This window comes from Coccinella septempunctata, chromosome 1 (assembly GCF_907165205.1).
Source record: "Coccinella septempunctata chromosome 1, icCocSept1.1, whole genome shotgun sequence".
Lineage (NCBI taxonomy): Eukaryota > Metazoa > Arthropoda > Insecta > Coleoptera > Coccinellidae > Coccinella > Coccinella septempunctata.
Genome location: NC_058189.1, coordinates 35,101,881 through 35,173,969, shown reverse-complemented (window position 1 = coordinate 35,173,969; position 72,089 = coordinate 35,101,881). Strand labels below are relative to the sequence as shown.

Sequence of the window (72,089 nt, the reverse complement as noted above, 5' to 3'; positions counted from 1 at the left end):
AATCTACCGAGGACACTATAGCACATTTGACAGCCATACTTAGTAAAAAAATCGACGAAAAAAGCCCCACTTTGTGCATATTTGTGGATTTAATAAAGGCGTTCGACACAGTCAGCCATGAGTTGTTGCTTTTGGTCTTGGAAAGTGTAGGGTTTAGAGGAACTTCGGGTGAACTGCTACATAGTTATTTGGAAAAGAGGAGTCAACAAGTACAGATTGGAAATAAAAAAAGCGATAGTGCGTTTATTGAGTGTGGTATTCCACAGGGAACTGTGTTAGGTCCCCTTTTGTTCGATCTCTACATCAATGAGGTCTTTAAAATCGAAATTGATGGAGACATATTGGGGTTTGCAGACGATATTACCCTGATTTACAGTGCCAAGGATTGGAAAACTCTGAAACATAAAGCAGAGATTGATTTTCTGAGGGTGATTGAATGGTTTGATAGCCGTCTGTTGGCTATAAATTATGAAAAGACATACTTCATGCCGTTTACATCATATGCGCCATATTTACCACAGTTCCAGGCTATGAAAATAATTTGTAATGGATCCCCAATAGAGATCACAATGAAGTCTAAAATCAGGTACCTTGGGGTGTACCTTGACAGTCACCTCAGATGGAGTGAGCAAATAAATTATGTAACTAAAAAGCTACGAAGTATTATGTATAAGATCAAATATTTGACTCAGGTACTTACCTTGGAACAGCTGAAAATATTATACTGCGCTTTGGTGGAAAGCCATCTGAGATATGGAATTATAGCGTGGGGTTCCGCATTGAAAGTGTATGTGAGTAAATTGGAGAGGACTCAGAAATGTATCCTTAAAATCATCTACAAAAAACCCCGTAGATATCCCAGCAACCAACTTTACTCAGAAGCGGAGATACTTGACATCAGACAGTTATTCTTCCTCGTGACAACTTGTAGACAACATAAATACAGATCCGAGCTAGTCTATATGGAGCACAGATATGACACTAGACATAAAAGTAACACTGCGATTACTCCCCGACCAGAAAAATCTATTATACAGCGGTGTCATACATACCTAGCGCCAAGGTTCTATTCGCAGATTCCCCAGGAATTTAGGAGATACAACTCGGTTACACTGTTCAGGACAAGGATGAGGAGATGGTTGACTGGAAAACCTAGACTTTGGGTGCACCAATGTGTTGATGTCAACAATTCTTACTACTATTGATGAGGTATTTCTCCGTTGCTCTCATTGCTGTTAAAATTTTATTGTGTTTTATATATATTTATACTATATTGTATTTTTTCACACCCTGAGTTGCATTGTGTTTCGATTGAGTTGCATTTTTTGTTGTGATATTTTGTACTTTCCATTAGTCCCATTTGTGCATTAAGGTTTTTGTCATTTGTGGTGTGATCCCGCTTTCAAGGTTCGCCTTTAGCGGAATTTCAGTTTATTTGCTACCAATAATGTTTATACGATGTTTGCACACCTTATGGAGGTGAAAAATGTACTTATTTCCTCAAATAAACTCATTATTATTATTATTATTATTTGATGTCAAAGTATATATTCTTATATACTCGAAATTGCAAATAATCGAATATCACTTCACTTTGGAGTGAAAAGGAAACAAAAATCTATGCAAATTGTGGTTATTATACTCGAATTTTTATTGAATAAATGAGTGATGGTGATTCATCCTCTTCCAATTTTTTGATCATCTTGTCAACTAAATGATATGTCCGTGATGAAATTCCTCTCCTCAATATTGTTCTTGTATCGAGCAAAATGGCTCAGAGAGCAGAACTTCGAGATCTTGAGGAGTAATTCTTGGTTCATAAATATTTCTACCTAACTCAACTCTTCTTCTACCAGCGTTTTCAACTCCTGATATCATAATGCATCGATCCGAACGCCTACTAGATGAAATGAGATGGAAAGTCTTCTCGGTTATAATATTTCCATCTTCGAACATTTCGTACGAGTAGTTTTCAGATTTCGACGCCATATTGAAAACGAAGCGTTTTGATTGAGTCGCTAGAAATATCCAATGTACACGAGGAGAGAGCACACAAACTGGACGATCGGCCAACTCAATTGTTCTAGAATAGCATCAAAGTGGTCAATAGTAGAGCGTTTGCGCTGCTGCAATCCCAAGCACTGAGCAACACTTAAGCTGCGATGGTTTATATACCGAATCGCTGTCGGGAGCTTGTCGTAGTTATCCCCACTACTCGAACAACTTTTGGTCTTGTCTAAGAGTCCACCGCAGTTCATAATTAGTCGGTGCAGTCTAAGATAGAATTTTTATTCTATTATTATCGCCACTTGAGAAGATGAAAACAATGATACTAGTATTCTTTATTTTTCTCCATTATGTAGTTCCTCATCAAAAAGTTATTTTCATTTTTTCTATGCTGTTTTCATTATTCCGAAATCAAAATTGGGCCTAGGATGAATAGGATGATTCCAAAATTTCGGCATATTTTGAATAAAAAGGACTATATATCGTTCATTTGATAAGATTCAGTGAAATTACATGCAAGTGTCTCATTGTAAAAAAGCGACAGCTCTGTTTCATAGGAAGGGACTGATTTCATGTTGAAAATCTTACCATACTTTCGGACTATCAAGCAGCGATATGCTAAGGGTGGAATCAGAACTGAATATAATGAAACAATTCCTCTGCAATGAGTTATGTGTAATTAATTCATCGATTTCACTCTTATACCATATGCAATTCATAGAAAAGAGACACTCTGATCTTGATTCCTGAAAAGTCAAAACAACTATGTTTTGAAGAGAGGACAAACCTGGAGAATAGCAGTGGTCTCGAAAATTCGAATATTTCTGACATTTGATGTCAAAGTATATATTCTTATATACTCGAAATTGCAAATAATCGAATATCACTTCACTTTGGAGTGAAAAGGAAACAAAAATCTATGCAAATTGTGGTTATTATACTCGAATTTTTATTGAATGAATGAGTGATGCTGATTCATTCTCGTCCTATTTTTTGATCATCTAGTCAACTAAATGATATGTCCGTGATGAAATTCCCCTCCTCAATATTGTTCTTGTATCGAGCAAAATGGCTCAGAGAGCAGAACTTCGAGATCTTGAGGAGTAATTCTTGGTTCATAAATATTTCTACCTAACTCAACTCTTCTTCTACCAGCGTTTTCAACTCCTGATATCATAATGCATCGATCCGAACGCCTACTAGATGAAATGAGATGGAAAGTCTTCTCGGTTATAATATTTCCATCTTCGAACATTTCGTACGAGTAGTTTTCAGATTTCGACGCCATATTGAAAACGAAGCGTTTTGATTGAGTCGCTAGAAATATCCAATGTACACGAGGAGAGAGCACACAAACTGGACGATCGACCAACTCAATTGTTCTAGAATAGCATCAAAGTGGTCAATAGTAGAGCGTTTGCGCTGCTGCAATCCCAAGCACTGAGCAACACTTAAGCTGCGATGGTTTATATACCGAATCGCTGTCGGGAGCTTGTCGTAGTTATCCCCACTACTCGAAAAACTTTTGGTCTTATCTAAGAGTCCACCGCAGTTCATAATTAGTCGGTGCAGTCTGAGATAGAATTTTTATTCTATTATTATCGCCACTTGAGAAGATGAAAACAATGATACTAGTATTCTTTATTTTTCTCCATTATGTAGTTCCTCATCAACGAGTTATTTTCATTTTTTCTATGCTGTTTTTATTATTCCAAAATCAAAATTGGGCCTAGGATGAATAGGATGATTCCAAAATTTCGGCATATATTGAATAAGAAGGACTATATATCGTTCATTTGATAAGATTCAGTGAAATAACATGCAAGTGTCTCATTGTAAAAAAGCGACAGCTCAGTTTCATAGGAAGGGACTGATTTCATGTTGAAAATCTTACCATACTTTCAGACTATCAAGCAGCGATATGCTAAGGGTGGAATCAGAACTGAATCTAATGAAACAATTCCTCTGCAATGAGTTATGTGTAATTAATTTATCGATTTCACTCTTATACCATATGCAATTCATAGAAAAGAGACACTGTGATCTTGATTCCTGAAAAGTCAAAACAACAATGTTTTGAAGAGAGGACAAACCTGGAGAATAGCAGTGGTCTCGAAAATTCGAATAATTCTGACATTTGATATCAAAGTATATATTCTTATATACTCGAAATTGCAAATAATCGAATATCACTTCACTTTGGAGTGAAAAGGAAACAAAAATCTATGCAAATTGTGGTTATTATACTTGAATTTTTATTGAATAAATGAGTGATGGTGATTCATCCTCGTCATATTTTTTGATCATCTAGTCAACTAAATGATATGTCCGTGATGAAATTCCCCTCCTCAATATTGTTCTTGTATCGAGCAAAATGGCTCAGAGAGCAGAACTTCGAGATCTTGAGGAGTAATTCTTGGTTTATAAATATTTCTACCTAACTCAACTCTTCTTCTACCAGCGTTTTCAACTCCTGATATCATAATGCATCGATCCGAACGCCTACTAGATGAAATGAGATGGAAAGTCTTCTCGGTTATAATATTTCCATCTTCGAACATTTCGTACGAGTATTTTTCAGATTTCGACACCATATTGAAAACGAAGCGTTTTGATTGAGTCGCTAGAAATATCCAATGTACACGAGGAGAGAGCACACAAACTGGACGATCGACCAACTCAATTGTTCTAGAATAGCATCAAAGTGGTCAATAGTAGAGCGTTTGCGCTGCTGCAATCCCAAGCACTGAGCAACACTTAAGCTGCGATGGTTTATATACCGAATCGCTGTCGGGAGCTTGTCGTAGTTATCCCCACTACTCGAACAACTTTTGGCCTTGTCTAAGAGTCCCCCGCAGTTCATAATTAGTCGGTGCAGTGTGAGATAGAATTTTTATTCTATTATTATCGCCACTTGAGAAGATGAAAACAATGATACTAGTATTCTTTATTTTTCTCCATTATGTATTTCCTCATCAACGAGTTATTTTCATTTTTTCTATGCTGTTTTCATTATTCCAAAATCAAAATTGGGCCTAGGATGAATAGGATGATTCCAAAATTTCGGCATATTTTGAATAAAAAGGACTATATATCGTTCATTTGATAAGATTCAGTGAAATTACATGCGAGTGTCTCATTGTAAAAAAGCGACAGCTCAGTTTCATAGGAAGGGACTGATTTCATGTTGAAAATCTTACCATACTTTCAGACTATCAAGCAGCGATATGCTAAGGGTGGAATCAGAACTGAATCTAATGAAACAATTCCTCTGCAATGAGTTATGTGTAATTAATTCATCGATTTCACTCTTATACCATATGCAATTCATAGAAAAGAGACACTCTGATCTCGATACCTGAAAAGTCAAAACTACTATGTTTTGAAGAGAGGACAAACCTGGAGAATAGCAGTGGTCTCGAAAATTCGAATATTTCTGACATTTGATGTCAAAGTATATATTCTTATATACTCGAAATTACAAATAATCGAATATCACTTCACTTTGGAGTGAAAAGGAAACAAAAATCTATGCAAATTGTGGTTATTATACATGAATTTTTATTGAATAAATGAGTGATGGTGATTCATCCTCGTCCAATTTTTTGATCATCTAGTCAACTAAATGATATGTCCGTGATGAAATTCCCCTTCTCAATATTGTTCTTGTATCGAGCAAAATGGCTCAGAGAGCAGAACTTCGAGATCTTGAGGAGTAATTCTTGGTTCATAAATATTTCTACCTAACTCAACTCTTCTTCCTCCAGCGTTTTCAACTCCTGATATCATAATGCATCGATCCGAACGCCTACTAGATGAAATGAGATGGAAAGTCTTCTCGGTTATAATATTTCCATCTTCGAACATTACGTACGAGTAGTTTTCAGATTTCGACGCCATATTGAAAACGAAGCGTTTTGATTGAGTCGCTAGAAATATCCAATGTACACGAGGAGAGAGCACACAAACTGGACGATCGACCAACTCAATTGTTCTAGAATAGCATCAAAGTGGTCAATAGTAGAGCGTTTGCGCTGCTGCAATCCCAAGCACTGAGCAACACTTAAGCTGCGATGGTTTATATACCGAATCGCTGTCGGGAGCTTGTCGTAGTTATCCCCACTACTCGAACATCTTTTGGCCTTGTCTAAGAGTCCACCGCAGTTCATAATTAGTCGGTGCAGTCTGAGATAGAATTTTTATTCTATTATTATCGCCACTTGAGAAGATGAAAACAATGATACTAGTATTCTTTATTTTTCTCCATTATGTATTTCCTCATCAACGAGTTATTTTCATTTTTTCTATGCTGTTTTCATTATTCCAAAATCAAAATTGGGCCTAGGATGAATAGGATGATTCCAAAATTTCGGCATATTTTGAATAAAAAGGACTATATATCGTTCATTTGATAAGATTCAGTGAAATTACATGCAAGTGTCTCATTGTTAAAAAGCGACAGCTCAGTTTCATAGGAAGGGACTGATTTCATGTTGAAAATCTTACCATACTTTCAGACTATCAAGCAGCGATATGCTAAGGGTGGAATCAGAACTGAATCTAATGAAACAATTCCTCTGCAATGAGTTATGTGTAATTAATTCATCGATTTCACTCTTATACCATATGCAATTCATAGAAAAGAGACACTCTGATCTCGATTCCTGAAAAGTCAAAACTACTATGTTTTGAAGAGAGGACAAACCTGGAGAATAGCAGTGGTCTCGAAAATTCGAATATTTCTGACATTTGATGTCAAAGTATATATTCTTATATACTCGAAATTGCAAATAATCGAATATCACTTCACTTTGGAGTGAAAAGGAAACAAGAATCTATGCAAATTGTGGTTATTATACTCGAATTTTTATTGAATGAATGAGTGATGCTGATTCATCCTCGTCCTATTTTTTGATCATCTAGTCAACTAAATGATATGTCCGTGATGAAATTCCCCTCCTCAATATTGTTCTTGTATCGGGCAAAATGGCTCAGAGAGCAGAACTTCGAGATCTTGAGGAGTAATTCTTGGTTCATAAATATTTCTACCTAACTCAACTCTTCTTCTACCAGCGTTTTCAACTCCTGATATCAAAATGCATCGATCCGAACGCCTACTAGATGAAATGAGATGGAAAGTCTTCTCGGTTATAATATTTCCATCTTCGAACATTACGTACGAGTAGTTTTCAGATTTCGACGCCATATTGAAAACGAAGCGTTTTGATTGAGTCGCTAGAAATATCCAATGTACACGAGGAGAGAGCACAAAAACTGGACGATCGACCAACTCAATTGTTCTAGAATAGCATCAAAGTGGTCAATAGTAGAGCGTTTGCGCTGCTAAGCAAGCGATATGCTAAGGGTGGAATCAGAACTGAATCTAATGAAACAATTCCTCTGCAATGAGTTATGTGTAATTAATTTATCGATTTCACTCTTATACCATATGCAATTCATAGAAAAGAGACACTGTGATCTTGATTCCTGAAAAGTCAAAACAACAATGTTTTGAAGAGAGGACAAACCTGGAGAATAGCAGTGGTCTCGAAAATTCGAATAATTCTGACATTTGATGTCAAAGTATATATTCTTATATACTCGAAATTGCAAATAATCGAATATCACTTCACTTTGGAGTGAAAAGGAAACAAAAATCTATGCAAATTGTGGTTATTATACTTGAATTTTTATTGAATAAATGAGTGATGGTGATTCATCCTCGTCATATTTTTTGATCATCTAGTCAACTAAATGATATGTCCGTGATGAAATTCCCCTCCTCAATATTGTTCTTGTATCGAGCAAAATGGCTCAGAGAGCAGAACTTCGAGATCTTGAGGAGTAATTCTTGGTTCATAAATATTTCTACCTAACTCAACTCTTCTTCTACCAGCGTTTTCAACTCCTGATATCATAATGCATCGATCCGAACGCCTACTAGATGAAATGAGATGGAAAGTCTTCTCGGTTATAATATTTCCATCTTCGAACATTTCGTACGAGTATTTTTCAGATTTCGACACCATATTGAAAACGAAGCGTTTTGATTGAGTCGCTAGAAATATCCAATGTACACAAGGAGAGAGCACACAAACTGGACGATCGACCAACTCAATTGTTCTAGAATAGCATCAAAGTGGTCAATAGTAGAGCGTTTGCGCTGCTGCAATCCCAAGCACTGAGCAACACTTAAGCTGCGATGGTTTATATACCGAATCGCTGTCGGGAGCTTGTCGTAGTTATCCCCACTACTCGAACAACTTTTGGCCTTGTCTAAGAGTCCCCCGCAGTTCATAATTAGTCGGTGCAGTGTGAGATAGAATTTTTATTCTATTATTATCGCCACTTGAGAAGATGAAAACAATGATACTAGTATTCTTCATTTTTCTCCATTATGTATTTCCTCATCAACGAGTTATTTCCATTTTTTCTATGCTGTTTTCATTATTCCAAAATCAAAATTGGGCCTAGGATGAATAGGATGATTCCAAAATTTCGGCATATTTTGAATAAAAAGGACTATATATCGTTCATTTGATAAGATTCAGTGAAATTACATGCAAGTGTCTCATTGTTAAAAAGCGACAGCTCAGTTTCATAGGAAGGGACTGATTTCATGTTGAAAATCTTACCATACTTTCAGACTATCAAGCAGCGATATGCTAAGGGTGGAATCAGAACTGAATCTAATGAAACAATTCCTCTGCAATGAGTTATGTGTAATTAATTCATCGATTTCACTCTTATACCATATGCAATTCATAGAAAAGAGACACTCTGATCTCGATTCCTGAAAAGTCAAAACTACTATGTTTTGAAGAGAGGACAAACCTGGAGAATAGCAGTGGTCTCGAAAATTCGAATATTTCTGACATTTGATGTCAAAGTATATATTCTTATATACTCGAAATTGCAAATAATCGAATATCACTTCACTTTGGAGTGAAAAGGAAACAAGAATCTATGCAAATTGTGGTTATTATACTCGAATTTTTATTGAATGAATGAGTGATGCTGATTCATCCTCGTCCTATTTTTTGATCATCTAGTCAACTAAATGATATGTCCGTGATGAAATTCCCCTCCTCAATATTGTTCTTGTATCGGGCAAAATGGCTCAGAGAGCAGAACTTCGAGATCTTGAGGAGTAATTCTTGGTTCATAAATATTTCTACCTAACTCAACTCTTCTTCTACCAGCGTTTTCAACTCCTGATATCAAAATGCATCGATCCGAACGCCTACTAGATGAAATGAGATGGAAAGTCTTCTCGGTTATAATATTTCCATCTTCGAACATTACGTACGAGTAGTTTTCAGATTTCGACGCCATATTGAAAACGAAGCGTTTTGATTGAGTCGCTAGAAATATCCAATGTACACGAGGAGAGAGCACACAAACTGGACGATCGACCAACTCAATTGTTCTAGAATAGCATCAAAGTGGTCAATAGTAGAGCGTTTGCGCTGCTGCAATCCCAAGCACTGAGCAACACTTAAGCTGCGATGGTTTATATACCGAATCGCTGTCGGGAGCTTGTCGTAGTTATCCCCACTACTCGAACATCTTTTGGCCTTGTCTAAGAGTCCACCGCAGTTCATAATTAGTCGGTGCACTCTGAGATAGAATTTTTATTCTATTATTATCGCCACTTGAGAAGATGAAAACAATGATACTAGTATTCTTTATTTTTCTTCATTATGTAGTTCCTCATCAGCGAGTTATTTTCATTTTTTCTATGCTGTTTTTATTATTCCAAAATAAAATTGGGCCTAGGATGAATAGGATGATTCCAAAATTTCGGCATATATTGAATAAGAAGGACTATATATCGTTCATTTGATAAGATTCAGTGAAATAACATCCAAGTGTCTCATTGTGAAAAAGCGACAGCTCAGTTTCATAGGAAGGGACTGATTTCATGTTGAAAATCTTACCATACTTTCAGACCATCAAGCAGCGATATGCTAAGGGTGGAATCAGAACTGAATCTAATGAAACAATTCCTCTGCAATGAGTTATGTGTAATTAATTTATCGATTTCACTCTTATACCATATGCAATTCATAGAAAAGAGACACTGTGATCTTGATTCCTGAAAAGTCAAAACAACAACGTTTTGAAGAGAGGACAAACCTGGAGAATAGCAGTGGTCTCGAAAATTCGAATATTTCTGACATTTGATGTCAAAGTATATATTCTTATATACTCGAAATTGCAAATAATCGAATATCACTTCACTTTGGAGTGAAAAGGAAACAAAAATCTATGCAAATTGTGGTTATTATACTTGAATTTTTATTGAATAAATGAGTGATGGTGATTCATCCTCGTCCAATTTTTTGATCATCTAGTCAACTAAATGATATGTCCGTGATGAAATTCCCCTCCTCAATATTGTTCTTGTATCGAGCAAAATGGCTCAGAGAGCAGAACTTCGAGATCTTGAGGAGTAATTCTTGGTTCATAAATATTTCTACCTAACTCAACTCTTCTTCTACCAGCGTTTTCAACTCCTGATATCATAATGCATCGATCCGAACGCCTACTAGATGAAATGAGATGGAAAGTCTTCTCGGTTATAATATTTCCATCTTCGAACATTACGTACGAGTAGTTTTCAGATTTCGACGCCATATTGAAAACGAAGCGTTTTGATTGAGTCGCTAGAAATATCCAATGTACACGAGGAGAGAGCACACAAACTGGACGATCGACCAACTCAATTGTTCTAGAATAGCATCAAAGTGGTCAATAGTAGAGCGTTTGCGCTGCTGCAATCCCAAGCACTGAGCAACACTTAAGCTGCGATGGTTTATATACCGAATCGCTGTCGGGGGCTTGTCGTAGTTATCCCCACTACTCGAACAACTTTTGGCCTTGTCTAAGAGTCCACCGCAGTTCATAATTAGTCGGTGCACTCTGAGATAGAATTTTTATTCTATTATTATCGCCACTTGAGAAGATGAAAACAATGATACTAGTATTCTTTATTTTTCTTCATTATGTAGTTCCTCATCAGCGAGTTATTTTCATTTTTTCTATGCTGTTTTCATTATTCCAAAATCAAAATTGGGCCTAGGATGAATAGGATGATTCCAAAATTTCGGCATATATTGAATAAGGACTATATATCGTTCATTTGATAAGATTCAGTGAAATTACATGCAAGTGTCTCATTGTAAAAAAGCGACAGCTCAGTTTCATAGGAAGGGACTGATTTCATGTTGAAAATCTTACCATACTTTCAGACTATCAAGCAGCGATATGCTAAGGGTGGAATCAGAACTGAATCTAATGAAACAATTCCTCTGCAATGAGTTATGTGTAATTAATTCATCGATTTCACTCTTATACCATATGCAATTCATAGAAAAGAGACACTCTGATCTCGATTCCTGAAAAGTCAAAACTACTATGTTTTGAAGAGAGGACAAACCTGGAGAATAGCAGTGGTCTCGAAAATTCGAATATTTCTGACATTTGATGTCAAAGTATATATTCTTATATACTCGAAATTGCAAATAATCGAATATCACTTCACTTTGGAGTGAAAAGGAAACAAGAATCTATGCAAATTGTGGTTATTATACTCGAATTTTTATTGAATGAATGAGTGATGCTGATTCATCCTCGTCCTATTTTTTGATCATCTAGTCAACTAAATGATATGTCCGTGATGAAATTCCCCTCCTCAATATTGTTCTTGTATCGAGCAAAATGGCTCAGAGAGCAGAACTTCGAGATCTTGAGGAGTAATTCTTGGTTCATAAATATTTCTACCTAACTCAACTCTTCTTCTACCAGCGTTTTCAACTCCTGATATCATAATGCATCGATCCGAACGCCTACTAGATGAAATGAGATGGAAAGTCTTCTCGGTTATAATATTTCCATCTTCGAACATTACGTACGAGTAGTTTTCAGATTTCGACGCCATATTGAAAACGAAGCGTTTTGATTGAGTCGCTAGAAATATCCAATGTACACGAGGAGAGAGCACACAAACTGGACGATCGACCAACTCAATTGTTCTAGAATAGCATCAAAGTGGTCAATAGTAGAGCGTTTGCGCTGCTGCAATCCCAAGCACTGAGCAACACTTAAGCTGCGATGGTTTATATACCGAATCGCTGTCGGGAGCTTGTCGTAGTTATCCCCACTACTCGAACAACTTTTGGCCTTGTCTAAGAGTCCCCCGCAGTTCATAATTAGTCGGTGCAGTGTGAGATAGAATTTTTATTCTATTATTATCGCCACTTGAGAAGATGAAAACAATGATACTAGTATTCTTTATTTTTCTCCATTATGTATTTCCTCATCAACGAGTTATTTTCATTTTTTCTATGCTGTTTTCATTATTCCAAAATCAAAATTGGGCCTAGGATGAATAGGATGATTCCAAAATTTCGGCATATTTTGAATAAAAAGGACTATATATCGTTCATTTGATAAGATTCAGTGAAATTACATGCAAGTGTCTCATTGTTAAAAAGCGACAGCTCAGTTTCATAGGAAGGGACTGATTTCATGTTGAAAATCTTACCATACTTTCAGACTATCAAGCAGCGATATGCTAAGGGTGGAATCAGAACTGAATCTAATGAAACAATTCCTCTGCAATGAGTTATGTGTAATTAATTCATCGATTTCACTCTTATACCATATGCAATTCATAGAAAAGAGACACTCTGATCTCGATTCCTGAAAAGTCAAAACTACTATGTTTTGAAGAGAGGACAAACCTGGAGAATAGCAGTGGTCTCGAAAATTCGAATATTTCTGACATTTGATGTCAAAGTATATATTCTTATATACTCGAAATTGCAAATAATCGAATATCACTTCACTTTGGAGTGAAAAGGAAACAAGAATCTATGCAAATTGTGGTTATTATACTCGAATTTTTATTGAATGAATGAGTGATGCTGATTCATCCTCGTCCTATTTTTTGATCATCTAGTCAACTAAATGATATGTCCGTGATGAAATTCCCCTCCTCAATATTGTTCTTGTATCGGGCAAAATGGCTCAGAGAACAGAACTTCGAGATCTTGAGGAGTAATTCTTGGTTCATAAATATTTCTACCTAACTCAACTCTTCTTCTACCAGCGTTTTCAACTCCTGATATCATAATGCATCGATCCGAACGCCTACTAGATGAAATGAGATGGAAAGTCTTCTCGGTTATAATATTTCCATCTTCGAACATTACGTACGAGTAGTTTTCAGATTTCGACGCCATATTGAAAACGAAGCGTTTTGATTGAGTCGCTAGAAATATCCAATGTACACGAGGAGAGAGCACACAAACTGGACGATCGACCAACTCAATTGTTCTAGAATAGCATCAAAGTGGTCAATAGTAGAGCGTTTGCGCTGCTGCAATCCCAAGCACTGAGCAACACTTAAGCTGCGATGGTTTATATACCGAATCGCTGTCGGGAGCTTGTCGTAGTTATCCCCACTACTCGAACATCTTTTGGCCTTGTCTAAGAGTCCACCGCAGTTCATAATTAGTCGGTGCAGTCTGAGATAGAATTTTTATTCTATTATTATCGCCACTTGAGAAGATGAAAACAATGATACTAGTATTCTTTATTTTTCTCCATTATGTAGTTCCTCATCAACGAGTTATTTTCATTTTTTCTATGCTGTTTTTATTATTCCAAAATCAAAATTGGGCCTAGGATGAATAGGATGATTCCAAAATTTCGGCATATATTGAATAAGAAGGACTATATATCGTTCATTTGATAAGATTCAGTGAAATAACATGCAAGTGTCTCATTGTAAAAAAGCGACAGCTCAGTTTCATAGGAAGGGACTGATTTCATGTTGAAAATCTTACCATACTTTCAGACCATCAAGCAGCGATATGCTAAGGGTGGAATCAGAACTGAATATAATGAAACAATTCCTCTGCAATGAGTTATGTGTAATTAATTTATCGATTTCACTCTTATACCATATGCAATTCATAGAAAAGAGACACTCTGATCTTGATTCCTGAAAAGTCAAAACAACTATGTTTTGAAGAGAGGACAAACCTGGAGAATAGCAGTGGTCTCGAAAATTCGAATATTTCTGACATTTGATGTCAAAGTATATATTCTTATATACTCGAAATTGCAAATAATCGAATATCACTTCACTTTGGAGTGAAAAGGAAACAAGAATCTATGCAAATTGTGGTTATTATACTCGAATTTTTATTGAATGAATGAGTGATGCTGATTCATCCTCGTCCTATTTTTTGATCATCTAGTCAACTAAATGATATGTCCGTGATGAAATTCCCCTCCTCAATATTGTTCTTGTATCGGGCAAAATGGCTCAGCGAGCAGAACTTCGAGATCTTGAGGAGTAATTCTTGGTTCATAAATATTTCTACCTAACTCAACTCTTCTTCTACCAGCGTTTTCAACTCCTGATATCATAATGCATCGATCCGAACGCCTACTAGATGAAATGAGATGGAAAGTCTTCTCGGTTATAATATTTCCATCTTCGAACATTACGTACGAGTAGTTTTCAGATTTCGACGCCATATTGAAAACGAAGCGTTTTGATTGAGTCGCTAGAAATATCCAATGTACACGAGGAGAGAGCACACAAACTGGACGATCGACCAACTCAATTGTTCTAGAATAGCATCAAAGTGGTCAATAGTAGAGCGTTTGCGCTGCTGCAATCCCAAGCACTGAGCAACACTTAAGCTGCGATGGTTTATATACCGAATCGCTGTCGGGAGCTTGTCGTAGTTATCCCCACTACTCGAACATCTTTTGGCCTTGTCTAAGAGTCCACCGCAGTTCATAATTAGTCGGTGCAGTCTGAGATAGAATTTTTATTCTATTATTATCGCCACTTGAGAAGATGAAAACAATGATACTAGTATCCTTTATTTTTCTCCATTATGTAGTTCCTCATCAACGAGTTATTTTCATTTTTTCTATGCTGTTTTTATTATTCCAAAATCAAAATTGGGCCTAGGATGAATAGGATGATTCCAAAATTTCGGCATATATTGAATAAGAAGGACTATATATCGTTCATTTGATAAGATTCAGTGAAATAACATGCAAGTGTCTCATTGTAAAAAAGCGACAGCTCAGTTTCATAGGAAGGGACTGATTTCATGTTGAAAATCTTACCATACTTTCAGACCATCAAGCAGCGATATGCTAAGGGTGGAATCAGAACTGAATCTAATGAAACAATTCCTCTGCAATGAGTTATGTGTAATTAATTTATCGATTTCACTCTTATACCATATGCAATTCATAGAAAAGAGACACTGTGATCTTGATTCCTGAAAAGTCAAAACAACAATGTTTTGAAGAGAGGACAAACCTGGAGAATAGCAGTGGTCTCGAAAATTCGAATATTTCTGACATTTGATGTCAAAGTTTATATTCTTATATACTCGAAATTGCAAATAATCGAATATCACTTCACTTTGGAGTGAAAAGGAAACAAAAATCTATGCAAATTGTGGTTATTATACTTGAATTTTTATTGAATAAATGAGTGATGGTGATTCATCCTCGTCCAATTTTTTGATCATCTAGTCAACTAAATGATATGTCCGTGATGAAATTCCCCTCCTCAATATTGTTCTTGTATCGAGCAAAATGGCTCAGAGAGCAGAACTTCGAGATCTTGAGGAGTAATTCTTGGTTCATAAATATTTCTACCTAACTCAACTCTTCTTCTACCAGCGTTTTCAACTCCTGATATCATAATGCATCGATCCGAACGCCTACTAGATGAAACGAGATGGAAAGTCTTCTCGGTTATAATATTTCCATCTTCGAACATTTCGTACGAGTAGTTTTCAGATTTCGACGCCATATTGAAAACGAAGCGTTCTGATTGAGTCTCTAGAAATATCCAATGTACACGAGGAGAGAGCACACAAACTGGAAGATCGACCAACTCAATTGTTCTAGAATAGCATCAAAGTGGTCAAAAGTAGAGCGTTTGCGCTGCTGCAATCCCAAGCACTGAGTAACACTTAAGCTGCGATGGTTTATATACCGAATCGCTGTCGGGAGCTTGTCGTAGTTATCCCCACTACTCGAACAACTTTTGGCCTTGTCTAAGAGTCCACCGCAGTTCATAATTAGTCGGTGCAGTCTGAGATAGAATTTTTATTCTATTATTATCGCCACTTGAGAAGATGAAAACAATGATACTAGTATTCTTTATTTTTCTCCATTATGTATTCCCTCATCAACGAGTTATTTTCATTTTTTCTATGCTGTTTTCATTATTCCAAAATCAAAATTGGGCCTAGGATGAATAGGATGATTCCAAAATTTCGGCATATATTGAATAAGAAGGACTATATATCGTTCATTTGATAAGATTCAGTGAAATTACATGCAAGTGTCTCATTGTAAAAAAGCGACAGCTCAGTTTCATAGGAAGGAACTGATTTCATGTTGAAAATCTTACCATACTTTCAGACTATCAAGCAGCGATATGCTAAGGGTGGAATCAGAACTGAATCTAATGAAACAATTCCTCTGCAATGAGTTATGTGTAATGAATTCATCGATTTCACTCTTATACCATATGCAATTCATAGAAAAGAGACACTCTGATCTCAATTCCTGAAAAGTCAAAACAACTATGTTTTGAAGAGAGGACAAACATGGAGAATAGCAGTGGTCTCGAAAATTCGAATATTTCTGAGATTTGATGTCAAAGTATATATTCTTATATACTCGAAATTGCAAATAATCGAACATCACTTCACTTTGGAGTGAAAAGGAAACAAAAATCTATGCAAATTGTGGTTATTATACTCGAATTTTTATTGAATAAATGAGTGATGCTGCTTCATCCTCGTCCAATTTTTTGATCATCTAGTCAACTAAATGATATGTCCGTGATGAAATTTCCCTCCTCAATATTGTTCTTGTATCGAGCAAAATGGCTCAGAGAGCAGAACTTCGAGATCTTGAGGAGTAATTCTTGGTTCATAAATATTTCTACCTAACTCAACTCTTCTTCTACCAGCGTTTTCAACTCCTGATATCATAATGCATCGATCCGAACGCCTACTAGATGAAATGAGATGGAAAGTCTTCTCGGTTATAATATTTCCATCTTCGAACATTTCGTACGAGTAGTTTTCAGATTTCGACGCCATATTGAAAACGAAGCGTTTTGATTGAGTCGCTAGAAATATCCAATGTACACGAGGAGAGAGCACACAAACTGGACGATCGACCAACTCAATTGTTCTAGAATAGCATCAAAGTGGTCAATAGTAGAGCGTTTGCGCTGCTACAATCCCAAGCACTGATTAACACTTAAGCTGCGATGGTTTATATACCGAATCGCTGTCGGGAGCTTGTCGTAGTTATCCCCACTACTCGAACAACTTTTGGCCTTGTCTAAGAGTCCACCGCAGTTCATAATTAGTCGGTGCAGTCTGAGATAGAATTTTTATTCTATTATTATCGCCACTTGAGAAGATGAAAACAATGATACTAGTATTCTTTATTTTTCTCCATTATGTAGTCCCTCATCAACGAGTTATTTTCATTTTTTTATGCTGTTTTCATTATTCCAAAATCAAAATTGGGCCTAGGATGAATAGGATGATTCCAAAATTTCGGCATATTTTGAATAAAAAGGACTATATATCGTTCATTTGATAAGATTCAGTGAAATTACATGCAAGTGTCTCATTGTAAAAAAGCGACAGCTCAGTTTCATAGGAAGGGACTGATTTCATGTTGAAAATCTTACCATACTTTCAGACTATCAAGCAGCGATATGCTAAGGGTGGAATCAGAACTGAATCTAATGAAACAATTCCTCTGCAATGAGTTATGTGTAATTAATTTATCGATTTCACTCTTATACCATATGCAATTCATAGAAAAGAGACACTCTGATCTCGATTCCTGAAAAGTCAAAACTACTATGTTTTGAAGAGAGGACAAACCTGGAGAATAGCAGTGGTCTCGAAAATTCGAATAATTCTGACATTTGATGTCAAAGTATATATTCTTATATACTCGAAATTGCAAATAATCGAATATCACTTCACTTTGGAGTGAAAAGGAAACAAAAATCTATGCAAATTGTGGTTATTATACTTGAATTTTTATTGAATAAATGAGTGATGGTGATTCATCCTCGTCATATTTTTTGATCATCTAGTCAACTAAATGATATGTCCGTGATGAAATTCCCCTCCTCAATATTGTTCTTGTATCGAGCAAAATGGCTCAGAGAGCAGAACTTCGAGATCTTGAGGAGTAATTCTTGGTTCATAAATATTTCTACCTAACTCAACTCTTCTTCTACCAGCGTTTTCAACTCCTGATATCATAATGCATCGATCCGAACGCCTACTAGATGAAATGAGATGGAAAGTCTTCTCGGTTATAATATTTCCATCTTCGAACATTTCGTACGAGTATTTTTCAGATTTCGACACCATATTGAAAACGAAGCGTTTTGATTGAGTCGCTAGAAATATCCAATGTACACGAGGAGAGAGCACACAAACTGGACGATCGACCAACTCAATTGTTCTAGAATAGCATCAAAGTGGTCAATAGTAGAGCGTTTGCGCTGCTGCAATCCCAAGCACTGAGCAACACTTAAGCTGCGATGGTTTATATACCGAATCGCTGTCGGGGGCTTGTCGTAGTTATCCCCACTACTCGAACAACTTTTGGCCTTGTCTAAGAGTCCACCGCAGTTCATAATTAGTCGGTGCACTCTGAGATAGAATTTTTATTCTATTATTATCGCCACTTGAGAAGATGAAAACAATGATACTAGTATTCTTTATTTTTCTTCATTATGTAGTTCCTCATCAGCGAGTTATTTTCATTTTTTCTATGCTGTTTTCATTATTCCAAAATCAAAATTGGGCCTAGGATGAATAGGATGATTCCAAAATTTCGGCATATATTGAATAAGGACTATATATCGTTCATTTGATAAGATTCAGTGAAATTACATGCAAGTGTCTCATTGTAAAAAAGCGACAGCTCAGTTTCATAGGAAGGGACTGATTTCATGTTGAAAATCTTACCATACTTTCAGACTATCAAGCAGCGATATGCTAAGGGTGGAATCAGAACTGAATATAATGAAACAATTCCTCTGCAATGAGTTATGTGTAATTAATTCATCGATTTCACTCTTATTCCATATGCAATTCATAGAAAAGAGACACTCTGATCTTGATTCCTGAAAAGTCAAAACAACTATGTTTTGAAGAGAGGACAAACCTGGAGAATAGCAGTGGTCTCGAAAATTCGAATATTTCTGACATTTGATGTCAAAGTATATATTCTTATATACTCGAAATTGCAAATAATCGAATATCACTTCACTTTGGAGTGAAAAGGAAACAAAAATCTATGCAAATTGTGGTTATTATACTTGAATTTTTATTGAATAAATGAGTGATGGTGATTCATCCTCGTCATATTTTTTGATCATCTAGTCAACTAAATGATATGTCCGTGATGAAATTCCCCTCCTCAATATTGTTCTTGTATCGAGCAAAATGGCTCAGAGAGCAGAACTTCGAGATCTTGAGGAGTAATTCTTGGTTCATAAATATTTCTACCTAACTCAACGCTTCTTCTACCAGCGTTTTCAACTCCTGATATCATAATGCATCGATCCGAACGCCTACTAGATGAAATGAGATGGAAAGTCTTCTCGGTTATAATATTTCCATCTTCGAACATTTCGTACGAGTATTTTTCAGATTTCGACACCATATTGAAAACGAAGCGTTTTGATTGAGTCGCTAGAAATATCCAATGAACACGAGGAGAGAGCACACAAACTGGACGATCGACCAACTCAATTGTTCTAGAATAGCATCAAAGTGGTCAATAGTAGAGCGTTTGCGCTGCTGCAATCCCAAGCACTGAGCAACACTTAAGCTGCGATGGTTTATATACCGAATCGCTGTCGGGAGCTTGTCGTAGTTATCCCCACTACTCGAACAACTTTTGGCCTTGTCTAAGAGTCCCCCGCAGTTCATAATTAGTCGGTGCAGTCTGAGATAGAATTTTTATTCTATTATTATCGCCACTTGAGAAGATGAAAACAATGATACTAGTATTCTTTATTTTTCTCCATTATGTATTTCCTCATCAACGAGTTATTTTCATTTTTTCTATGCTGTTTTTATTATTCCAAAATCAAAATTGGGCCTAGGATGAATAGGATGATTCCAAAATTTCGGCATATTTTGAATAAAAAGGACTATATATCGTTCATTTGATAAGATTCAGTGAAATTACATGCAAGTGTCTCATTGTATAAAAGCGACAGCTCAGTTTCATAGGAAGGGACTGATTTCATGTTGAAAATCTTACCATACTTTCAGACTATCAAGCAGCGATATGCTAAGGGTGGAATCAGAACTGAATCTAATGAAACAATTCCTCTGCAATGAGTTATGTGTAATTAATTCATCGATTTCACTCTTATACCATATGCAATTCATAGAAAAGAGACACTCTGATCTCGATTCCTGAAAAGTCAAAACTACTATGTTTTGAAGAGAGGACAAACCTGGAGAATAGCAGTGGTCTCGAAAATTCGAATATTTCTGACATTTGATGTCAAAGTATATATTCTTATATACTCGAAATTGCAAATAATCGAATATCACTTCACTTTGGAGTGAAAAGGAAACAAGAATCTATGCAAATTGTGGTTATTATACTCGAATTTTTATTGAATGAATGAGTGATGGTGATTCATCCTCGTCCAATTTTTTGATCATCTAGTCAACTAAATGATATGTCCGTGATGAAATTCCCCTTCTCAATATTGTTCTTGTATCGAGCAAAATGGCTCAGAGAGCAGAACTTCGAGATCTTGAGGAGTAATTCTTGGTTCATAAATATTTCTACCTAACTCAACTCTTCTTCTACCAGCGTTTTCAACTCCTGATATCATAATGCATCGATCCGAACGCCTACTAGATGAAATGAGATGGAAAGTCTTCTCGGTTATAATATTTCCATCTTCGAACATTACGTACGAGTAGTTTTCAGATTTCGACGCCATATTGAAAACGAAGCGTTTTGATTGAGTCGCTAGAAATATCCAATGTACACGAGGAGAGAGCACACAAACTGGACGATCGACCAACTCAATTGTTCTAGAATAGCATCAAAGTGGTCAATAGTAGAGCGTTTGCGCTGCTGCAATCCCAAGCACTGAGCAACACTTAAGCTGCGATGGTTTATATACCGAATCGCTGTCGGGAGCTTGTCGTAGTTATCCCCACTACTCGAACATCTTTTGGCCTTGTCTAAGAGTCCACCGCAGTTCATAATTAGTCGGTGCAGTCTGAGATAGAATTTTTATTCTATTATTATCGCCACTTGAGAAGATGAAAACAATGATACTAGTATTCTTTATTTTTCTCCATTATGTAGTTCCTCATCAGCGAGTTATTTTCATTTTTTCTATGCTGTTTTCATTATTCCAAAATCAAAATTGGGCCTAGGATGAATAGGATGATTCCAAAATTTCGGCATATATTGAATAAGGACTATATATCGTTCATTTGATAAGATTCAGTGAAATTACATGCAAGTGTCTCATTGTAAAAAAGCGACAGCTCAGTTTCATAGGAAGGGACTGATTTCATGTTGAAAATCTTACCATACTTTCAGACTATCAAGCAGCGATATGCTAAGGGTGGAATCAGAACTGAATATAATGAAACAATTCCTCTGCAATGAGTTATGTGTAATTAATTCATCGATTTCACTCTTATACCATAAGCAATTCATAGAAAAGAGACACTCTGATCTTGATTCCTGAAAAGTCAAAACAACTATGTTTTGAAGAGAGGACAAACCTGGAGAATAGCAGTGGTCTCGAAAATTCGAATATTTCTGACATTTGATGTCAAAGTATATATTCTTATATACTCGAAATTGCAAATAATCGAATATCACTTCACTTTGGAGTGAAAAGGAAACAAAAATCTATGCAAATTGTGGTTATTATACTCGAATTTTTATTGAATGAATGAGTGATGCTGATTCATCCTCGTCCTATTTTTTGATCATCTAGTCAACTAAATGATATGTCCGTGATGAAATTCCCCTCCTCAATATTGTTCTTGTATCGAGCAAAATGGCTCAGAGAGCAGAACTTCGAGATCTTGAGGAGTAATTCTTGGTTCATAAATATTTCTACCTAACTCAACTCTTCTTCTACCAGCGTTTTCAACTCCTGATATCATAATGCATCGATCCGAACGCCTACTAGATGAAATGAGATGGAAAGTCTTCTCGGTTATAATATTTCCATCTTCGAACATTTCGTACGAGTATTTTTCAGATTTCGACACCATATTGAAAACGAAGCGTTTTGATTGAGTCGCTAGAAATATCCAATGTACACGAGGAGAGAGCACACAAACTGGACGATCGACCAACTCAATTGTTCTAGAATAGCATCAAAGTGGTCAATAGAAGAGCGTTTGCGCTGCTGCAATCCCAAGCACTGAGCAACACTTGAGCTGCGATGGTTTATATACCGAATCGCTGTCGGGAGCTTGTCGTAGTTATCCCCACTACTCGAACAACTTTTGGCCTTGTCTAAGAGTCCCCCGCAGTTCATAATTAGTCGGTGCAGTCTGAGATAGAATTTTTATTCTATTATTATCGCCACTTGAGAAGATGAAAACAATGATACTAGTATTCTTTATTTTTCTCCATTATGTATTTCCTCATCAACGAGTTATTTTCATTTTTTCTATGCTGTTTTCATTATTCCAAAATCAAAATTGGGCCTAGGATGAATAGGATGATTCCAAAATTTCGGCATATTTTGAATAAAAAGGACTATATATCGTTCATTTGATAAGATTCAGTGAAATTACATGCAAGTGTCTCATTGTAAAAAAGCGACAGCTCAGTTTCATAGGAAGGGACTGATTTCATGTTGAAAATCTTACCATACTTTCAGACTATCAAGCAGCGATATGCTAAGGGTGGAATCAGAACTGAATATAATGAAACAATTCCTCTGCAATGAGTTATGTGTAATTAATTCATCGATTTCACTCTTATACCATATGCAATTCATAGAAAAGAGACACTCTGATCTTGATTCCTGAAAAGTCAAAACAACTATGTTTTGAAGAGAGGACAAACCTGGAGAATAGCAGTGGTCTCGAAAATTCGAATATTTCTGACATTTGATGTCAAAGTATATATTCTTATATACTCGAAATTGCAAATATTCGAATATCACTTCACTTTGGAGTGAAAAGGAAACAAGAATCTATGCAAATTGTGGTTATTATACTCGAATTTTTATTGAATGAATGAGTGATGCTGATTCATCCTCGTCCTATTTTTTGATCATCTAGTCAACTAAATGATTTGTCCGTGATGAAATTCCCCTCCTCAATATTGTTCTTGTATCGAGCAAAATGGCTCAGAGAGCAGAACTTCGAGATCTTGAGGAGTAAATCTTGGTTCATAAATATTTCTACCTAACTCAACTCTTCTTCTACCAGCGTTTTCAACTCCTGATATCATAATGCATCGATCCGAACGCCTACTAGATGAAATGAGATGGAAAGTCTTCTCGGTTATAATATTTCCATCTTCGAACATTACGTACGAGTAGTTTTCAGATTTCGACGCCATATTGAAAACGAAGCGTTTTGATTGAGTCGCTAGAAATATCCAATGTACACGAGGAGAGAGCACACAAACTGGACGATCGACCAACTCAATTGTTCTAGAATAGCATCAAAGTGGTCAATAGTAGAGCGTTTGCGCTGCTGCAATCCCAAGCACTGAGCAACACTTAAGCTGCTTTGGTTTATATACCGAATCGCTGTCGGGGGCTTGTCGTAGTTATCCCCACTACTCGAACAACTTTTGGCCTTGTCTAAGAGTCCACCGCAGTTCATAATTAGTCGGTGCACTCTGAGATAGAATTTTTAGTCTATTATTATCGCCACTTGAGAAGATGAAAACAATGATACTAGTATTCTTTATTTTTCTTCATTATGTAGTTCCTCATCAGCGAGTTATTTTCATTTTTTCTATGCTGTTTTCATTATTCCAAAATCAAAATTGGGCCTAGGATGAATAGGATGATTCCAAAATTTCGGCATATATTGAATAAGGACTATATATCGTTCATTTGATAAGATTCAGTGAAATTACATGCAAGTGTCTCATTGTAAAAAAGCGACAGCTCAGTTTCATAGGAAGGGACTGATTTCATGTTGAAAATCTTACCATACTTTCATACTATCAAGCAGCGATATGCGAAGGGTGGAATCAGAACTGAATATAATGAAACAATTCCTCTGCAATGAGTTATGTGTAATTAATTCATCGATTTCACTCTTATACCATATGCAATTCATAGAAAAGAGACACTCTGATCTTGATTCCTGAAAAGTCAAAACAACTATGTTTTGAAGAGAGGACAAACCTGGAGAATAGCAGTGGTCTCGAAAATTCGAATATTTCTGACATTTGATGTCAAAGTATATATTCTTATATACTCGAAATTGCAAATAATCGAATTTCACTTCACTTTGGAGTGAAAAGGAAACAAGAATCTATGCAAATTGTGGTTATTATACTCGAATTTTTATTGAATGAATGAGTGATGCTGATTCATCCTCGTCCTATTTTTTGATCATCTAGTCAACTAAATGATATGTCCGTGATGAAATTCCCCTCCTCAATATTGTTCTTGTATCGAGCAAAATGGCTCAGAGAGCAGAACTTCGAGATCTTGAGGAGTAATTCTTGGTTCATTAATATTTCTAACTAACTCAACTCTTCTTCTACCAGCGTTTTCAACTCCTGATATCATAATGCATCGATCCGAACGCCTACTAGATGAAATGAGATGGAAAGTCTTCTCGGTTATAATATTTCCATCTTCGAACATTTCGTACGAGTAGTTTTCAGATTTCGACGCCATATTGAAAACGAAGCGTTTTGATTGAGTCGCTAGAAATATCCAATGTACACGAGGAGAGAGCACACAAACTGGACGATCGACCAACTCAATTGTTCTAGAATAGCATCAAAGTGGTCAATAGTAGAGCGTTTGCGCTGCTGCAATCCCAAGCACTGAGCAACACTTAAGCTGCTATGGTTTATATACCGAATCGCTGTCGGGGGCTTGTCGTAGTTATCCCCACTACTCGAACAACTTTTGGCCTTGTCTAAGAGTCCACCGCAGTTCATAATTAGTCGGTGCACTCTGAGATAGAATTTTTAGTCTATTATTATCGCCACTTGAGAAGATGAAAACAATGATACTAGTATTCTTTATTTTTCTCCATTATGTATTCCCTCATCAACGAGTTATTTTCATTTTTTCTATGCTGTTTTCATTATTCCAAAATCAAAATTGGGCCTAGGATGAATAGGATGATTCCAAAATTTCGGCATATATTGAATAAGAAGGACTATATATCGTTCATTTGATAAGATTCAGTGAAATTACATGCCAGTGTCTCATTGTAAAAAAGCGACAGCTCAGTTTCATAGGAAGGGACTGATTTCATGTTGAAAATCTTACCATACTTTCAGACTATCAAGCAGCGATATGCTAAGGGTGGAATCAGAACTGAATATAATGAAACAATTCCTCTGCAATGAGTTATGTGTAATTAATTCATCGATTTCACTCTTATACCATATGCAATTCATAGAAAAGAGACACTCTGATCTTGATTCCTGAAAAGTCAAAACAACTATGTTTTGAAGAGAGGACAAACCTGGAGAAAAGCAGTGGTCTCGAAAATTCGAATATTTCTGACATTTGATGTCAAAGTATATATTCTTATATACTCGAAATTGCAAATAATCGAATATCACTTCACTTTGGAGTGAAAAGGAAACAAAAATCTATGCAAATTGTGGTTATTATACTTGAATTTTTATTGAATAAATGAGTGATGCTGATTCATCCTCGTCCTATTTTTTGATCATCTATTCAACTAAATGATATGTCCGTGATGAAATTTCCCCCCTCAATATTGTTCTTGTATCGAGCAAAATGGCTCAGAGAGCAGAACTTCGAGATCTTGAGGAGTAATTCTTGGTTCATAAATATTTCTACCTAACTCAACTCTTCTTCTACCAGCGTTTTCAACTCCTGATATCATAATGCATCGATCCGAACGCCTACTAGATGAAATGAGATGGAAAGTCTTCTCGGTTATAATATTTCCATCTTCGAACATTACGTACGAGTAGTTTTCAGATTTCGACGCCATATTGAAAACGAAGCGTTTTGATTGAGTCGCTAGAAATATCCAATGTACACAAACTGGACGATCGACCAACTCAATTGTTCAAGAATAGCATCAAAGTGGTCAATAGTAGAGCGTTTGCGCTGCTGCAATCCCAAGCACTGAGCAACACTTAAGCTGCGATGGTTTATATACCGAATCGCTGTCGGGAGCTTGTCGTAGTTATCCCCACTACTCGAACAACTTTTGGTCTTGTCTAAGAGTCCACCGCAGTTCATAATTAGTCGGTGCAGTCTGAGATAGAATTTTTATTCTATTATTATCGCCACTTGAGAAGATGAAAACAATGATACTAGTATTCTTTATTTTTCTACATTATGTAGTTCCTCATCAAAGAGATATTTTCATTTTTTCTATGCTGTTTTCATTATTCCAAAATCAAAATTGGGCCTAGGATGAATAGGATGATTCCAAAATTTCGGCATATATTGAATAAGAAGGACTATATATCGTTCATTTGATAAGATTCAGTGAAATTACATGCAAGTGTCTCATTGTAAAAAAGCGACAGCTCAGTTTCATAGGAAGGGACTGATTTCATGTTGAAAATCTTACCATACTTTCAGACTATCAAGCAGCCGAAGCAGCGATATGCTAAGGGTGGAATCAGAACTGAATCTAATGAAACAATTCCTTTGCAATGAGTTATGTGTAATTAATTCATCGATTTCACTCTTATACCATATGCAATTCATAGAAAAGAGACACTCTGATCTTGATTCCTGAAAAGTCAAAACAACTATGTTTTGAAGAGAAGACAAACCTGGAGAATAGCAGTCGTCTCGAAAATTCGAATATTTCTGACATTTGATGTCAAAGTATATATTCTTATATACTCGAAATTGCAAATAATCGAATATCACTTCACTTTGGAGTGAAAAGGAAACAAAAATCTATGCAAATTGTGGTTATTATACTTGAATTTTTATTGAATAAATGAGTGATGGTTATTCATCCTCGTCCAATTTTTTGATCATCTAGTCAACTAAATGATATGTCCGTGATGAAATTCCCCTCCTCAATATTGTTCTTGTATCGAGCAAAATGGCTCAGAGAGCAGAACTTCGAGATCTTGAGGAGTAATTCTTGGTTCATAAATATTTCTACCTAACTCAACTCTTCTTCTACCAGCGTTTTCAACTCCTGATATCATAATGCATCGATCCGAACGCCTACTAGATGAAATGAGATGGAAAGTCTTCTCGGTTATCTTCGAACATTTCGTACGAGTAGTTTTCAGATTTCGACGCCATATTGAAAACGAAGCGTTTTGATTGAGTCGCTAGAAATATCCAATGTACACGAGGAGAGAGCACACAAACTGGACGATCGACAAACTCAATTGTTCTAGAATAGCATCAAAGTGGTCAATAGTAGAGCGTTTGCGCTGCTGCAATCCCAAGCACTGAGCAACACTTAAGCTGCGATGGTTTATATACCGAATCGCTGTCGGGAGCTTGTCGTAGTTATCCCCACTACTCGAACAACTTTTGGCCTTGTCTAAGAGTCCACCGCAGTTCATAATTAGTCGGTGCAGTCTGAGATAGAATTTTTATTCTATTATTATCGCCACTTGAGAAGATGAAAACAATGATACTAGTATTCTTTATTTTTCTCCATTATGTAGTTCCTCATCAACGAGTTATTTTCATTTTTTCTATGCTGTTTTTATTATTCCAAAATCAAAATTGGGCCTAAGATGAATAGGATGATTCCAAAATTTCGGCATATATTGAATAAGGACTATATATCGTTCATTTGATAAGATTCAGTGAAATTACATGCAAGTGTCTCATTGTAAAAAAGCGACAGCTCAGTTTCATAGGAAGGGACTGATTTCATGTTGAAAATCTTACCATACTTTCAGACTATCAAGCAGCGATATGCTAAGGGTGGAATCAGAACTGAATATAATGAAACAATTCCTCTGCAATGGGTTATGTGTAATGAGGGCTACCGCGTGTGAATTCGCCGCTAGATGTGCTAGTGTAGCGTGAGGTCCAAATCATAGACTCAACTATATGATTAATATTAAGTTTGTGGTCTTCATATATCTATAATACTTTTATTGATATTACGTGTTTAATGCTATAAAAGAAGTGAAGTCAAATCATTGTCAGGAAGGGACTTACACACATGACGAACAAGATATTGATTAGTAACCAAATATTTATATTTTCAATTTCTCCAATATTATGATCTGTGAAATGACAAGTCCCCGTCATAGTAGATAAACAAATCTTGCATTAGTTTGTCTATGTTCAGGACCTCACTCTACAAAGGCGCCAACTGGTAAGCAAAAAAACGGTAGCCCCCATTAATTCATCGATTTCACTCTTATACCATATGCAATTCATAGAAAAGAGACACTCTGATCTCGATTCCTGAAAAGTCAAAACAACTATGTTTTGAAGAGAGGACAAACCTGGAGAATAGCAGTGGTCTCGAAAATTCGAATAATTCTGACATTTGATGTCAAAGTATATATTCTTATATACTCGAAATTGCAAATAATCGAATATCACTTCACTTTGGAGTGAAAAGGAAACAAAAATCTATGTAAATTGTGGTTATTATACTTGAATTTTTATTGAATAAATGAGTGATGCTGATTCATCCTCGTCCAATTTTTTGATCATCTAGTCAACTAAATGATATGTCCGTGATGAAATTCCCCTCCTCAATATTGTACCTGTATCGAGCAAAATGGCTCAGAGAGCAGAACTTCGAGATCTTGAGGATTAATTCTTGGTTCATAAATATTTCTACCTAACTCAACTCTTCTTCTACCAGCGTTTTCAACTCGTGATATCATAATGCATCGATCCGAACGCTTACTAGATGAAATGAGATGGAAAGTCCTCTCGGTTATAATATTTCCATCTTCGAACATTTCGTACGAGTAGTTTTCAGATTTCGACGCCATATTGAAAACGAAGCGTTTTGATTGAGTCGCTAGAAATATCCAATGTACACGAGGAGAGAGCACACAAACTAGACGATCGACCAACTCAATTGTTCTAGAATAGCATCAAAGTGGTCAATAGTAGAGCGTTTGCGCTGCTGCAATCCCAAGCACTGAGCAACACTTAAGCTGCGATGGTTTATATACCGAATCGCTGTCGGGAGCTTGTCGTAGTTATCCCCACTACTCGAACAACTTTTGGCCTTGTCCTTAGACAAAAGAAAGAGGAGACGCAGCATGTCATTCATAAATTCAAGTATAGTTGAAGCCAACATGTAGAACTATTTCCCATGAGTGGAACAAGGACAGCTAAACCACTTGATATCGCCCTGGCAACAATGCAGAGACTTCCACCGCGTAAATCAAACGGGCACCAGTGGCGTCGTGCTTCTGTTGTTGAAGGATTTGAAATCAATATTTTATACCGATATCACACGCTGTTCTATATGGATTAATTGAATCATATGAGAAATCGTGGGTATACAGAAATATAATCTATAAAAGTATACCTATTATAGGTTCAAAATTTGGAGCTTGTAAATAAATTTGATTTCCACATACATTCACAATGATATGAAATCTGATACATTTTCTTTGTTATTATGCAATAAATTCGTATGCCAACAGGGCAGTATGTTTTTTCATTGGAAAAGTTACGTACTTCATGCACCATATAGAGAGAAAGTTTCAAACAGGGGAATACAAATTCAATAGATATTTTCTTTACTATTGATTAGTAAATTACATATTATCCTGAACCAAAGTTATTCTGATGAATAGAAGATTCTTGTATATCACATTTTTCTCAGCACTGTCTGAAGAATTTTTGCAGAAAAGTTATGTCCCCATGAATATGTATCCACATGGAACTAGAATAAGAATATCTTATTCATACAATTCTCCCATTCAAAACTTATATTCTTGTTGCTGGAATTTGTGTGGTATACTTATACTTTTGATGGAATTCCGGAATTCGCGATCAGTGGGGGTAAAAAAATATTACCGCAATCTTGTGCTTTATAATTTTATTTACATATGATCATAACACAATTAACAAAACAGATTATTATGGAAACTTAATTTTTTATACAAAATTTATATCTTAAACAAAAATAATAGTGACATGGTTCACTATCAGAATGCATTCACAAACATAAATCAGTAATATAATATTTTTGAATTTTTCTTGGAAGACATCATAAATCGATTTGAATATTTTTCATTTAACAGAACTGACACAAGCTTAGAAAGAAGGAGGGAAAAAAAAGCAGTAGGTAAGGTTTGAACAGTTGAACATGATGCAGTATCATATCTTAAAATGTATTTAAAAGAACTCAAAAAATAATGGTGACATGGTTCCACTTTCAGAAAGTATTCACAATCGTACATAAGTAATATTGCTATTGAATTGTTTCTAAAAAAAATCCTAGCATCAATATAAATACTGTTGATCACAAAATACTGACTCAAGCTTAGAAAAGAGGAAAAAAGCAGTCTGTAAGGCTAGAAGGTCCACACCTATCATAAAGCACTATAAAAAAATGAATAACTGATAAATAAACAATTACGTATAGATAAATACTAAAATCTGATGCGACACAGACTATCGACATCAAATAAAATTTTCAAGTTTTCACAAAACAAGTCCAGACCTATATCCCACAACATCTTGTGCTCAACTATTCATTTCTAAACAATATAATTTTGGTGTTTAAAGATCTTGATCTATTTTTTCTTGAAACATCCAAAAGTTTAGTTGTTTCGTGATGGATTCTTATTCTAAAATAATTTTTCAAAATCATTTTGATCAACTGATCTGCGTGTCCATCAATAAAATTTCCATCGTAAAGATGATTTTCGAAATGATCTAAAATGGATGAACTAATATTATGCATCGTTTGACTGATCAGCACTTGTAATAAATGCTCTACTTTTTTGTTCAAAATGTTTGTGGTTTTATGGAAAAAACTGAAGAATTTTTCACCCTCTTTACAAACATCAATAATAAATTGGCTGGCCCTAATCAATTTTCCATAAGTTTTTCTCTTCTGTAGAAGCGAGACATCTACATCGTTTCTCAAAAGATCAAGGCATTTTCGGCATGAAATAAATTTCTCAAGTATCCGGACAACATACCCAGAAATATATCCCACAATATCTTCTGCATAGGGAGTGAGATTCCATGCTGTTGAGGTAGCAAATTCAAATTTCTCCATATCCATAAACACACTTTTCATTACTGAATCATACTGATCATCATTTTCAATATTGTTTGCATGTTCAGATGATAGAATGCTAACTGCAGATCCACATGTCAAGATACTGATGGATTCCAGATTGATTGCATTTCCTGTGTCAGTAGCAGATATTTGAGAGTGGACAATCAACCTCTTGTAAGCTGCCTCAAACTGCCTTGCAGTGGGGTTATTATTATATCCACCTTTACTTCTAATGCATCCAAAAAACAGCTCTAAATGGTCTTGCGAAAGTTTGTATGTGAGAAGATATTTGAGCATTTTCTCTTCAATAATGTATTTCTTGTACATTTGCTCTAAACTTTCGATACAAATCAAGAAACCTAAAAATCCAGTTTTTCTTCCACTTCTTGTGATAGGAACCCCATTCAATGTCAAACCAAGAATATATCTTTTCATCATGCTCATATAATCTGAGAAGGCTTCAGCTGTACTTAACATGAATGGCTTTTTAAAGAAATATTTTGCACAAGTATTTCTTGAGTTAAAAATGTCAAATAAGTTATTGAATTTCAAAATAAAGTCAGAAGTGGCTTCCGACCCCTGAAATTCAGGACACTTAAGATCATCTCTCAAGAAATCTATAGCATCACTTACACTTTTGCTAAGTGTCTGAGTTGCTAATCGTACCTTCATTTTTTCTCTCATCCATTGTAAATGCCTATGTCTTAATTTCGTAGCAGCATGCAGGCCTTCAATATCTTGCTTATCTACTAAATTGGAAACATAACTCCATTTCACCTCCAGATTTTCAGTATTTCGTAAGCCACTTTTAGACGCGAAACAATTCCTCACCAGCTTAATCATGTGGCAGGCATCAGGATTAATGAATATTTCATGCTGACTAAAAGGGCACTCAAATTTGGTTCGCAAATTTGATGGATCACTGAAATCTGCTCCCAATATTTCAGCCATTGAAAAGTTTGAAGGAGCACCATCAAAAGTTAACGAAATTACTTTAATTCCACTTTCATGTAGAAAACCCAGACATTTTTTCACCAACTCAGCTTTTTCTGTTGCCACCAACCCATTTACCAAGAAATATCCCACAGGAACTTTCCACGAACCATTCAAACACACTAGCATAAAGACTAATGCTTCTCGAGCTTCAGGTAGAATGTCAGAATCTAAGTTGGTACCAACATCCACATATCCCGTGAATTTAGAACCTGTCCATTCAACTTGACGTCTGATAGACATTTCATCCATAACAAGATTGCATAATAACGGATAGGAAACTTCTTTTTGTCTTAGAGACAAGGCAGTTAATGCTTCATTTGTGAATCCTGGACTGCCATCCACAGATCTGTACCACTTTGAGATAGTTTCTAAATGAGGTAGGCTGTTGGTGAAGGTTTTTCTAACAAAATTGTACCCTTTTGGTGAATAGAAGGCCAAAGTTAATGCAAAGGCTCTCAATGTTGGATTATATTTTTGGCTACGCTTTCCTTTCAACATTCTTTGGAATAAATCACTTGCAGCTCCAGGATTGACAGATGCCTGAAAAAGTAAGATTCTTCAATCTGGGTGCTTCATAATATTTATGCACTTGTAACAATGAACTAAAAGGAAACATACAGATATAGTTACTTCGGCAGATTCTGATATAAGCGATTTTTCTCTCAAATAGTCTAGCAATGTTTTCATGGAGGTTATTTTATGCTTCATCCTTCGAACAGACTGCTGTAATATGCGAATCTTTTTATTTTGGCTCTGTACTCTCTTCCTTATAATATTCATATTCCTTTTCCTTTTCTCAGGTGTAGAAAAATCACTGGTATGTATTTCTCCCACATAAGCCCTCTTTCTTAAATGAAACAGTATAATTAGTCATGAACTTATAGGAACAGTTAATAAAATATATTGTTGGGCAGAGCGTTTGAATAAAATATTTACCTTCCCCTTCTAATTTTAGATGAAGTTGGTTTCTCGGTAGAGCTGGAAGGCATTAAATCGAACTTTTCAACTGGTTGTTCCAGTTTTACAACAGGAGATTCAATATTTTCAACACTGAAAACAAAAATTACACAAAATATGGTTAGTCTGCAATGTAACAATAAATACAAGTTTTACCTTCTCTTCGGAGAACAAGCAATAGCATCTATATTCTGATGAATTTCTTCATCAAGGGATGGAAGTTGATCTCTGTAAACATAATTTTTTCAATATTCATTCTCATACAGTAAATTATAACTGCATAAATACCTTTTAGCACTTGGGGGAGTTTCATTCACAGTGGAACTGGAGCTGCAAAAGTTTCAATTCAATGAAATTATACTAAATAATTTCTATATTTACCAATGATTACTGATACCTTATATAAAAGGAAGACTTTTGTCTAAGACTGATACGTATTTCTCAATTTAATTCAGTTATACAACTCTGATCATTCGTAACATTAGGCATTATTATAGCTGTTATCCGTAAATGATTTTCAGAGATTTTCCTCACGAATATCCCAATTTAACTGGTTGAATTAAAATAAAAACCTAGGAAGTTCATAGAAACTTACCTTGAAGACGTAAGTCCAAAGAATTGTTTCATTAGAATAGGATTGGCATCATTTTTAAGATATTTGGTACCATTCACCCGAAAACCAAAATCTTTGGGTTCAAAATGTTCTGAACATAAGAACATATTCTGTGGCAAGTTTCTTGTATCATCTAAGCCCAAAATTGAAAGCCATATATTCTTTCTCTCAATATCAGAAGGAAATCTGAAAGAAAATTATAAGGAGATTGTTCAATCTACGCCAATGATATGCAAAATAAAACTAACCTGTGAAAACTCAAATTGGGGTTGTATGAGTCCAATTTACCACATGCATGACACTTACGAACCATTTTATAAATGTTTTTTTATCAAAATATTCAGAAAAAACTAGGAAAAACACTTTTTCGACACTAAACTCACGTAGACATCGGACGATATCGCGTTGGCAACGATGTATCAACTATCAAATGTCAAATCGGGGCAAATCACTTTGATTGGTCCAGCGATCTCTAGATCGGCCGCGAAACAATTAATGAATGAAACTAGGAAAACCAATGTTGTCACGTGGAGCAGAGATGAATGTTAAACAACCGTTGAATTTGGAAGTAACTGGGAATTCTGTTGTTTCAGCCGTGAAAGTAAGAACGGAAAGACTGGGAATAGGTTAAGTACTTGCTTTTATATGATTTTACCCAAGTTTTCTGTGGATATAGATTTTAAGAGGGGATGAATTCTAACGAAAGAAGCAATGTTGTGGACACAGTTTTGGTTGAATAGGTTTGTTCGTAGAGTAGTTTGCAACGGTTGTGAACTGTACAGAGCAAGCGCAATTCCATTTTAGGGTAGCGAAAATCCATTTGCGCTTGCTCTGTATAGTTCACAACCGTTGTGAACCACTCTACGAACAAACCTAATAATATACAGTTTTTTGTTAAATTTAAAATTCGTAGCATTTCATTGCATGAATACTCAATTCGTATGTTTACAAAATCAATAGTAGGAGAAAAATAGTACTCTTAACTGCTACTTTAGAAATATTCGATACTAATAAATCTGAAATCTCCGGAAACGTGACAACGTCGTACAGATTTTGGCGTAATTCCCAATCCGTAGTAATACAATCGCCCAGTTCAGTTCTGCACATTTGAATGTTGGCTTCAGTATTTGTCATTGCATGCTGCGTCTCCTCTTTCTTTTGTCTAAGGCCTTGTCTAAGAGTCCCCCGCAGTTCATAATTAGTCGGTGCAGTCTGAGATAGAATTTTTATTCTATTATTATCGCCACTTGAGAAGATGAAAACAATGATACTAGTATTAATAAAATTCACAGGGAATTGGACAATAGTTTATTCTCAAAGTACTTATAACATCGCCGACGTTTCGTTATAAGTACTTTGAGAATAAACTATTGTCCAATTCCCTGTGAATTTTATTAATATTAAATCAGCATGGACATGAACTATGAAGAATGATACTAGTATTCTTTATTTTTCTCCATTATGTAGTCCCTCATCAACGAGTTATTTTCATTTTTTCTATGCTGTTTTCATTATTCCAAAATCAAAATTGGGCCTAAGATGAATAGGATGATTCCAAAATTTCGGCATATATTGAATAAAAAGGACTATATATCGTTCATTTGATAAGATTCAGTGAAATTACATGCAAGTGTCTCATTGTGAAAAAGCGACAGCTCAGTTTCTTAGGAAGGGACTGATTTCATGTTGAAAATCTTACCATACTTTCAGACTATCAAGCAGCGATATGCTAAGGGTGGAATCAGAACTGAATCTAATGAAACAATTCCTCTGCAATGAGTTATGTGTAATTAATTCATCGATTTCACTCTTATACCATATGCAATTCATAGAAAAGAGACACTCTGATCTTGATTCCTGAAAAGTCAAAACAACTATGTTTTGAAGAGAGGACAAACCTGGAGAATAGCAGTCGTCTAGAAAATTCGAATATTTCTGACATTTGATGTCAAAGTATATATTCTTATATACTCGAAATTGCAAATATCACTTCACTTTGGAGTGAAAAGGAAACAAAAATCTATGCAAATTGTGGTTATTATACTTGAATTTTTATTGAATAAATGAGTGATGGTGATTCATCCTCGTCCAATTTTTTGATCATCTAGTCAACTAAATGATATGTCCGTGATGAAATTCCCCTCCTCAATATTGTTCTTGTATCGAGCAAAATGGCTCAGAGAGCAGAACTTCGAGATCTTGAGGAGTAATTCTTGGTTCATAAATATTTCTACCTAACTCAACTCTTCTTCTACCAGCGTTTTCAACTCCTGATATCATAATGCATCGATCCGAACGCCTACTAGATGAAATGAGATGGAAAGTCTTCTCGGTTATAATATTTCCATCTTCGAACATTTCGTACGAGTAGTTTTCAGATTTCGACGCCATATTGAAAACGAAGCGTTTTGATTGAGTCGCTAGAAATATCCAATGTACACGAGGAGAGAGCACACAAACTGGACGATCGACCAACTCAATTGTTCTAGAATAGCATCAAAGTGGTCAATAGTAGAGCGTTTGCGCTGCTGCAATCCCAAGCACTGAGCAACACTTAAGCTGCGATGGTTCATATACCGAATCGCTGTCGGGGGCTTGTCGTAGTTATCCCCACTACTCGAACAACTTTTGGCCTTGTCTAAGAGTCCACCGCAGTTCATAATTAGTCGGTGCACTCTGAGATAGAATTTTTATTCTATTATTATCGCCACTTGAGAAGATGAAAACAATGATACTAGTATTCTTTATTTTTCTCCATTATGTAGTTCCTCATCAACGAGTTATTTTCATTTTTTCTATGCTGTTTTCATTATTCCAAAATCAAAATTGGGCCTAAGATGAATAGGATGATTCCAAAATTTCGGCATATATTGAATAAGGACTATATATCGTTCATTTGATAAGATTCAATGAAATTACATGCAAGTGTCTCATTGTAAAAAAGCGACAGCTCAGTTTCATAGGAAGGGACTGATTTCATGTTGAAAATCTTACCATACTTTCAGACTATGAAGCAGCGATATGCTAAGGGTGGAATCAGAACTGAATCTAATGAAACAATTCCTCTGCAATGAGTTATGTGTAATTAATTTATCGATTTCACTCTTATACCATATGCAATTCATAGAAAAGAGACACTGTGAACTTGATTCCTGAAAAGTCAAAACAACAATGTTTTGAAGAGAGGACAAACCTGGAGAATAGCAGTGGTCTCGAAAATTCGAATAATTCTGACATTTGATGTCAAAGTATATATTCTTATATACTCGAAATTGCAAATAATCGAATATCACTTCACTTTGGAGTGAAAAGGAAACGAAAATCTATGCAAATTGTGGTTATTATACTTGAATTTTTATTGAATAAATGAGTGATGGTGATCCTCGTCCAATTTTTTGATCATCTAGTCAACTAAATGATATGTCCGTGATGAAATTCCCCTTCTCAATATTGTTCTTGTATCGAGCAAAATGGCTCAGAGAGCAGAACTTCGAGATCTTGAGGAGTAATTCTTGGTTCATATATATTTCTACCTAACTCAACTCTTCTTCTACCAGCGTTTTCAACTCCTGATATCATAATGCATCGATCCGAACGCCTACTAGATGAAATGAGATGGAAAGTCTTCTCGGTTATAATATTTCCATCTTCGAACATTTCGTACGAGTATTTTTCAGATTTCGACACCATATTGAAAACGAAGCGTTTTGATTGAGTCGCTAGAAATATCCAATGTACACGAGGAGAGAGCACACAAACTGGACGATCGACCAACTCAATTGTTCTAGAATAGCATCAAAGTGGTCAATAGTAGAGCGTTTGCGCTCCTGCAATCCCAAGCACTGAGCAACACTTAAGCTGCGATGGTTTATATACCGAATCGCTGTCGGGAGCTTGTCGTAGTTATCCCCACTACTCGAAAAACTTTTGGTCTTATCTAAGAGTCCACCGCAGTTCATAATTAGTCGGTGCAGTCTGAGATAGAATTTTTATTCTATTATTATCGCCACTTGAGAAGATGAAAACAATGATACTAGTATTCTTTATTTTTCTCCATTATGTAGTTCCTCATCAACGAGTTATTTTCATTTTTTCTATGCTGTTTTCATTATTCCAAAATCAAAATTGGGCCTAGGATGAATAGGATGATTCCAAAATTTCGGCATATTTTGAATAAAAAGGACTATATATCGTTCATTTGATAAGATTCAGTGAAATTACATGCAAGTGTCTCATTGTAAAAAAGCGACAGCTCAGTTTCATAGGAAGGGACTGATTTCATGTTGAAAATCTTACCATACTTTCAGACTATCAAGCAGCGATATGCTAAGGGTGGAATCAGAACTGAATATAATGAAACAATTCCTCTGCAATGAGTTATGTGTAATTAATTCATCGATTTCACTCTTATACCATATGCAATTCATAGAAAAGAGACACTCTGATCTTGATTCCTGAAAAGTCAAAACAACTATGTTTTGAAGAGAGGACAAACCTGGAGAATAGCAGTGGTCTCGAAAATTCGAATATTTCTGACATTTGATGTCAAAGTATATATTCTTATATACTCGAAATTGCAAATAATCGAATATCACTTCACTTTGGAGTGAAAAGGAAACAAGAATCTATGCAAATTGTGGTTATTATACTCGAATTTTTATTGAATGAATGAGTGATGCTGATTCATCCTCGTCCTATTTTTTGATCATCTAGTCAACTAAATGATTTGTCCGTGATGAAATTCCCCTCCTCAATATTGTTCTTGTATCGAGCAAAATGGCTCAGAGAGCAGAACTTCGAGATCTTGAGGAGTAAATCTTGGTTCATAAATATTTCTACCTAACTCAACTCTTCTTCTACCAGCGTTTTCAACTCCTGATATCATAATGCATCGATCCGAACGCCTACTAGATGAAATGAGATGGAAAGTCTTCTCGGTTATAATATTTCCATCTTCGAACATTTCGTACGAGTAGTTTTCAGATTTCGACGCCATATTGAAAACGAAGCGTTTTGATTGAGTCGCTAGAAATATCCAATGTACACGAGGAGAGAGCACACAAACTGGACGATCGACCAACTCAATTGTTCTAGAATAGCATCAAAGTGGTCAATAGTAGAGCGTTTGCGCTGCTGCAATCCCAAGCACTGAGCAACACTTAAGCTGCTATGGTTTATATACCGAATCGCTGCCGGGGGCTTGTCGTAGTTATCCCCACTACTCGAACAACTTTTGGTCTTGTCTAAGAGTCCACCGCAGTTCATAATTAGTCGGTGCACTCTGAGATAGAATTTTTAGTCTATTATTATCGCCACTTGAGAAGATGAAAACAATGATACTAGTATTCTTTATTTTTCTTCATTATGTAGTTCCTCATCAGCGAGTTATTTTCATTTTTTCTATGCTGTTTTCATTATTCCAAAATCAAAATTGGGCCTAGGATGAATAGGATGATTCCAAAATTTCGGCATATATTGAATAAGGACTATATATCGTTCATTTGATAAGATTCAGTGAAATTACATGCAAGTGTCTCATTGTAAAAAAGCGACAGCTCAGTTTCATAGGAAGGGACTGATTTCATGTTGAAAATCTTACCATACTTTCATACTATCAAGCAGCGATATGCGAAGGGTGGAATCAGAACTGAATATAATGAAACAATTCCTCTGCAATGAGTTATGTGTAATTAATTCATCGATTTCACTCTTATACCATATGCAATTCATAGAAAAGAGACACTCTGATCTTGATTCCTGAAAAGTCAAAACAACTATGTTTTGAAGAGAGGACAAACCTGGAGAATAGCAGTGGTCTCGAAAATTCGAATATTTCTGACATTTGATGTCAAAGTATATATTCTTATATACTCGAAATTGCAAATAATCGAATTTCACTTCACTTTGGAGTGAAAAGGAAACAAGAATCTATGCAAATTGTGGTTATTATACTCGAATTTTTATTGAATGAATGAGTGATGCTGATTCATCCTCGTCCTATTTTTTGATCATCTAGTCAACTAAATGATATGTCTGTGATGAAATTCCCCTCCTCAATATTGTTCTTGTATCGAGCAAAATGGCTCAGAGAGCAGAACTTCGAGATCTTGAGGAGTAATTCTTGGTTCATAAATATTTCTACCTAACTCAACTCTTCTTCTACCAGCGTTTTCAACTCCTGATATCATAATGCATCGATCCGAACGCCTACTAGATGAAATGAGATGGAAAGTCTTCTCGGTTATAATATTTCCATCTTCGAACATTTCGTACGAGTAGTTTTCAGATTTCGACGCCATATTGAAAACGAAGCGTTTTGATTGAGTCGCTAGAAATATCCAATGTACACGAGGAGAGAGCACACAAACTGGACGATCGACCAACTCAATTGTTCTAGAATAGCATCAAAGTGGTCAATAGTAGAGCGTTTGCGCTGCTGCAATCCCAAGCACTGAGCAACACTTAAGCTGCGATGGTTTATATACCGAATCGCTGTCGGGAGCTTGTCGTAGTTATCCCCACTACTCGAACAACTTTTGGCCTTGTCTAAGAGTCCCCCGCAGTTCATAATTAGTCGGTGCAGTCTGAGATAGAATTTTTATTCTATTATTATCGCCACTTGAGAAGATGAAAACAATGATACTAGTATTCTTTATTTTTCTCCATTATGTATTCCCTCATCAACGAGTTATTTTCATTTTTTCTATGCTGTTTTCATTATTCCAAAATCAAAATTGGGCCTAGGATGAATAGGATGATTCCAAAATTTCGGCATATATTGAATAAGAAGGACTATATATCGTTCATTTGATAAGATTCAGTGAAATTACATGCCAGTGTCTCATTGTAAAAAAGCGACAGCTCAGTTTCATAGGAAGGGACTGATTTCATGTTGAAAATCTTACCATACTTTCAGACTATCAAGCAGCGATATGCTAAGGGTGGAATCAGAACTGAATATAATGAAACAATTCCTCTGCAATGAGTTATGTGTAATTAATTCATCGATTTCACTCTTATACCATATGCAATTCATAGAAAAGAGACACTCTGATCTTGATCCCTGAAAAGTCAAAACAACTATGTTTTGAAGAGAGGACAAACCTGGAGAATAGCAGTGGTCTCGAAAATTCGAATATTTCTGACATTTGATGTCAAAGTATATATTCTTATATACTCGAAATTGCAAATAATCGAATATCACTTCACTTTGGAGTGAAAAGGAAACAAAAATCTATGCAAATTGTGGTTATTATACTTGAATTTTTATTGAATAAATGAGTGATGCTGATTCATCCTCGTCCTATTTTTTGATCATCTATTCAACTAAATGATATGTCCGTGATGAAATTTCCCCCCTCAATATTGTTCTTGTATCGAGCAAAATGGCTCAGAGAGCAGAACTTCGAGATCTTGAGGAGTAATTCTTGGTTCATAAATATTTCTACCTAACTCAACTCTTCTTCTACCAGCGTTTTCAACTCCTGATATCATAATGCATCGATCCGAACGCCTACTAGATGAAATGAGATGGAAAGTCTTCTCGGTTATAATATTTCCATCTTCGAACATTACGTACGAGTAGTTTTCAGATTTCGACGCCATATTGAAAACGAAGCGTTTTGATTGAGTCGCTAGAAATATCCAATGTACACAAACTGGACGATCGACCAACTCAATTGTTCAAGAATAGCATCAAAGTGGTCAATAGTAGAGCGTTTGCGCTGCTGCAATCCCAAGCACTGAGCAACACTTAAGCTGCGATGGTTTATATACCGAATCGCTGTCGGGAGCTTGTCGTAGTTATCTCCACTACTCGAACAACTTTTGGTCTTGTCTAAGAGTCCACCGCAGTTCATAATTAGTCGGTGCAGTCTGAGATAGAATTTTTATTCTATTATTATCGCCACTTGAGAAGATGAAAACAATGATACTAGTATTCTTTATTTTTCTACATTATGTAGTTCCTCATCAAAGAGATATTTTCATTTTTTCTATGCTGTTTTCATTATTCCAAAATCAAAATTGGGCCTAGGATGAATAGGATGATTCCAAAATTTCGGCATATATTGAATAAGAAGGACTATATATCGTTCATTTGATAAGATTCAGTGAAATTACATGCAAGTGTCTCATTGTAAAAAAGCGACAGCTCAGTTTCATAGGAAGGGACTGATTTCATGTTGAAAATCTTACCATACTTTCAGACTATCAAGCAGCCGAAGCAGCGATATGCTAAGGGTGGAATCAGAACTGAATCTAATGAAACAATTCCTTTGCAATGAGTTATGTGTAATTAATTCATCGATTTCACTCTTATACCATATGCAATTCATAGAAAAGAGACACTCTGATCTTGATTCCTGAAAAGTCAAAACAACTATGTTTTGAAGAGAAGACAAACCTGGAGAATAGCAGTCGTCTCGAAAATTCGAATATTTCTGACATTTGATGTCAAAGTATATATTCTTATATACTCGAAATTGCAAATAATCGAATATCACTTCACTTTGGAGTGAAAAGGAAACAAAAATCTATGCAAATTGTGGTTATTATACTTGAATTTTTATTGAATAAATGAGTGACGGTTATTCATCCTCGTCCAATTTTTTGATCATCTAGTCAACTAAATGATATGTCCGTGATGAAATTCCCCTCCTCAATATTGTTCTTGTATCGAGCAAAATGGCTCAGAGAGCAGAACTTCGAGATCTTGAGGAGTAATTCTTGGTTCATAAATATTTCTACCTAACTCAACTCTTCTTCTACCAGCGTTTTCAACTCCTGATATCATAATGCATCGATCCGAACGCCTACTAGATGAAATGAGATGGAAAGTCTTCTCGGTTATCTTCGAACATTTCGTACGAGTAGTTTTCAGATTTCGACGCCATATTGAAAACGAAGCGTTTTGATTGAGTCGCTAGAAATATCCAATGTACACGAGGAGAGAGCACACAAACTGGACGATCGACAAACTCAATTGTTCTAGAATAGCATCAAAGTGGTCAATAGTAGAGCGTTTGCGCTGCTGCAATCCCAAGCACTGAGCAACACTTAAGCTGCGATGGTTTATATACCGAATCGCTGTCGGGAGCTTGTCGTAGTTATCCCCACTACTCGAACAACTTTTGGCCTTGTCTAAGAGTCCACCGCAGTTCATAATTAGTCGGTGCAGTCTGAGATAGAATTTTTATTCTATTATTATCGCCACTTGAGAAGATGAAAACAATGATACTAGTATTCTTTATTTTTCTCCATTATGTAGTTCCTCATCAACGAGTTATTTTCATTTTTTCTATGCTGTTTTTATTATTCCAAAATCAAAATTGGGCCTAAGATGAATAGGATGATTCCAAAATTTCGGCATATATTGAATAAGGACTATATATCGTTCATTTGATAAGATTCAGTGAAATTACATGCAAGTGTCTCATTGTAAAAAAGCGACAGCTCAGTTTCATAGGAAGGGACTGATTTCATGTTGAAAATCTTACCATACTTTCAGACTATCAAGCAGCGATATGCTAAGGGTGGAATCAGAACTGAATATAATGAAACGATTCCTCTGCAATGGGTTATGTGTAATTAATTCATGGATTTCACTCTTATACCATATGCAATTCATAGAAAAGAGACACTCTGATCTCGATTCCTGAAAAGTCAAAACAACTATGTTTTGAAGAGAGGACAAACCTGGAGAATAGCAGTGGTCTCGAAAATTCGAATAATTCTGACATTTGATGTCAAAGTATATATTCTTATATACTCGAAATTGCAAATAATCGAATATCACTTCACTTTGGAGTGAAAAGGAAACAAAAATCTATGTAAATTGTGGTTATTATACTTGAATTTTTATTGAATAAATGAGTGATGCTGATTCATCCTCGTCCAATTTTTTGATCATCTAGTCAACTAAATGATATGTCCGTGATGAAATTCCCCTCCTCAATATTGTACCTGTATCGAGCAAAATGGCTCAGAGAGCAGAACTTCGAGATCTTGAGGATTAATTCTTGGTTCATAAATATTTCTACCTAACTCAACTCTTCTTCTACCAGCGTTTTCAACTCGTGATATCATAATGCATCGATCCGAAGGCTTACTAGATGAAATGAGATGGAAAGTCCTCTCGGTTATAATATTTCCATCTTCGAACATTTCGTACGAGTAGTTTTCAGATTTCGACGCCATATTGAAAACGAAGCGTTTTGATTGAGTCGCTAGAAATATCCAATGTACACGAGGAGAGAGCACACAAACTAGACGATCGACCAACTCAATTGTTCTAGAATAGCATCAAAGTGGTCAATAGTAGAGCGTTTGCGCTGCTGCAATCCCAAGCACTGAGCAACACTTAAGCTGCGATGGTTTATATACCGAATCGCTGTCGGGAGCTTGTCGTAGTTATCCCCACTACTCGAACAACTTTTGGCCTTGTCCTTAGACAAAAGAAAGAGGAGACGCAGCATGTCATTCATAAATTCAAGTATAGTTGAAGCCAACATGTAGAACTATTTCCCATGAGTGGAACAAGGACAGCTAAACCACTTGATATCGCCCTGGCAACAATGCAGAGACTTCCACCGCGTAAATCAAACGGGCACCAGTGGCGTCGTGCTTCTGTTGTTGAAGGATTTGAAATCAATATTTTATACCGATATCACACGCTGTTCTATATGGATTAATTGAATCATATGAGAAATCGTGGGTATACAGAAATATAATCTATAAAAGTATACCTATTATAGGTTCAAAATTTGGAGCTTGTAAATAAATTTGATTTCCACATACATTCACAATGATATAAAATCTGATACATTTTCTTTGTTATTATGCAATAAATTCGTATGCCAACAGGGCAGTATGTTTTTTCATTGGAAAAGTTACGTACTTCATGCACCATATAGAGAGAAAGTTTCAAACAGGGGAATACAAATTCAATAGATATTTTCTTTACTATTGATTAGTAAATTACATATTATCCTGAACCAAAGTTATTCTGATGAATAGAAGATTCTTGTATATCACATTTTTCTCAGCACTGTCTGAAGAATTTTTGCAGAAAAGTTATGTCCCCATGAATATGTATCCACATGGAACTAGAATAAGAATATCTTATTCATACAATTCTCCCATTCAAAACTTATATTCTTGTTGCTGGAATTTGTGTGGTATACTTATACTTTTGATGGAATTCCGGAATTCGCGATCAGTGGGGGTAAAAAAATATTACCGCAATCTTGTGCTTTATAATTTTATTTACATATGATCATAACACAATTAACAAAACAGATTATTATGGAAACTTAATTTTTTATACAAAATTTATATCTTAAACAAAAATAATAGTGACATGGTTCACTATCAGAATGCATTCACAAACATGAATCAGTAATATAATATTTTTGAATTTTTCTTGGAAGACATCATAAATCGATTTGAATATTTTTCATTTAACAGAACTGACACAAGCTTAGAAAGAAGGAGGGAAAAAAAAGCAGTAGGTAAGGTTTGAACAGTTGAACATGATGCAGTATCATATCTTAAAATGTATTTAAAAGAACTCAAAAAATAATGGTGACATGGTTCCACTTTCAGAAAGTATTCACAATCGTACATAAGTAATATTGCTATTGAATTGTTTCTAAAAAAAATCCTAGCATCAATATAAATACTGTTGATCACAAAATACTGACTCAAGCTTAGAAAAGAGGAAAAAAGCAGTCTGTAAGGCTAGAAGGTCCACACCTATCATAAAGCACTATAAAAAAATGAATAACTGATAAATAAACAATTACGTATAGATAAATACTAAAATCTGATGCGACACAGACTATCGACATCAAATAAAATTTTCAAGTTTTCACAAAACAAGTCCAGACCTATATCCCACAACATCTTGTGCTCAACTATTCATTTCTAAACAATATAATTTTGGTGTTTAAAGATCTTGATCTATTTTTTCTTGAAACATCCAAAAGTTTAGTTGTTTCGTGATGGATTCTTATTCTAAAATAATTTTTCAAAATCATTTTGATCAACTGATCTGCGTGTCCATCAATAAAATTTCCATCGTAAAGATGATTTTCGAAATGATCTAAAATGGATGAACTAATATTATGCATCGTTTGACTGATCAGCACTTGTAATAAATGCTCTACTTTTTTGTTCAAAATGTTTGTGGTTTTATGGAAAAAACTGAAGAATTTTTCACCCTCTTTACAAACATCAATTATAAATTGGCTGGCCCTAATCAATTTTCCATAAGTTTTTCTCTTCTGTAGAAGCGAGACATCTACATCGTTTCTCAAAAGATCAAGGCATTTTCGGCATGAAATAAATTTCTCAAGTATCCGGACAACATACCCAGAAATATATCCCACAATATCTTCTGCATAGGGAGTGAGATTCCATGCTGTTGAGGTAGCAAATTCAAATTTCTCCATATCCATAAACACACTTTTCATTACTGAATCATACTGATCATCATTTTCAATATTGTTTGCATGTTCAGATGATAGAATGCTAACTGCAGATCCACATGTCAAGATACTGATGGATTCCAGATTGATTGCATTTCCTGTGTCAGTAGCAGATATTTGAGAGTGGACAATCAACCTCTTGTAAGCTGCCTCAAACTGCCTTGCAGTGGGGTTATTATTATATCCACCTTTACTTCTAATGCATCCAAAAAACAGCTCTAAATGGTCTTGCGAAAGTTTGTATGTGAGAAGATATTTGAGCATTTTCTCTTCAATAATGTATTTCTTGTACATTTGCTCTAAACTTTCGATACAAATCAAGAAACCTAAAAATCCAGTTTTTCTTCCACTTCTTGTGATAGGAACCCCATTCAATGTCAAACCAAGAATATATCTTTTCATCATGCTCATATAATCTGAGAAGGCTTCAGCTGTACTTAACATGAATGGCTTTTTAAAGAAATATTTTGCACAAGTATTTCTTGAGTTAAAAATGTCAAATAAGTTATTGAATTTCAAAATAAAGTCAGAAGTGGCTTCCGACCCCTGAAATTCAGGACACTTAAGATCATCTCTCAAGAAATCTATAGCATCACTTACACTTTTGCTAAGTGTCTGAGTTGCTAATCGTACCTTCATTTTTTCTCTCATCCATTGTAAATGCCTATGTCTTAATTTCGTAGCAGCATGCAGGCCTTCAATATCTTGCTTATCTACTAAATTGGAAACATAACTCCATTTCACCTCCAGATTTTCAGTATTTCGTAAGCCACTTTTAGACGCGAAACAATTCCTCACCAGCTTAATCATGTGGCAGGCATCAGGATTAATGAATATTTCATGCTGACTAAAAGGGCACTCAAATTTGGTTCGCAAATTTGATGGATCACTGAAATCTGCTCCCAATATTTCAGCCATTGAAAAGTTTGAAGGAGCACCATCAAAAGTTAACGAAATTACTTTAATTCCACTTTCATGTAGAAAACCCAGACATTTTTTCACCAACTCAGCTTTTTCTGTTGCCACCAACCCATTTACCAAGAAATATCCCACAGGAACTTTCCACGAACCATTCAAACACACTAGCATAAAGACTAATGCTTCTCGAGCTTCAGGTAGAATGTCAGAATCTAAGTTGGTACCAACATCCACATATCCCGTGAATTTAGAACCTGTCCATTCAACTTGACGTCTGATAGACATTTCATCCATAACAAGATTGCATAATAACGGATAGGAAACTTCTTTTTGTCTTAGAGACAAGGCAGTTAATGCTTCATTTGTGAATCCTGGACTGCCATCCACAGATCTGTACCACTTTGAGATAGTTTCTAAATGAGGTAGGCTGTTGTTGAAGGTTTTTCTAACAAAATTGTACCCTTTTGGTGAATAGAAGGCCAAAGTTAATGCAAAGGCTCTCAATGTTGGATTATATTTTTGGCTACGCTTTCCTTTCAACATTCTTTGGAATAAATCACTTGCAGCTCCAGGATTGACAGATGCCTGAAAAAGTAAGATTCTTCAATCTGGGTGCTTCATAATATTTATGCACTTGTAACAATGAACTAAAAGGAAACATACAGATATAGTTACTTCGGCAGATTCTGATATAAGCGATTTTTCTCTCAAATAGTCTAGCAATGTTTTCATGGAGGTTATTTTATGCTTCATCCTTCGAACAGACTGCTGTAATATGCGAATCTTTTTATTTTGCCTCTGTACTCTCTTCCTTATAATATTCATATTCCTTTTCCTTTTCTCAGGTGTAGAAAAATCACTGGTATGTATTTCTCCCACATAAGCCCTCTTTCTTAAATGAAACAGTATAATTAGTCATGAACTTATAGGAACAGTTAATAAAATATATTGTTGGGCAGAGCGTTTGAATAAAATATTTACCTTCCCCTTCTAATTTTAGATGAAGTTGGTTTCTCGGTAGAGCTGGAAGGCATTAAATCGAACTTTTCAACTGGTTGTTCCAGTTTTACAACAGGAGATTCAATATTTTCAACACTGAAAACAAAAATTACACAAAATATGGTTAGTCTGCAATGTAACAATAAATACAAGTTTTACCTTCTCTTCGGAGAACAAGCAATAGCATCTATATTCTGATAAATTTCTTCATCAAGGGATGGAAGTTGATCTCTGTAAACATAATTTTTTCAATATTCATTCTCATACAGTAAATTATAACTGCATAAATACCTTTTAGCACTTGGGGGAGTTTCATTCACAGTGGAACTGGAGCTGCAAAAGTTTCAATTCAATGAAATTATACTAAATAATTTCTATATTTACCAATGATTACTGATACCTTATATAAAAGGAAGACTTTTGTCTAAGACTGATACGTATTTCTCAATTTAATTCAGTTATACAACTCTGATCATTCGTAACATTAGGCATTATTATAGCTGTTATCCGTAAATGATTTTCAGAGATTTTCCTCACGAATATCCCAATTTAACTGGTTGAATTAAAATAAAAACCTAGGAAGTTCATAGAAACTTACCTTGAAGACGTAAGTCCAAAGAATTGTTTCATTAGAATAGGATTGGCATCATTTTTAAGATATTTGGTACCATTCACCCGAAAACCAAAATCTTTGGGTTCAAAATGTTCTGAACATAAGAACATATTCTGTGGCAAGTTTCTTGTATCATCTAAGCCCAAAATTGAAAGCCATATATTCTTTCTCTCAATATCAGAAGGAAATCTGAAAGAAAATTATAAGGAGATTGTTCAATCTACGCCAATGATATGCAAAATAAAACTAACCTGTGAAAACTCAAATTGGGGTTGTATGAGTCCAATTTACCACATGCATGACACTTACGAACCATTTTATAAATGTTTTTTTATCAAAATATTCAGAAAAAACTAGGAAAAACACTTTTTCGACACTAAACTCACGTAGACATCGGACGATATCGCGTTGGCAACGATGTATCAACTATCAAATGTCAAATCGGGGCAAATCACTTTGATTGGTCCAGCGATCTCTAGATCGGCCGCGAAACAATTAATGAATGAAACTAGGAAAACCAATGTTGTCACGTGGAGCAGAGATGAATGTTAAACAACCGTTGAATTTGGAAGTAACTGGGAATTCTGTTGTTTCAGCCGTGAAAGTAAGAACGGAAAGACTGGGAATAGGTTAAGTACTTTCTTTTATATGATTTTACCCAAGTTTTCTGTGGATATAGATTTTAAGAGGGGATGAATTCTAACGAAAGAAGCAATGTTGTGGACACAGTTTTGGTTGAATAGGTTTGTTCGTAGAGTAGTTTGCAACGGTTGTGAACTGTACAGAGCAAGCGCAATTCCATTTTAGGGTAGCGAAAATCCATTTGCGCTTGCTCTGTATAGTTCACAACCGTTGTGAACCACTCTACGAACAAACCTAATAATATACAGTTTTTTGTTAAATTTAAAATTCGTAGCATTTCATTGCATGAATACTCAATTCGTATGTTTACAAAATCAATAGTAGGAGAAAAATAGTACTCTTAACTGCTACTTTAGAAATATTCGATACTAATAAATCTGAAATCTCCGGAAACGTGACAACGTCGTACAGATTTTGGCGTAATTCCCAATCCGTAGTAATACAATCGCCCAGTTCAGTTCTGCACATTTGAATGTTGGCTTCAGTATTTGTCATTGCATGCTGCGTCTCCTCTTTCTTTTGTCTAAGGCCTTGTCTAAGAGTCCCCCGCAGTTCATAATTAGTCGGTGCAGTCTGAGATAGAATTTTTATTCTATTATTATCGCCACTTGAGAAGATGAAAACAATGATACTAGTATTAATAAAATTCACAGGGAATTGGACAATAGTTTATTCTCAAAGTACTTATAACATCGCCGACGTTTCGTTATAAGTACTTTGAGAATAAACTATTGTCCAATTCCCTGTGAATTTTATTAATATTAAATCAGCATGGACATGAACTATGAAGAATGATACTAGTATTCTTTATTTTTCTCCATTATGTAGTCCCTCATCAACGAGTTATTTTCATTTTTTCTATGCTGTTTTCATTATTCCAAAATCAAAATTGGGCCTAAGATGAATAGGATGATTCCAAAATTTCGGCATATATTGAATAAAAAGGACTATATATAGTTCATTTGATAAGATTCAGTGAAATTACATGCAAGTGTCTCATTGTGAAAAAGCGACAGCTCAGTTTCTTAGGAAGGGACTGATTTCATGTTGAAAATCTTACCATACTTTCAGACTATCAAGCAGCGATATGCTAAGGGTGGAATCAGAACTGAATCTAATGAAACAATTCCTCTGCAATGAGTTATGTGTAATTAATTCATCGATTTCACTCTTATACCATATGCAATTCATAGAAAAGAGACACTCTGATCTTGATTCCTGAAAAGTCAAAACAACTATGTTTTGAAGAGAGGACAAACCTGGAGAATAGCAGTCGTCTAGAAAATTCGAATATTTCTGACATTTGATGTCAAAGTATATATTCTTATATACTCGAAATTGCAAATATCACTTCACTTTGGAGTGAAAAGGAAACAAAAATCTATGCAAATTGTGGTTATTATACTTGAATTTTTATTGAATAAATGAGTGATGGTGATTCATCCTCGTCCAATTTTTTGATCATCTAGTCAACTAAATGATATGTCCGTGATGAAATTCCCCTCCTCAATATTGTTCTTGTATCGAGCAAAATGGCTCAGAGAGCAGAACTTCGAGATCTTGAGGAGTAATTCTTGGTTCATAAATATTTCTACCTAACTCAACTCTTCTTCTACCAGCGTTTTCAACTCCTGATATCATAATGCATCGATCCGAACGCCTACTAGATGAAATGAGATGGAAAGTCTTCTCGGTTATAATATTTCCATCTTCGAACATTTCGTACGAGTAGTTTTCAGATTTCGACGCCATATTGAAAACGAAGCGTTTTGATTGAGTCGCTAGAAATATCCAATGTACACGAGGAGAGAGCACACAAACTGGACGATCGACCAACTCAATTGTTCTAGAATAGCATCAAAGTGGTCAATAGTAGAGCGTTTGCGCTGCTGCAATCCCAAGCACTGAGCAACACTTAAGCTGCGATGGTTCATATACCGAATCGCTGTCGGGGGCTTGTCGTAGTTATCCCCACTACTCGAACAACTTTTGGCCTTGTCTAAGAGTCCACCGCAGTTCATAATTAGTCGGTGCACTCTGAGATAGAATTTTTATTCTATTATTATCGCCACTTGAGAAGATGAAAACAATGATACTAGTATTCTTTATTTTTCTCCATTATGTAGTTCCTCATCAACGAGTTATTTTCATTTTTTCTATGCTGTTTTCATTATTCCAAAATCAAAATTGGGCCTAAGATGAATAGGATGATTCCAAAATTTCGGCATATATTGAATAAGGACTATATATCGTTCATTTGATAAGATTCAATGAAATTACATGCAAGTGTCTCATTGTTAAAAAGCGACAGCTCAGTTTCATAGGAAGGGACTGATTTCATGTTGAAAATCTTACCATACTTTCAGACTATCAAGCAGCGATATGCTAAGGGTGGAATCAGAACTGAATATAATGAAACAATTCCTCTGCAATGGGTTATGTGTAATTAATTCATCGATTTCACTCTTATACCATATGCAATTCATAGAAAAGAGACACTCTGATCTCGATTCCTGAAAAGTCAAAACAACTATGTTTTGAAGAGAGGACAAACCTGGAGAATAGCAGTGGTCTCGAAAATTCGAATAATTCTGACATTTGATGTCAAAGTATATATTCTTATATACTCGAAATTGCAAATAATCGAATATCACTTCACTTTGGAGTGAAAAACAAAACAAAAACAAAAATCTATGTAAATTGTGGTTATTATACTTGAATTTTTATTGAATAAATGAGTGATGCTGATTCATCCTCGTCCAATTTTTTGATCATCTAGTCAACTAAATGATATGTCCGTGATGAAATTCCCCTCCTCAATATTGTTCTTGTATCGAGCAAAATGGCTCAGAGAGCAGAACTTCGAGATCTTGAGGAGTAATTCTTGGTTCATAAATATTTCTACCTAACTCAACTCTTCTTCTACCAGCGTTTTCAACTCCTGATATCATAATGCATCGATCCGAACGCCTACTAGATGAAATGAGATGGAAAGTCTTCTCGGTTATAATATTTTCATCTTCGAACATTTCGTACGAGTAGTTTTCAGATTTCGACGCCATATTGAAAACGAAGCGTTTTGATTGAGTCGCTAGAAATATCCAATGTACACGAGGAGAGAGCACACAAACTGGACGATCGACCAACTCAATTGTTCTAGAATAGCATCAAAGTGGTCAATAGTAGAGCGTTTGCGCTGCTGCAATCCCAAGCACTGAGCAACACTTAAGCTGCGATGGTTTATATACCGAATCGCTGTCGGGGGCTTGTCGTAGTTATCCCCACTACTCGAACAACTTTTGGCCTTGTCTAAGAGTCCACCGCAGTTCATAATTAGTCGGTGCACTCTGAGATAGAATTTTTATTCTATTATTATCGCCACTTGAGAAGATGAAAACAATGATACTAGTATTCTTTATTTTTCTTCATTATGTAGTTCCTCATCAGCGAGTTATTTTCATTTTTTCTTTGCTGTTTTCATTATTCCAAAATCAAAATTGGGCCTAGGATGAATAGGATGATTCCAAAATTTCGGCATATATTGAATAAGGACTATATATCGTTCATTTGATAAGATTCAGTGAAATTACATGCAAGTGTCTCATTGTAAAAAAGCGACAGCTCAGTTTCATAGGAAGGGACTGATTTCATGTTGAAAATCTTACCATACTTTCAGACTATCAAGCAGCGATATGCTAAGGGTGGAATCAGAACTGAATATAATGAAACAATTCCTCTGCAATGAGTTATGTGTAATTAATTCATCGATTTCACTCTTATACCATATGCAATTCATAGAAAAGAGACACTCTGATCTTGATTCCTGAAAAGTCAAAACAACTATGTTTTGAAGAGAGGACAAACCTGGAGAATAGCAGTGGTCTCGAAAATTCGAATATTTCTGACATTTGATGTCAAAGTATATATTCTTATATACTCGAAATTGCAAATAATCGAATATCACTTCACTTTGGAGTGAAAAGGAAACAAGAATCTATGCAAATTGTGGTTATTATACTCGAATTTTTATTGAATGAATGAGTGATGCTGATTCATCCTCGTCCTATTTTTTGATCATCTAGTCAACTAAATGATATGTCCGTGATGAAATTCCCCTCCTCAATATTGTCCTTGTATCGAGCAAAATGGCTCAGAGAGCAGAACTTCGAGATCTTGAGGAGTAATTCTTGGTTCATAAATATTTCTACCTAACTCAACTCTTCTTCTACCAGCGTTTTCAACTCCTGATATCATAATGCATCGATCCGAACGCCTACTAGATGAAATGAGATGGAAAGTCTTCTCGGTTATAATATTTCCATCTTCGAACATTTCGTACGAGTAGTTTTCAGATTTCGACGCCATATTGAAAACGAAGCGTTTTGATTGAGTCGCTAGAAATATCCAATGTACACGAGGAGAGAGCACACAAACTGGACGATCGACCAACTCAATTGTTCTAGAATAGCATCAAACTGGTCAATAGTAGAGCGTTTGCGCTGCTGCAATCCCAAGCACTGAGCAACACTTAAGCTGCGATGGTTTATATACCGAATCGCTGTCGGGAGCTTGTCGTAGTTATCCCCACTACTCGAACAACTTTTGGCCTTGTCTAAGAGTCCCCCGCAGTTCATAATTAGTCGGTGCAGTCTGAGATAGAATTTTTATTCTATTATTATCGCCACTTGAGAAGATGAAAACAATGATACTAGTATTCTTTATTTTGCTCCATTATGTATTCCCTCATCAACGAGTTATTTTCATTTTTTCTATGCTGTTTTCATTATTCCAAAATCAAAATTGGGCCTAGGATGAATAGGATGATTCCAAAATTTCGGCATATATTGAATAAGAAGGACTATATATCGTTCATTTGATAAGATTCAGTGAAATTACTTGCCAGTGTCTCATTGTAAAAAAGCGACAGCTCAGTTTCATAGGAAGGGACTGATTTCATGTTGAAAATCTTACCATACTTTCAGACTATCAAGCAGCGATATGCTAAGGGTGGAATCAGAACTGAATATAATGAAACAATTCCTCTGCAATGAGTTATGTGTAATTAATTCATCGATTTCACTCTTATACCATATGCAATTCATAGAAAAGAGACACTCTGATCTTGATTCCTGAAAAGTCAAAACAACTATGTTTTGAAGAGAGGACAAACCTGGAGAATAGCAGTGGTCTCGAAAATTCGAATATTTCTGACATTTGATGTCAAAGTATATATTCTTATATACTCGAAATTGCAAATAATCGAATATCACTTCACTTTGGAGTGAAAAGGAAACAAAAATCTATGCAAATTGTGGTTATTATACTTGAATTTTTATTGAATAAATGAGTGATGCTGATTCATCCTCGTCCTATTTTTTGATCATCTATTCAACTAAATGATATGTCCGTGATGAAATTTCCCCCCTCAATATTGTTCTTGTATCGAGCAAAATGGCTCAGAGAGCAGAACTTCGAGATCTTGAGGAGTAATTCTTGGTTCATAAATATTTCTACCTAACTCAACTCTTCTTCTACCAGCGTTTTCAACTCCTGATATCATAATGCATCGATCCGAACGCCTACTAGATGAAATGAGATGGAAAGTCTTCTCGGTTATAATATTTCCATCTTCGAACATTACGTACGAGTAGTTTTCAGATTTCGACGCCATATTGAAAACGAAGCGTTTTGATTGAGTCGCTAGAAATATCCAATGTACACAAACTGGACGATCGACCAACTCAATTGTTCAAGAATAGCATCAAAGTGGTCAATAGTAGAGCGTTTGCGCTGCTGCAATCCCAAGCACTGAGCAACACTTAAGCTGCGATGGTTTATATACCGAATCGCTGGGAGCTTGTCGTAGTTATCCCCACTACTCGAACAACTTTTGGCCTTGTCTAAGAGTCCACCGCAGTTCATAATTAGTCGGTGCAGTCTGAGATAGAATTTTTATTCTATTATTATCGCCACTTGAGAAGATGAAAACAATGATACTAGTATTCTTTATTTTTCTCCATTATGTAGTTCCTCATCAACGAGTTATTTTCATTTTTTCTATGCTGTTTTTATTATTCCAAAATCAAAATTGGGCCTAAGATGAATAGGATGATTCCAAAATTTCGGCATATATTGAATAAGGACTATATATCGTTCATTTGATAAGATTCAGTGAAATTACATGCAAGTGTCTCATTGTAAAAAAGCGACAGCTCAGTTTCATAGGAAGGGACTGATTTCATGTTGAAAATCTTACCATACTTTCAGACTATCAAGCAGCGATATGCTAAGGGTGGAATCAGAACTGAATATAATGAAACAATTCCTCTGCAATGGGTTATGTGTAATTAATTCATCGATTTCACTCTTATACCATATGCAATTCATAGAAAAGAGACACTCTGATCTCGATTCCTGAAAAGTCAAAACAACTATGTTTTGAAGAGAGGACAAACCTGGAGAATAGCAGTGGTCTCGAAAATTCGAATAATTCTGACATTTGATGTCAAAGTATATATTCTTATATACTCGAAATTGCAAATAATCGAATATCACTTCACTTTGGAGTGAAAAGGAAACAAAAATCTATGTAAATTGTGGTTATTATACTTGAATTTTTATTGAATAAATGAGTGATGCTGATTCATCCTCGTCCAATTTTTTGATCATCTAGTCAACTAAATGATATGTCCGTGATGAAATTCCCCTCCTCAATATTGTACTTGTATCGAGCAAAATGGCTCAGAGAGCAGAACTTCGAGATCTTGAGGATTAATTCTTGGTTCATAAATATTTCTACCTAACTCAACTCTTCTTCTACCAGCGTTTTCAACTCGTGATATCATAATGCATCGATCCGAACGCTTACTAGATGAAATGAGATGGAAAGTCCTCTCGGTTATAATATTTCCATCTTCGAACATTTCGTACGAGTAGTTTTCAGATTTCGACGCCATATTGAAAACGAAGCGTTTTGATTGAGTCGCTAGAAATATCCAATGTACACGAGGAGAGAGCACACAAACTAGACGATCGACCAACTCAATTGTTCTAGAATAGCATCAAAGTGGTCAATAATAGAGCGTTTGCGCTGCTGCAATCCCAAGCACTGAGCAACACTTAAGCTGCGATGGTTTATATACCGAATCGCTGTCGGGAGCTTGTCGTAGTTATCCTCACTACTCGAACAACTTTTGGCCTTGTCTAAAAGTCCACCGCAGTTCATAATTAGTCGGTGCAGTCTGAGATAGAATTTTTATTCTATTATTATCGCCACTTGAGAAGATGAAAACAATGATACTAGTATTAATAAAATTCACAGGGAATTGGACAATAGTTTATTCTCAAAGTACTTATAACATCGCCGACGTTTCGTTATAAGTACTTTGAGAATAAACTATTGTCCAATTCCCTGTGAATTTTATTAATATTAAATCAGCATGGACATGAACTATGAAGAATGATACTAGTATTCTTTATTTTTCTCCATTATGTAGTCCCTCATCAACGAGTTATTTTCATTTTTTCTATGCTGTTTTCATTATTCCAAAATCAAAATTGGGCCTAAGATGAATAGGATGATTCCAAAATTTCGGCATATATTGAATAAAAAGGACTATATATCGTTCATTTGATAAGATTCAGTGAAATTACATGCAAGTGTCTCATTGTGAAAAAGCGACAGCTCAGTTTCTTAGGAAGGGACTGATTTCATGTTGAAAATCTTACCATACTTTCAGACTATCAAGCAGCGATATGCTAAGGGTGGAATCAGAACTGAATCTAATGAAACAATTCCTCTGCAATGAGTTATGTGTAATTAATTCATCGATTTCACTCTTATACCATATGCAATTCATAGAAAAGAGACACTCTGATCTTGATTCCTGAAAAGTCAAAACAACTATGTTTTGAAGAGAGGACAAACCTGGAGAATAGCAGTCGTCTCGAAAATTCGAATATTTCTGACATTTGATGTCAAAGTATATATTCTTATATACTCGAAATTGCAAATAATCGAATATCACTTCACTTTGGAGTGAAAAGGAAACAAAAATCTATGCAAATTGTGGTTATTATACTTGAATTTTTATTGAATAAATGAGTGATGGTGATTCATCCTCGTCCAATTTTTTGATCATCTAGTCAACTAAATGATATGTCCGTGATGAAATTCCCCTCCTCAATATTGTTCTTGTATCGAGCAAAATGGCTCAGAGAGCAGAACTTCGAGATCTTGAGGAGTAATTCTTGGTTCATCAATATTTCTACCTAACTCAACTCTTCTTCTACCAGCGTTTTCAACACCTGATATCATAATGCATCGATCCGAACGCCTACTAGATGAAATGAGATGGAAAGTCTTCTCGGTTATAATATTTCCATCTTCGAACATTTCGTACGAGTAGTTTTCAGATTTCGACGCCATATTGAAAACGAAGCGTTTTGATTGAGTCGCTAGAAATATCCAATGTACACGAGGAGAGAGCACACAAACTGGACGATCGACCAACTCAAGTGTTCTAGAATAGCATCAAAGTGGTCAATAGTAGAGCGTTTGCGCTGCTGCAATCGCAAGCACTGAGCAGCGCTTAAGCTGCGATGGTTTATATACCGAATCGCTGTCGGGAGCTTGTCGTAGTTATCCCCACTACTCGAACAACTTTTGGCCTTGTCTAAGAGTCCACCGCAGTTCATAATTAGTCGGTGCAGTCTGAGATAGAATTTTTATTCTATTATTATCGCCACTTGAGAAGATGAAAACAATGATACTAGTATTCTTTATTTTTCTCCATTATGTAGTTCCTCATCAACGAGTTATTTTCATTTTTTCTATGCTGTTTTCATTATTCCAAAATCAAAATTGGGCCTAAGATGAATAGGATGATTCCAAAATTTCGGCATATATTGAATAAGGACTATATATCGTTCATTTGATAAGATTCAATGAAATTACATGCAAGTGTCTCATTGTTAAAAAGCGACAGCTCAGTTTCATAGGAAGGGACTGATTTCATGTTGAAAATCTTACCATACTTTCAGACTATCAAGCAGCGATATGCTAAGGGTGGAATCAGAACTGAATATAATGAAACAATTCCTCTGCAATGGGTTATGTGTAATTAATTCATCGATTTCACTCTTATACCATATGCAATTCATAGAAAAGAGACACTCTGATCTCGATTCCTGAAAAGTCAAAACAACTATGTTTTGAAGAGAGGACAAACCTGGAGAATAGCAGTGGTCTCGAAAATTCGAATAATTCTGACATTTGATGTCAAAGTATATATTCTTATATACTCGAAATTGCAAATAATCGAATATCACTTCACTTTGGAGTGAAAAGGAAACAAAAATCTATGTAAATTGTGGTTATTATACTTGAATTTTTATTGAATAAATGAGTGATGCTGATTCATCCTCGTCATATTTTTTGATCATCTAGTCAACTAAATGATATGTCCGTGATGAAATTTCCCTCCTCAATATTGTTCTTGTATCGAGCAAAATGGCTCAGAGAGCAGAACTTCGAGATCTTGAGGAGTAATTCTTGGTTCATAAATATTTCTACCTAACTCAACTCTTCTACTACCAGCGTTTTCAACTCCTGATATCATAATGCATCGATCCGAACGCCTACTAGATGAAATGAGATGGAAAGTCTTCTCGGTTATAATATTTCCATCTTCGAACATTTCGTACGATTAGTTTTAAGATTTCGACACCATATTGAAAACGAAGCGTTTTGATTGAGTCGCTAGAAATATCCAATGTACACGAGGAGAGAGCACACAAACTAGACGATGGACCAACTCAATTGTTCTAGAATATCATCAAAGTGGTCAATAGAAAAGCGTTTGCGCTGCTGCAATCCCAAGCACTGAGCAACACTTAAGCTGCGATGGTTTATATACCGAATCGCTGTCGGGAGCTTGTCGTAGTTATCCCCACTACTCGAACAACTTTTGGCCTTGTCTAAGTGTCCCCCGCAGTTCATAATTAGTCGGTGCAGTCTGAGATAGAATTTTTATTCTATTATTATCGCCACTTGAGAAGAAGGAAACAATGATACTAGTATTAATAAAATTCACAGGGAATTGGACAATAGTTTATTCTCAAAGTACTTATAATATCGCCGACGTTTCGTTATAAGTACTTTGAGAATAAACTATTGTCCAATTCCCTGTGAATTTTATTAATATTAAATCAGCATGGACATGAACTATGAAGAATGATACCAGTATTCTTTATTTTTCTCCATTATGTAGTCCCTCATCAACGAGTTATTTTCATTTTTTCTATGCTGTTTTCATTATTCCAAAATCAAAATTGGGCCTAAGATGAATAGGATGATTCCAAAATTTCGGCATATATTGAATAAAAAGGACTATATATCGTTCATTTGATAAGATTCAGTGAAATTACATGCAAGTGTCTCATTGTGAAAAAGCGACAGCTCAGTTTCTTAGGAAGGGACTGATTTCATGTTGAAAATCTTACCATACTTTCAGACTATCAAGCAGCGATATGCTAAGGGTGGAATCAGAACTGAATATAATGAAACAATTCCTCTGCAATGGGTTTTGTGTAATTAATTCATCGATTTCACTCTTATACCATATGCAATTCATAGAAAAGAGACACTCTGATCTTGATTCCTGAAAAGTCAAAAAAACTATGTTTTGAAGAGAGGACAAACCTGGAGAATAGCAGTCGTCTCGAAAATTCGAATATTTCTGACATTTGATGTCAAAGTATATATTCTTATATACTCGAAATTGCAAATAATCGAATATCACTTCACTTTGGAGTGAAAAGGAAACAAAAATCTATGCAAATTGTGGTTATTATACTCGAATTTTTATTGAATAAATGAGTGATGCTGATTCATCCTCGTCCAATTTTTTGATCATCTAGTCAACTAAATGATATGTCCGTGATGAAATTCCCCTCCTCAATATTGTTCTTGTATCGAGCAAAATGGCTCAGAGAGCAGAACTTCGAGATCTTGAGGAGTAATTCTTGGTTCATAAATATTTCTACCTAACTCAACTCTTCTTCTACCAGCGTTTTCAACTCCTGATATCATAATGCATCGATCCGAACGCCTACTAGATGAAATGAGATGGAAAGTCTTCTCGGTTATAATATTTCCATCTTCGAACATTTCGTACGAGTAGTTTTCAGATTTCGACGCCATATTGAAAACGAAGCGTTTTGATTGAGTCGCTAGAAATATCCAATGTACACGAGGAGAGAGCACACAAACTGGACGATCGACCAACTCAATTGTTCTAGAATAGCATCAAAGTGGTCAATAGTAGAGCGTTTGCGCTGCTGCAATCCCAAGCACTGAGCAGCACTTAAGCTGCGATGGTTTATATACCGAATCGCTGTCGGGAGCTTGTCGTAGTTATCCCCACTACTCGAACAACTTTTGGCCTTGTCTAAGAGTCCACCGCAGTTCATAATTAGTCGGTGCAGTCTGAGATAGAATTTTTATTCTATTATTATCGCCACTTGAGAAGATGAAAACAATGATACTAGTATTCTTTATTTTTCTCCATTATGTAGTTCCTCATCAACGAGTTATTTTCATTTTTTCTATGCTGTTTTCATTATTCCAAAATCAAAATTGGGCCTAAGATGAATAGGATGATTCCAAAATTTCGGCATATATTGAATAAGGACTATATATCGTTCATTTGATAAGATTCAATGAAATTACATGCAAGTGTCTCATTGTTAAAAAGCGACAGCTCAGTTTCATAGGAAGGGACTGATTTCATGTTGAAAATCTTACCATACTTTCAGACTATCAAGCAGCGATATGCTAAGGGTGGAATCAGAACTGAATATAATGAAACAATTCCTCTGCAATGGGTTATGTGTAATTAATTCATCGATTTCACTCTTATACCATATGCAATTCATAGAAAAGAGACACTCTGATCTCGATTCCTGAAAAGTCAAAACAACTATGTTTTGAAGAGAGGACAAACCTGGAGAATAGCAGTGGTCTCGAAAATTCGAATAATTCTGACATTTGATGTCAAAGTATATATTCTTATATACTCGAAATTGCAAATAATCGAATATCACTTCACTTTGGAGTGAAAAACAAAACAAAAACAAAAATCTATGTAAATTGTGGTTATTATACTTGAATTTTTATTGAATAAATGAGTGATGCTGATTCATCCTCGTCCAATTTTTTGATCATCTAGTCAACTAAATGATATGTCCGTGATGAAATTCCCCTCCTCAATATTGTACTTGTATCGAGCAAAATGGCTCAGAGAGCAGAACTTCGAGATCTTGAGGATTAATTCTTGGTTCATAAATATTTCTACCTAACTCAACTCTTCTTCTACCAGCGTTTTCAACTCCTGATATCATAATGCATCGATCCGAACGCTTACTAGATGAAATGAGATGGAAAGTCTTCTCGGTTATAATATTTCCATCTTCGAACATTTCGTACGAGTAGTTTTCAGATTTCGACGCCATATTGAAAACGAAGCGTTTTGATTGAGTCGCTAGAAATATCCAATGTACACGAGGAGAGAGCACACAAACTGGACGATCGACCAACTCAATTGTTCTAGAATAGCATCAAAGTGGTCAATAGTAGAGCGTTTGCGCTGCTGCAATCCCAAGCACTGAGCAACACTTAAGCTGCGATGGTTTATATACCGAATCGCTGTCGGGAGCTTGTCGTAGTTATCCCCACTACTCTAAAAACTTTTGGCCTTGTCTAAGAGTCCACCGCAGTTCATAATTAGTCGGTGCAGTCTGAGATAGAATTTTTATTCTATTATTATCGCCACTTGAGAAGATGAAAACAATGATACTAGTATTCTTTATTTTTCTCCATTATGTAGTCCCCCATCAACGAGTTATTTTCATTTTTTCTATGCTGTTTTCATTATTCCAAAATCAAAATTGGGCCTAGGATGAATAGGATGATTCCAAAATTTCGGCATATATTGAATAAGAAGGACTATATATCGTTCATTCGATAAGATTCAGTGAAATAACATGCAAGTGTCTCATTGTAAAAAAGCGACAGCTCAGTTTCATAGGAAGGGACTGATTTCATGTTGAAAATCTTACCATACTTTCAGACTATCAAGCAGCGATATGCTAAGGGTGGAATCAGAACTGAATCTAATGAAACAATTCCTCTGCAATGAGTTATGTGTAATTAATTCATCGATTTCACTCTTATACCATATGCAATTCATAGAAAAGAGACACTCTGATCTTGATTCCTGAAAAGTCAAAACAACAATGTTTTGAAGAGAGGACAAACCTGGAGAATAGCAGTGGTCTCGAAAATTCGAATAATTCTGACATTTGATGTCAAAGTATATATTCTTATATACTCGAAATTGCAAATAATCGAATATCACTTCACTTTGGAGTGAAAAGGAAACAAAAATCTATGCAAATTGTGGTTATTATACTCGAATTTTTATTGAATAAATGAGTGATGCTGATTCATCCTCGTCCAATTTTTTGATCATCTAGTCAACTAAATGATATGTCCGTGATGAAATTCCCCTCCTCAATATTGTTCTTGTATCGAGCAAAATGGCTCAGAGAGCAGAACTTCGAGATCTTGAGGAGTAATTCTTGGTTCATAAATATTTCTACCTAACTCAACTCTTCTTCTACCAGCGTTTTCAACTCCTGATATCATAATGCATCGATCCGAACGCCTACTAGATGAAATGAGATGGAAAGTCTTCTCGGTTATAATATTTCCATCTTCGAACATTTCGTACGAGTAGTTTTCAGATTTCGACGCCATATTGAAAACGAAGCGTTTTGATTGAGTCGCTAGAAATATCCAATGTACACGAGGAGAGAGCACACAAACTGGACGATCGACCAACTCAATTGTTCTAGAATAGCATCAAAATGGTCAATAGTAGAGCGTTTGCGCTGCTGCAATCCCAAGCACTGAGCAGCACTTAAGCTGCGATGGTTTATATACCGAATCGCTGTCGGGAGCTTGTCGTAGTTATCCCCACTACTCGAACAACTTTTGGCCTTGTCTAAGAGTCCACCGCAGTTCATAATTAGTCGGTGCAGTCTGAGATAGAATTTTTATTCTATTATTATCGCCACTTGAGAAGATGAAAACAATGATACTAGTATTCTTTATTTTTCTCCATTATGTAGTTCCTCATCAACGAGTTATTTTCATTTTTTCTATGCTGTTTTCATTATTCCAAAATCAAAATTGGGCCTAAGATGAATAGGATGATTCCAAAATTTCGGCATATATTGAATAAGGACTATATATCGTTCATTTGATAAGATTCAATGAAATTACATGCAAGTGTCTCATTGTTAAAAAGCGACAGCTCAGTTTCATAGGAAGGGACTGATTTCATGTTGAAAATCTTACCATACTTTCAGACTATCAAGCAGCGATATGCTAAGGGTGGAATCAGAACTGAATCTAATGAAACAATTCCTCTGCAATGAGTTATGTGTAATTAATTCATCGATTTCACTCTTATACCATATGCAATTCATAGAAAAGAGACACTCTGATCTCGATTCCTGAAAAGTCAAAACAACTATGTTTTGAAGAGAGGACAAACCTGGAGAATAGCAGTGGTCTCGAAAATTCGAATAATTCTGACATTTGATGTCAAAGTATATATTCTTATATACCCGAAATTGCAAATAATCGAATATCACTTCACTTTGGAGTGAAAAACAAAACAAAAACAAAAATCTATGTAAATTGTGGTTATTATACTTGAATTTTTATTGAATAAATGAGTGATGCTGATTCATCCTCGTCCAATTTTTTGATCATCTAGTCAACTAAATGATATGTCCGTGATGAAATTCCCCTCCTCAATATTGTACTTGTATCGAGCAAAATGGCTCAGAGAGCAGAACTTCGAGATCTTGAGGATTAATTCTTGGTTCATAAATATTTCTACCTAACTCAACTCTTCTTCTACCAGCGTTTTCAACTCCTGATATCATAATGCATCGATCCGAACGCTTACTAGATGAAATGAGATGGAAAGTCTTCTCGGTTATAATATTTCCATCTTCGAACATTTCGTACGAGTAGTTTTCAGATTTCGACGCCATATTGAAAACGAAGCGTTTTGATTGAGTCGCTAGAAATATCCAATGTACACGAGGAGAGAGCACACAAACTGGACGATCGACCAATTCAATTGTTCTAGAATAGCATCAAAGTGGTCAATAGTAGAGCGTTTGCGCTGCTGCAATCCCAAGCACTGAGCAACACTTAAGCTGCGATGGTTTATATACCGAATCGCTGTCGGGAGCTTGTCGTAGTTATCCCCACTACTCTAACAACTTTTGGCCTTGTCTAAGAGTCCACCGCAGTTCATAATTAGTCGGTGCAGTCTGAGATAGAATTTTTATTCTATTATTATCGCCACTTGAGAAGATGAAAACAATGATACTAGTATTCTTTATTTTTCTCCATTATGTATTTCCTCATCAACGAGTTATTTTCATTTTTTCTATGCTGTTTTCATTATTCCAAAATCAAAATTGGGCCTAGGATGAATAGGATGATTCCAAAATTTCGGCATATATTGAATAAGAAGGACTATATATCGTTCATTCGATAAGATTCAGTGAAATAACATGCAAGTATCTCATTGTAAAAAAGCGACAGCTCAGTTTCATAGGAAGGGACTGATTTCATGTTGAAAATCTTACCATACTTTCAGACTATCAAGCAGCGATATGCTAAGGGTGGAATCAGAACTGAATCTAATGAAACAATTCCTCTGCAATGAGTTATGTGTAATTAATTCATCGATTTCACTCTTATACCATATGCAATTCATAGAAAAGAGACACTCTGATCTTGATTCCTGAAAAGTCAAAACAACAATGTTTTGAAGAGAGGACAAACCTGGAGAATAGCAGTGGTCTCGAAAATTCGAATAATTCTGACATTTGATGTCAAAGTATATATTCTTATATACTCGAAATTGCAAATAATCGAATATCACTTCACTTTGGAGTGAAAAGGAAACAAAAATCTATGTAAATTGTGGTTATTATACTTGAATTTTTATTGAATAAATGAGTGATGCTGATTCATCCTCGTCATATTTTTTGATCATCTAGTCAACTAAATGATATGTCCGTGATGAAATTTCCCTCCTCAATATTGTTCTTGTATCGAGCAAAATGGCTCAGAGAGCAGAACTTCGAGATCTTGAGGAGTAATTCTTGGTTCATAAATATTTCTACCTAACTCAACTCTTCTTCTACCAGCGTTTTCAACTCCTGATATCATAATGCATCGATCCGAACGCTTACTAGATGAAATGAGATGGAAAGTCTTCTCGGTTATAATATTTCCATCTTCGAACATTTCGTACGAGTAGTTTTAAGATTTCGACACCATATTTGAAACGAAGCGTTTTGATTGAGTCGCTAGAAATATCCAATGTACACGAGGAGAGAGCACACAAACTGGACGATCGACCAACTCAATTGTTCTAGAATAGCATCAAAGTGGTCAATAGTAGAGCGTTTGCGCTGCTGCAATCCCAAGCACTGAGCAGCACTTAAGCTGCGATGGTTTATATACCGAATCGCTGTCGGGAGCTTGTCGTAGTTATCCCCACTACTCGAACAACTTTTGGCCTTGTCTAAGTGTCCCCCGCAGTTCATAATTAGTCGAGGCAGTCTGAGATAGAATTTTTATTCTATTATTATCGCCACTTGAGAAGAAGAAAACAATGATACTAGTATTAATAAAATTCACAGGGAATTGGACAATAGTTTATTCTCAAAGTACTTATAACATCGCCGACGTTTCGTTATAAGTACTTTGAGAATAAAGTATTGTCCAATTCCCTGTGAATTTTATTAATATTAAATCAGCATGGACATGAACTATGAAGAATGATACCAGTATTCTTTATTTTTCTCCATTATGTAGTCCCTCATCAACGAGTTATTTTCATTTTTTCTATGCTGTTTTCATTATTCCAAAATCAAAATTGGGCCTAAGATGAATAGGATGATTCCAAAATTTCGGCATATATTGAATAAAAAGGACTATATATCGTTCATTTGATAAGATTCAGTGAAATTACATGCAAGTGTCTCATTGTGAAAAAGCGACAGCTCAGTTTCTTAGGAAGGGACTGATTTCATGTTGAAAATCTTACCATACTTTCAGACTATCAAGCAGCGATATGCTAAGGGTGGAATCAGAACTGAATATAATGAAACAATTCCTCTGCAATGGGTTTTGTGTAATTAATTCATCGATTTCACTCTTATACCATATGCAATTCATAGAAAAGAGACACTCTGATCTTGATTCCTGAAAAGTCAAAACAACTATGTTTTGAAGAGAGGACAAACCTGGAGAATAGCAGTCGTCTCGAAAATTCGAATATTTCTGACATTTGATGTCAAAGTATATATTCTTATATACTCGAAATTGCAAATAATCGAATATCACTTCACTTTGGAGTGAAAAGGAAACAAAAATCTATGCAAATTGTGGTTATTATACTCGAATTTTTATTGAATAAATGAGTGATGCTGATTCATCCTCGTCCAATTTTTTGATCATCTAGTCAACTAAATGATATGTCCGTGATGAAATTCCCCTCCTCAATATTGTTCTTGTATCGAGCAAAATGGCTCAGAGAGCAGAACTTCGAGATCTTGAGGAGTAATTCTTGGTTCATAAATATTTCTACCTAACTCAACTCTTCTTCTACCAGCGTTTTCAACTCCTGATATCATAATGCATCGATCCGAACGCCTACTAGATGAAATGAGATGGAAAGTCTTCTCGGTTATAATATTTCCATCTTCGAACATTTCGTACGAGTAGTTTTCAGATTTCGACGCCATATTGAAAACGAAGCGTTTTGATTGAGTCGCTAGAAATATCCAATGTACACGAGGAGAGAGCACACAAACTGGACGATCGACCAACTCAATTGTTCTAGAATAGCATCAAAATGGTCAATAGTAGAGCGTTTGCGCTGCTGCAATCCCAAGCACTGAGCAGCACTTAAGCTGCGATGGTTTATATACCGAATCGCTGTCGGGAGCTTGTCGTAGTTATCCCCACTACTCGAACAACTTTTGGCCTTGTCTAAGAGTCCACCGCAGTTCATAATTAGTCGGTGCAGTCTGAGATAGAATTTTTATTCTATTATTATCGCCACTTGAGAAGATGAAAACAATGATACTAGTATTCTTTATTTTTCTCCATTATGTAGTTCCTCATCAACGAGTTATTTTCATTTTTTCTATGCTGTTTTCATTATTCCAAAATCAAAATTGGGCCTAAGATGAATAGGATGATTCCAAAATTTCGGCATATATTGAATAAGGACTATATATCGTTCATTTGATAAGATTCAATGAAATTACATGCAAGTGTCTCATTGTTAAAAAGCGACAGCTCAGTTTCATAGGAAGGGACTGATTTCATGTTGAAAATCTTACCATACTTTCAGACTATCAAGCAGCGATATGCTAAGGGTGGAATCAGAACTGAATCTAATGAAACAATTCCTCTGCAATGAGTTATGTGTAATTAATTCATCGATTTCACTCTTATACCATATGCAATTCATAGAAAAGAGACACTCTGATCTCGATTCCTGAAAAGTCAAAACAACTATGTTTTGAAGAGAGGACAAACCTGGAGAATAGCAGTGGTCTCGAAAATTCGAATAATTCTGACATTTGATGTCAAAGTATATATTCTTATATACCCGAAATTGCAAATAATCGAATATCACTTCACTTTGGAGTGAAAAACAAAACAAAAACAAAAATCTATGTAAATTGTGGTTATTATACTTGAATTTTTATTGAATAAATGAGTGATGCTGATTCATCCTCGTCCAATTTTTTGATCATCTAGTCAACTAAATGATATGTCCGTGATGAAATTCCCCTCCTCAATATTGTACTTGTATCGAGCAAAATGGCTCAGAGAGCAGAACTTCGAGATCTTGAAGATTAATTCTTGGTTCATAAATATTTCTACCTAACTCAACTCTTCTTCTACCAGCGTTTTCAACTCCTGATATCATAATGCATCGATCCGAACGCTTACTAGATGAAATGAGATGGAAAGTCTTCTCGGTTATAATATTTCCATCTTCGAACATTTCGTACGAGTAGTTTTCAGATTTCGACGCCATATTGAAAACGAAGCGTTTTGATTGAGTCGCTAGAAATATCCAATGTACACGAGGAGAGAGCACACAAACTGGACGATCGACCAATTCAATTGTTCTAGAATAGCATCAAAGTGGTCAATAGTAGAGCGTTTGCGCTGCTGCAATCCCAAGCACTGAGCAACACTTAAGCTGCGATGGTTTATATACCGAATCGCTGTCGGGAGCTTGTCGTAGTTATCCCCACTACTCTAACAACTTTTGGCCTTGTCTAAGAGTCCACCGCAGTTCATAATTAGTCGGTGCAGTCTGAGATAGAATTTTTATTCTATTATTATCGCCACTTGAGAAGATGAAAACAATGATACTAGTATTCTTTATTTTTCTCCATTATGTATTTCCTCATCAACGAGTTATTTTCATTTTTTCTATGCTGTTTTCATTATTCCAAAATCAAAATTGGGCCTAGGATGAATAGGATGATTCCAAAATTTCGGCATATATTGAATAAGAAGGACTATATATCGTTCATTCGATAAGATTCAGTGAAATAACATGCAAGTATCTCATTGTAAAAAAGCGACAGCTCAGTTTCATAGGAAGGGACTGATTTCATGTTGAAAATCTTACCATACTTTCAGACTATCAAGCAGCGATATGCTAAGGGTGGAATCAGAACTGAATCTAATGAAACAATTCCTCTGCAATGAGTTATGTGTAATTAATTCATCGATTTCACTCTTATACCATATGCAATTCATAGAAAAGAGACACTCTGATCTTGATTCCTGAAAAGTCAAAACAACAATGTTTTGAAGAGAGGACAAACCTGGAGAATAGCAGTGGTCTCGAAAATTCGAATAATTCTGACATTTGATGTCAAAGTATATATTCTTATATACTCGAAATTGCAAATAATCGAATATCACTTCACTTTGGAGTGAAAAGGAAACAAAAATCTATGTAAATTGTGGTTATTATACTTGAATTTTTATTGAATAAATGAGTGATGCTGATTCATCCTCGTCATATTTTTTGATCATCTAGTCAACTAAATGATATGTCCGTGATGAAATTTCCCTCCTCAATATTGTTCTTGTATCGAGCAAAATGGCTCAGAGAGCAGAACTTCGAGATCTTGAGGAGTAATTCTTGGTTCATAAATATTTCTACCTAACTCAACTCTTCTTCTACCAGCGTTTTCAACTCCTGATATCATAATGCATCGATCCGAACGCTTACTAGATGAAATGAGATGGAAAGTCTTCTCGGTTATAATATTTCCATCTTCGAACATTTCGTACGAGTAGTTTTAAGATTTCGACACCATATTTGAAACGAAGCGTTTTGATTGAGTCGCTAGAAATATCCAATGTACACGAGGAGAGAGCACACAAACTGGACGATCGACCAACTCAATTGTTCTAGAATAGCATCAAAGTGGTCAATAGTAGAGCGTTTGCGCTGCTGCAATCCCAAGCACTGAGCAGCACTTAAGCTGCGATGGTTTATATACCGAATCGCTGTCGGGAGCTTGTCGTAGTTATCCCCACTACTCGAACAACTTTTGGCCTTGTCTAAGTGTCCCCCGCAGTTCATAATTAGTCGAGGCAGTCTGAGATAGAATTTTTATTCTATTATTATCGCCACTTGAGAAGAAGAAAACAATGATACTAGTATTAATAAAATTCACAGGGAATTGGACAATAGTTTATTCTCAAAGTACTTATAACATCGCCGACGTTTCGTTATAAGTACTTTGAGAATAAAGTATTGTCCAATTCCCTGTGAATTTTATTAATATTAAATCAGCATGGACATGAACTATGAAGAATGATACCAGTATTCTTTATTTTTCTCCATTATGTAGTCCCTCATCAACGAGTTATTTTCATTTTTTCTATGCTGTTTTCATTATTCCAAAATCAAAATTGGGCCTAAGATGAATAGGATGATTCCAAAATTTCGGCATATATTGAATAAAAAGGACTATATATCGTTCATTTGATAAGATTCAGTGAAATTACATGCAAGTGTCTCATTGTGAAAAAGCGACAGCTCAGTTTCTTAGGAAGGGACTGATTTCATGTTGAAAATCTTACCATACTTTCAGACTATCAAGCAGCGATATGCTAAGGGTGGAATCAGAACTGAATATAATGAAACAATTCCTCTGCAATGGGTTTTGTGTAATTAATTCATCGATTTCACTCTTATACCATATGCAATTCATAGAAAAGAGACACTCTGATCTTGATTCCTGAAAAGTCAAAACAACTATGTTTTGAAGAGAGGACAAACCTGGAGAATAGCAGTCGTCTCGAAAATTCGAATATTTCTGACATTTGATGTCAAAGTATATATTCTTATATACTCGAAATTGCAAATAATCGAATATCACTTCACTTTGGAGTGAAAAGGAAACAAAAATCTATGCAAATTGTGGTTATTATACTCGAATTTTTATTGAATAAATGAGTGATGCTGATTCATCCTCGTCCAATTTTTTGATCATCTAGTCAACTAAATGATATGTCCGTGATGAAATTCCCCTCCTCAATATTGTTCTTGTATCGAGCAAAATGGCTCAGAGAGCAGAACTTCGAGATCTTGAGGAGTAATTCTTGGTTCATAAATATTTCTACCTAACTCAACTCTTCTTCTACCAGCGTTTTCAACTCCTGATATCATAATGCATCGATCCGAACGCCTACTAGATGAAATGAGATGGAAAGTCTTCTCGGTTATAATATTTCCATCTTCGAACATTTCGTAAGAGTAGTTTTCAGATTTCGACGCCATATTGAAAACGAAGCGTTTTGATTAAGTCGCTAGAAATATCCAATGTACACGAGGAGAGAGCACACAAACTGGACGATCGACCAACTCAATTGTTCTAGAATAGCATCAAAGTGGTCAATAGTAGAGCGTTTGCGCTGCTGCAATCCCAAGCACTGAGCAGCACTTAAGCTGCGATGGTTTATATACCGAATCGCTGTCGGGAGCTTGTCGTAGTTATCCCCACTACTCGAACAACTTTTGGCCTTGTCTAAGAGTCCACCGCAGTTCATAATTAGTCGGTGCAGTCTGAGATAGAATTTTTATTCTATTATTATCGCCACTTGAGAAGATGAAAACAATGAT

At 35.6% G+C, this 72,089-nt stretch overlaps 3 protein-coding genes across 4 annotated transcripts; all 3 read right to left on the bottom strand.

Annotated features, from left to right (window-relative positions):
• Nucleotides 1-32,827: 32,827 nt before the first annotated feature.
• Nucleotides 32,828-33,668, bottom strand: LOC123306237. Its single transcript, XM_044888157.1, has 4 exons — nt 33,459-33,668; nt 33,141-33,369; nt 32,906-33,062; nt 32,828-32,853 (listed from the first exon to the last, which is right to left on the bottom strand). The coding sequence occupies exons 1-4, from the start codon at nt 33,509-33,511 to the stop codon at nt 32,828-32,830; spliced, it is 465 nt and encodes a 154-aa protein (XP_044744092.1). The 5' UTR covers nt 33,512-33,668.
• LOC123323152 lies at nt 33,632-34,477 on the bottom strand. Its single transcript, XM_044888156.1, has 4 exons — nt 34,341-34,477; nt 34,075-34,278; nt 33,768-33,809; nt 33,632-33,707 (listed from the first exon to the last, which is right to left on the bottom strand). The coding sequence occupies exons 1-4, from the start codon at nt 34,403-34,405 to the stop codon at nt 33,632-33,634; spliced, it is 387 nt and encodes a 128-aa protein (XP_044744091.1). The 5' UTR covers nt 34,406-34,477.
• Nucleotides 34,478-48,294: 13,817 nt separating this feature from the next.
• Nucleotides 48,295-49,498, bottom strand: LOC123316068. Of its 2 annotated transcripts, XR_006538014.1 has the most exons (5): nt 49,362-49,498; nt 49,096-49,299; nt 48,789-48,830; nt 48,480-48,728; nt 48,295-48,390 (listed from the first exon to the last, which is right to left on the bottom strand). XR_006538014.1 is itself a non-coding variant. In XM_044902003.1 (4 exons), exons 1-4 carry the CDS (start codon nt 49,424-49,426, stop codon nt 48,653-48,655), a joined length of 387 nt encoding a protein of 128 aa, XP_044757938.1. In that variant the 5' UTR covers nt 49,427-49,498; the 3' UTR covers nt 48,305-48,652. The 2 variants fall into 2 exon arrangements, 1 of the variants encoding a protein (XP_044757938.1); XM_044902003.1 differs by having other exon boundaries at nt 48,305-48,728.
• Nucleotides 49,499-72,089: the final 22,591 nt, after the last annotated feature.

Bases quoted from the DNA above. Each gene is read 5' to 3' on its own strand.
- LOC123306237 (XM_044888157.1), bottom strand. From the start codon at position 33,511: ATGCCTTCCAGCTCTACCGAGAAACCAACTTCATCTAAAATTAGAAGG. The intron at 33,370-33,458 runs GTAAATATTTTA...GTTTCATTTAAG, and splicing joins TCTAAAATTAGAAGGGGAAG to AAAGAGGGCTTATGTGGGAG. The intron at 32,854-32,905 runs GCCTACCTCATT...TGTGGATGGCAG, and splicing joins TAGAAAAACCTTCACCAACA to TCCAGGATTCACAAATGAAG.
- LOC123323152 (XM_044888156.1), bottom strand. From the start codon at position 34,405: ATGGTTCGTAAGTGTCATGCATGTGGTAAATTGGACTCATACAACCCC. The intron at 34,279-34,340 runs GTTAGTTTTATT...ATTTTCTTTCAG, and splicing joins CCCAATTTGAGTTTTCACAG to ATTTCCTTCTGATATTGAGA. The intron at 33,810-34,074 runs GTAAGTTTCTAT...AAACTTTTGCAG, and splicing joins TTTGGACTTACGTCTTCAAG to CTCCAGTTCCACTGTGAATG.
- LOC123316068 (XM_044902003.1), bottom strand. From the start codon at position 49,426: ATGGTTCGTAAGTGTCATGCATGTGGTAAATTGGACTCATACAACCCC. The intron at 48,831-49,095 runs GTAAGTTTCTAT...AAACTTTTGCAG, and splicing joins TTTGGACTTACGTCTTCAAG to CTCCAGTTCCACTGTGAATG. The intron at 48,729-48,788 runs GTATTTATGCAG...TTATGTTTACAG, and splicing joins ACTCCCCCAAGTGCTAAAAG to AGATCAACTTCCATCCCTTG.